This window comes from Argentina anserina, chromosome 2 (assembly GCF_933775445.1).
Source record: "Argentina anserina chromosome 2, drPotAnse1.1, whole genome shotgun sequence".
Taxonomy (NCBI): domain Eukaryota; kingdom Viridiplantae; phylum Streptophyta; class Magnoliopsida; order Rosales; family Rosaceae; genus Argentina; species Argentina anserina.
In genome coordinates, this window is record NC_065873.1 from 24,818,323 (window position 1) to 24,876,933 (window position 58,611).

Genomic DNA, 58,611 nt, shown 5'->3' on the forward strand with positions numbered 1-58,611 from the left:
ATAAATAAAAATTGTGAGTCGCAAAAATTCAAGAATCATAGTAATTAACAAAATTTGGTGGTGAATCTTCTTGAGCTGTTGAATACCCAATAGAGATCTATCTCTGCAATTTTCCGTTTGTTAATCACAAAGCTTAAATATCGTATTAAACTAATGAGTCCGGTCAATTTTGCATGCAACGTTCCGATACGCTAGGCTGGACTTGGCTGTCCTAAACGTCGGCGGTACTCCACCAACAGCCGTCTGATTAGGAATACTCCCCATCAAGCGGTCCAGGTTCTTGTTGGTAACGAACGCGCCAAATGAGGAGCTTAGTATTAATAGTTTGCCGGATAAGGAGGAGAGATTCAGGGACCTGGTATTTGACTTGTTAGAATCTCTTATTACGTAGAGTCTTCGTCCTTTTGATTCTCTCAGACCGTGATTCCCAAATTCTCTGATCAGAGAAATTGCTCCCTCTCTTTGATTAAAGACGACCCAAATAGTCTCAGGTAGTGTGTGTTTGAATTTGGTGTTCAATTTTGTGTGTGTGTTTCGGTTTTGTAATTTGGTTTGGTGGGTTCAATTTTACAGGTGCGATGGCTGTGACGGTGAAGCAGATGGCTGTGACGGTGGGCTTTTTTGGTGTCATGTCTTTCATTTTTGGGATTATTGCGGAAAACAGTAAGGTAATTGGTGAACCATGCTTGAGATTATGTGTTGATGGGTCAAATTGGTGATTGTTACGTTGAAAAGATTGATTATTTGATCCATGATCCTCTGTTTGTCTTAAGGATTCTATGTTTGACATTAAAGATTGAATTTTTGAGTGTCTTATACCTGTGAGGTTGGACTTTGTGTATTTCAATGATTGTAGACTGGAGGAGTTAGCAGTCTACTTTTATAAAGCTTCTTATTTTGGATACTTTTAAGATTGTATGAATCGCCAATGCCGTGAATCATAACAATACTGGTGCCCGGATAGATTGTGATTAACAGTCAGTGACTAAGTATTTGCTAATTCCATGATTTCCATCCCTAAAAGATGAATAGTTGTCAGAATTAGAAGCCGAGTCGCGTCCTATAAGCCTTAAATTGGCTGTGGTTTTAGTTGTATACTTGTGTTCTTGGCTACTGACTGGGTACTTTGTTTTGAATTTTTGGCAGCCTGCATCTGGAATACCAGTGCCAGGGAAAGATGTGGTTGTTTGCAAGTATCCTTCTGATCCTTCAGTGGCGTTGGGATATCTGTCATTTGCTTTTCTCATTGTATCTACAGTGGTTGGGTTCTTGTCACTGTTTTACCCGTATCAAGGGAAGTTCCTTCCACAAGCTGCTTTGTTCCGGAGCAAGAGTTTTGTTGTCTTCTTCAATATCTCTTTGTAAGTAAGCGTTTCTACACTGCAGTTGTCATTCAGAAGTTTTAGCTTGTACTATCTTCTGCTAGAGTCTATCATTAATTAGTTCTGCCCATAATTTTCATCTACTTTCTGATTGTGTTTCGTTGGTGGTGATGGAATTACACAGGCTTACAGCAGGACTAGCTGCAGCTCTATTGCTATGGACTACAATAACCGAGCAACTTCATCGATCACGAAATGTTCACTATAATCTTGAAACACAGTGCCCAACCGCTAAGACTGGTCTTCTTGGTGGAGGTGCTTTCGTATCCCTTGATTCATCCCTTTTCTGGTTGGTCGCCCTCATGTTGGCCGACAATGCCCGAGAGGACTACTTTGAGGAGTCCGATAAGGATGTCAAGAGTAGTGCTTATGAAGAGGTACACGGGGCTGATTATGGAAATGTCATAAAAGGCAGTGCTTGAAGTCCATCGCCATAGCAAGAACGGCTCTAATGCATAGCTCTCTGTCTTCCTTTAGGTTCAATATTTATGCTCATAAGCTTGTAAATCAAGCAACTTTAGACAGTAGAATTGATTGTATATTGATGACAGTTATGCACTCCCTAGTGGCTATGAACTCAGTCGTAAGAGCATGAATAAGCCTTTTAACCTCTCTGTACCTTTTCATTCATTGTTGTTGGCGTTCAATCTGTGCTTCATTCCCTCTCCTTTTCTGTTAAACTCTGAAACTTCATGACCACATCTAACAACATTGCGAGCAAAACCGATCAACCTTGCCGACTTGCAGTGTACCAAAACTACCAAATAACATTGAAAAACAGTCATCTAATATGAGTCGTATGACACGTTTACTCACCTGGAATATAAAAAAAATTGGTAAATGTCAGTTAAAAAAAACTGTTTTTTTACTTTAACCCGACGGGTGAAAGTACCAAAGCAACCCCATCGAAACTGCGTTGAACCCAAAACCCTAGTCCTTAAAAGCTCCGCAGCCCCATCCAATCTAAACCTCTCTTAAACCCTATTCTTTCGTCTCCTTCCTCTCTCTCTTCCTCTCTGCTAGGGTTTAGCCAAGTAGAGCAGTACAGTGGAGCACCAGAAATGCCGCTCGGGGAAAGAGCAGGCGACAAGAGCCAGTCTCGCTACTGCGGCGTGGAGACGGAGTTCAGCGATGACGTGCCCAACCTCCTCTCCTTCCACCTCACCCACGGCCGCTTCGACTTCGCCGTCGCTCCTCTGGTCCGTTATCTCTTTCCCGATCTCATTTCGCTTCTGCATTTCTTATAGAATTTCTGATTTGCTCTCATGGTGACTAACTAGCCAGTCGCGTATTGGCTGCAAAAAGCAGCTCTGTGTATTATGTGAATGGTCAAATCAGCCTCCCAACCTATAGTTACCTGTTAGAGGCGGTCCGGTGCCGCTGCCGCTGTTTTACTATCAGCACTCACTCTACAGCCACTGACTACATTGTCGAATTAGGATTTGATTTGTACTTTTAGGTTTTCGATATCGAGTGCTAGCTGTTTAAATTGGTGGATTTCTGTAATGTTTTCAAGTTCAGGTGGTTTTATCACTTTATGGTGAGTAACAAGCCAGTTGCGTACCGGCTGTAAAGCTGCTCTTGTTATGCAATTGGTCAATTAGCTCACCTAGAACAATGTAGCGTTAGAGGCAGTCCAGTGCAGCTGCTCTACTATGCGGCTTCACTCTACGCCACTAACTACATTCATGTGATTTTTCTACTCAAACAATAATTATTTCTTTTTGTAATCAATTATTTGTTGTTACCCGTTGCATAGTTCCTTGTAAATATGGTATAGTATCTAAGATTTTGCTGAGTTTGTGGCTTATTTTGTAGTGATTCATGCTTGTACGGCGTCTCGCCTACTATTAAATGCATTTCTTAATGCTTTAACGGTGGCTAATTAGCCAGTCACATATTGGCTGCAAAGCTTCTGTATTTTGTGAATGGTCAGTAAGCTCACCTATAAAAATGTTGAATTAGAGGCCGTTTGTTGCAGCTACTCTTTCTATGAAGCTTCACTTTACAGGCACTAAATACATTGATGTCATTTGCTAATAAAAAGAGTAATGGGAAATATTGTGTTATACCTCAAATCTGAAACTTTTTGTGGGTATGACTTGCTTAGTTTCTGCACGAGATACGTCAAATTTATGACTTTCTCCTACTGATTTTTGTATCTGTGGAGTCTCCTATACCTTTTTGCGGAAATTGTGCATTTTCTTTCCTCATGGTAGCTAATTAGCCAGTCACATGTAGCCAGATGGCTGTTGTATTTGTGTGAATGGTCAGTAAGCTCACCGAAAATAATGCTTTGCTGGTGGCCTTTTCTAGTGAAGCATATCTCTGGCTTTGCCTTTAGGTCATTAGCTACAAATTCTGGTACCTTTGCACTTCTTTCTATCCTTTTGATCTCTGAGGAAAATTTTGTTTTGAGGTCAACAGGTTTTTTTATTCATTTTATTTGATACAATTCAGCCAGATGAGAAATTTTTTTAATGCTTTCTCCTGGTGGCCAATTAGCCAATGACACTGTCAATGATTACTGCTGTTTGGTGTGGATGGTCATTAAGCTCACCTTAAATGATGCTTAGCTGGTCACCTTTGATAGTAAAGCATATAGCTGGCTTCACCTTTAGGCTATGAACTACATTGTCTATTTGTTACCACTTAACTAGAAAAATTGCAAGAGCATCCCAATCAGCTCCTCACTTGGACTTTTGAGTTCGTATGCCTCAAAATTCTCAAATAATCTACTCCACTCATTTTCCTTGCCATGCACAGTTGCTTTGTTCATTTAATGCCCTTATGACCCATGTGTAGTTTGAGTTTGTGTTTAAGGTCTTTCAGCTTATGTTCATTCGTTCTGAAAATTTGGCATGATGTAGTGACTTCTGTTTAATTTCACTCTTTAGATGGATCCTGCTTATCGGCCAAGCTTAATGCAAACGAATGGTGATGCATCTAGCGTTCTGCCATTTGCTGGGTCAGACTTGGTTTTGAGTCCTGCGCAATGGAGCAGTCATGTTGTGGGTAAGAACTTCTACAGATTCTTAGATTTACATTCTCAAAGTTGTTATATGTGTTAGTCTTGTTTGCGTGTCTTTGGATAATGTTGGAACGTAAGTGTGGAAAAAAGAAAAACCACACATTTTTTAAATTTCCCACTTCAATTTCCACCAAGATAGGTGTCATATACAAATTCCGTTCCAGTATTCATTTTTAGTTTCCATTAGAGGATTTCTCTCTAACTTATTTTCTATTTGTGTTTAAACTTCCATAGCTTATTATACATTTCAAATTCTATATAGATTCAACCAAACAGTAGAAATTGCAATAAATTTCCTTTTGGTCTTTCTCCATGCAACTATTCACTCTACCTTTTCTTGCATAATATTGCCTCTGCTCATATTGGGTCTTTGAAACTTTATTCAGGAAAAATTAGCTCCTGGATTGATTTGGATTCAGAAGACCAGATCCTGCGGAGCGATTCAGAAATTACATTGAAGCAGGAGATAGCATGGGCGTCTCATTTGAACCTGCAGGTCTGTATAGTTAGAACATATTTTTTCTCAGAATTGTTGCATTGCTTAAGCATCAGACGTCGTAATGTTTCTTGTCTGTGCTTTTTGATGTTAATTAGTCTTGAAATTGTTTTGTGAATCTACTATATGTGCTGATATTTATTTGTCATGTATTTCTTGGTGCAGGCATGTATTCTCCCACCTCCAAAGGGGAAGTCCTGTGCTAACTATGCTAGGTGTGTAAATCAGATTTTACAGGGACTACAAAGTATGCAGGTGAGTACCATTTTTTGTCATAACATAAATATAGTTTTTCTTTTTCCTGTGTTTTCTACTTCTCCAATTTGTTATTAATCACATGTCCTGTTATTAGTTGTGGCTTCGGATTCCTTTGGCCAAGACCGATAATGACACAGTGTCTGTTAACTCCGATAATTTGGTGAGTTACCCAGTTGTTGCTGTTGCATGTCATTTCAGATGATTAACAATGTATATATACGGTTTTTCCCATACAGGAGGATTCTTGGGAGATGTGGAATTCATTTCGTCTTCTATGTGAACATCACAGTCAACTATCAATTGTCCTCGATGTTTTGTAAGATATACATTGACCATCCTTGTAAATTTCAAATTAATTGTGAACGTTCATAGTTCCTGAAGCCTGAGAGTTTTTTAATTATAAGGAGTTCACTACCATCTGCGAATTCACTTGGGCGCTGGTTTGGTGAGTCTGTCCGAGCAGCCATATTCAACACCGATGTAATTGGCTTTGGACTATTAGTTTTTCATAAACAGCGCAGATTACTTGCTGCTTAATTGTTTAATTGTGACCCAATTGTAACAATGTTCATGTTGATTTTCCAGTGCTTTCTAACAAATGCACGAGGTCATCCATGCCTGTCAAAGCGCCACCAAAAGCTAGTTTCTGGCTTTTTTAATCATTCTATACAGGTAATTTTGAAGCAATATCCTTTTCAATCATCCCAATCCTATGCTTTTTGGCTTTGAAGCAAAATGTCTTGACTGATGTATGAGTTTTTATTTATATCTATTTTTTTGGTTATCAACAGAACGTTTTAGTCGTGAAATATTAGAATGTGGCATTGGTGACCATATGGTAGAATCAGATTGGATGGATCCTACCTTTTTCCATATTGTTTAAGTGAATATATGAAAACCGTATTACCACATTTTCTTTTCTTCAATTGGTTCCTTGGCCATTTTCTATTGACCTTGTTATATTTTATTTTTTCAATGCTTTAGATCTTATTGTCACCTAACTAATCTTGGTCATTTGAAATTTTCAGATAGTCATATCAGGAAAATCAGTACACAGTGCAGATAATTATGAGAACAATTTTGATTGTAAGACTTGCGTTCGGTTTACAGACGTGCTTTATTAACTTAAGCAGAGGTTCAGTTCCTCTTTTTTGTACTCTTCTATCTAAGAACGAATTCTTGACATTCAGGTGCACAGAAACACCCCTTGAGACTTTATTTGGATTATGTTGGCTATCTCTACCAAAGGATGGATCCTCTTCCTGAGCAAGAGCGGTTTGAGGTCTCTCTTTCCTTTCCTCCCTTCCCTCTTCACATGCGTGCATTTGTCTGTATGTATTTGTGCACGCATATTTGGATGTACGCTTTACCGAGCTATCATCTTTATTTGACTCTTTCAATATCTTATGCCAGCTTGGTTACAGGGATTTCTTGCAGGCACCTTTACAGGTCTTCTTTCTTTTCCTAAAGCTCTCTTGTATTATTTTTTCCATTAGTAATTTCAAGTGATCTAATGTGATTTCTAATGCAGCCACTCATGGATAATCTAGAGGCTCAAACTTATGAGACATTTGAAAAGGATACAACAAAATACATTCAGGTACTGGTTAATTTAATGATGTTATAATTTTTTGAATCGTTTTATATCCTTTTGAAGAGCTTCATGTGATATGTTATTTTCTTTCTGTTAGTATGAAAGAGCAATTGCTAAAGCGTTACAGGACAGGGTTCCAGATGAAAAGTCTTCTACAGTTACCACTGTAAGCTGCTCACCTGTTATGTGTTTTATGTGTTGTATTTAGATTGATAAAATATGGGTGTTGTGCCATTGCTTATGTGATTTTTTTATTTGTGTCAAGGTATTAATGGTTGTAGGAGCAGGACGTGGGCCTCTAGTTAGGGCATCACTGCAGGTGGCTTCCATAGTCTATTACATACTTGTTTATCACTTGTTTTCTTTATATATGAATTTTTTCAAAATGGAGGAGATAATTTTATTGTTTCTTTTCCGTCTGTTTATGTTTAGGCAGCTGAAGAAACTGGGCGCAAGCTTAAAGTCTACGCTGTGGAAAAGAATCCAAATGCAGTGATCACACTTCATGTGAGTTTAAATTCTCCCTATTGTAACTTGGAATTTGAGAACTTGCAAGTTAATATTTTCAATGCAATTTGCAGTTTCTGTTTAACTGCAATATTCCATGGATGCAAGTGTTTGAAGTAGACATTCTCTGTGCTAGTGCGACATTGTTGATATGTCTGTGTTTGTTGGCAGAGCTTGGTTAAACTAGAGGGGTGGGAAAACATTGTTTCCATTATTTCAAGCGATATGCGGCATTGGGATGCTCCTGAGAAAGCTGACATTTTGGTAAGCCAGTATTCATAGTGTTGACCAGATTTTTTTTTGTTTTTCGACTTATGATACTAATATTGCCTCCAATTGCATCAGGTAAGTGAATTATTGGGTTCGTTTGGTGATAATGAGCTCTCTCCTGAGTGTCTTGATGGAGCACAGAAATTTCTCAAGGATGATGGAATCTCTATACCTTCATCGTATGTAAACTTTTAATTTCTTTCTCTTAACTGTTGCCATCGAGGAGCTGCTCAATATTTTGCTATCTTAACTGTATCTGGTATCTGCTTTTCAGGTATACGAGTTTCATTCATCCAGTGACTGCCTCAAAGATTTACAATGATGTATGTTCACATATTTGTGCACAACATTACTTCTTAGTTTTTCTGTATCAGACTTTTGTGGTTTGATTTATGTGAATATTATTTTTCTTTTAATTCTTGTAGGTTAAGATGCATAAAGATGTTGCACACTTTGAAACTGCTTATGTTGTAAAACTACACAACATCGCTAGACTGGCCCCTCCTCAACCTGTGAGTGTTTCCACACTTCTTTTTGTATGGTTCTAATTTACTTCTTTGTGTTCTGGTTGACCCTTGTCTGGGGTTCCTATCATCTGATAATGTTTCCAATAAACAGGTGTTCACATTCATTCATCCAAACCGATCAATTGACAAAAGTAATAGCCGCTACACGAAGTTAAAGTTTGATATACCTGGTGATACTGGGTCAACCATGGTTCATGGTATGTGTTGCTTCTAACTAGGGTGCCTAAATTCCTATACACCCAAAACACTCGTGTGTGATGCAGTCAAGTTTTGAATGATTCATGATAGAACCAAATTTTCAGTGAGGGGCAATCTTTTGTTACAACTGTAATCTACATTTCTGTATGATGTCATGAGTCAGCCAAAAACAAAATTTTTATTAGAGAATTATGATTATGACAACATCATTTACTATCTGGTAGATTAAATGAATGACTGGAAGTGAGAATAAATGTATCACATTTCAACTGTGTTGGTAGTAAGTTTGTTCTGTCAAGCAGACCAATGAATAGAATTACTGGTGCTCATTTCATTGATAGAATTTGATATACCAAGATACCTCACTGACTTTATTCCTGTGCCTTTTAGGATTTGCTGGCTACTTTGATTCCACGCTGTACAAAGATATCCATCTTGGCATTGAACCATCAACGTCAACACCAAACATGTTTAGCTGGTACTTTCTTGTACTCGAGCATACTACACAGAAAATTAGTTTTCAATTTTTTTCTCCCTTGGGCCAATTTTATTATATTCTGTCAGTGGCTATATTGAAAGGATGAATTTGTTTAAATGGTTGCATTGTTGACCCTCTATGTTGTGCTTCCCAGGTTTCCCATATTTTTTCCATTGAGGACACCAGTTTGTCTGAGTCCTGGCGCTTCTCTTGAAGTACATTTTTGGCGTTGTTGTAGCCCCTCCAAGGTTATTGAACTGTTTCTTAGTTTGTGGTTTTTGATAAGTAATGTGTTATTAATGTTTACCAATGTAATGTGTGATTCAGGTCTGGTACGAATGGGGTGTGGTATCACCTTGCAGTTCAACCATTCACAACTGCAATGGACGTTCTTACTGGGTTGGACTTTAAGGGAGTCTAGTTTTAGGTGTTGATCATCATCATGTTAGGAGGGGAAAGATGGGGAATGCTATTCAGCTAACTGTTGTTATTCGACAGATGAAGACTGTAAATCAACCCATAGTAAATCAACCTTGACAGAGGGAAGCCGAGCCTCTAAATGGGGCTATGGCTGCTTTAGGTTGAAGCCACAATTGTGATCAGAATCATCAACTTGCGTTGTTTCTGGCAAAAGGCATTGTGCACAATTGGGACAGATGTTCTGAAGACTGACTCATATTTGTAGTGTGGCAACGGATTGTCTACTCGATCCCCTGTAATATCTAAAGCTCTCAGTACCGGAACAGAAACACGTTCATCAGGCAACACAAATGAATTGATACTAATCTTCAAAGAAATGTATTCAAGCATTTGGTTTATGATTGTCATATAACAGTACTTGAAACATTTCAAATTCAGAATCTTGGCTTGCATGATAAAATATAAATATTTCATTTTCCCTAAAGCATAAATTGTTTTGAATCCATCAAGATAATCCACACAAAGCATTTTTACAAATATCTAACTAAAACTTGAAAAAACAACCCCATGAACATGCGTAATTTCTTGTATGCATCGTGCGACTCCCTCAGTTTTAACCATCCACAATGTGCTTTATATTTTTTAACCATCCACAATGCCACTTATATTTTCACGTCGTGCACCAAAGATTCTGCGGAATAATAATCCTATGGTGTAAGAGCTAATGCGCATGTATAGGCAATAGGCAAAGTGTCTGGACCGCCAACTCTCTCACTTTCTGATGCACCCAAAGGCACGCAGATCAAGTGATCAACATTAAAACTTTTTTAGCGCTTTACCAGGGCGCCTCGGCGGGAAAACGGTGGTAAGATAAGCGCTTAGGGGGGCGAATACAGCGGCTAGGCGGATGTTAGGCGGCTTGCACCATTTGAAGGTTAAAAATGAAGACGGTTGTTTTTTAATATTGTATTTTATCCTTATATAATTACGAAAGCGAATCAAATCTCGAAAGGGTTTTAGATCTTTTCCGCCTCTCATACAAACCACGAGAGAAAGGGGGAGCACCCAATCCGATTTAGGGTTTGAATCGTCGATTGAGATTCCGTCATGTACAACGGAATAGGGTTACAGACCCCGAGAGGGTCCGGAACCAATGGCTACATCCAGACCAACAAGTTCTTCATCAGATCCAAGACCGGCAAGGTCGCCGAGAATTCCAGAGGCTTCGAAGGTGACCAGGGCATGGCCGGCGTCTCCAAGAAGGCCAACCGTGACATCCTCGAACACGACCGCAAGCGCCAGATTGAGCTCAAGCTCGTCGTCCTCGAGGACAAGCTCACCGATCAGGGCTTCACCGATTCGGAGATCGCCGACAAGGTCGCCGAGGCTCGGAGGACTCTCGAAGCCGCCGCCTCCGCCTCCATGGGTGGGCCCACTGCTGTTGTTTTCGGAGATAAGAAGTAAGGGATTTACTCTCCTCAATATTAATCTCGTCTTGTTTTTCTAGTTGTTACTCTAGTGCGTGTTTTCGTTTTGTTTAATGTTCAACAGTAATTTAAGGCATGTGTAATATGAGGAATAGCTGTCTCTGATTCGAGGTTTCGCGTTGCTGTGTGTAAAGAATTATTATAGTTAGTCAAGTTATAGATCATTGGAATGTTGTCAAATTGATCCTAAGAGTAATTTAAAGCATTTTGGAATCAGTTAGTTAGTTTTATGCTGCTTAAGAGTAATTTATAGCATTTGTGACTTGAGGATTTTGCAGTCGCAGTCCTGTTATGATTGATTCCAGTTTTTGTTGCTGTTGTATACCTCTAATTTAATTTGTTAACTCTTGTATTCATATATAGGGATGGTGTCTTGACTGTGATCGCCCCTCGCTTTTTAATATGTATTCGTTTTTAAATAGGCTTGGCTATGTTATATTGATTGACGCCTTATACTATTACTTGAAACAGGGTGTCAGATACGCAGACTCATCAAATTGCAGCTAGGAAAGAGAAGCAGATGGAAAACTTAAGAGATGCTCTTAAACTGAAGCCTGAAGTTACAGAAACAATTGATGATGAGATTGAGGAGGGACTAATAATTAGTCCGAGGAATGATGATAGTAGGCCTTATGAGAGAAAAGAGCATTCGTTTTTGGATAGGGAATCTGGATGGAAGAAATCAGTGGATGATAAACAGAAGGTTGAGAAAGATAAGAAAAGGAGTGTGAAGGAATCTAGGCGGAAAAAGAAGAAAGGAAGCAAGAAGAGAAGGCATAATGATGAGTCTTCTGATACAGATAGCAGTGGTAGCCCTCTGAAACCTGATAAGAAGAAAAAACGACGGAGTAGAAGTAGCAGCAGTGAAGAAGATGATTCTGAGGTTGATAAGTCAAAAAAGGTTGAGAAGTCCAAGAAACGGCAGAAGAGGTATGATTCAGAAGTTGATGTTGATAAGAAGCGGAAGGTTGTAAAGAAGCATAGTAAAAGCCGAAACGATAGAGCTGATGATTCTGATATCAGTGATGATGCGGTGGCCAGATCCAGAAGGGAAATTAAGAAATCTAAACAACCTCATCAGGGGCATGATTCAGATGAAGATGATGTTGACAAGAAGAGGAAGGTTGTAAAGAAGCATAGTAAAAGCAGAAATGATGATACTGATGATTCCATTGCCAGTGAAGATGGCAAGGATAGATCCAGAAAGGAAGTCAAGAAATCCGAACAACCTCGTAGGAGGCATCATTCAGATGAAGATGGTTCTGAAGATAATGCTGACAAGAAGAGGACGGTTGTAAAGAAGCATAGTAAAAGCAGAAATGATGTTGCTGATGATTCTGCTTCCAGTGAAGATGCCAAGGACAGATCCACAGAGGAAGTCAAGAAATCCCAACAACCTCGCAGGAGGCATGATTCAGATGATGATTCTGATTATTCTGAAGACTTGCAAAAGAGTAGAATTGATAAGATCAAACATGTGAAACCAAACACAAGGCATGACTCCGGGGATGAGTCTGATCTTGACAGCAGAAGGGAGAGGAAGAGTAGCCAAGTTGAGCTGCAAAGGAATAAGCAGGGCAGCCGCAGGGTAGATCGAGATGATTTTGATGTGGTGAAAGCTGACAATGTTAGAAGTGAAAAAAGCAGAAAATCTTATGATGTTGCTAGTGATTCTGACTATGAAAGATCTAGAAAAAGTAGAGGTGCAATAACAGAAAAGAGTAGAAGAGTTGACAGAAATGATGGTATCAATGATGATACAAGTATTGGGAGAAAACTTGGAAGGGTTGAAGAGGGTGATGGAGATTCAGACTATGAACGAGCCAGCAAAAGTAGCGGTGCAATAACAGAAAAGACTAGAAAAAATGACAGGAATGATACCAACAATGATGCTAATACTGGTAGGAACCCCGGAAGAGTTGAAGAAGATGATGGAGGACGTGGAAGGCACAATATTGGTGAACTTCAAAGAGGAAGGAAGCATGAAAGAGATGAAGTGGACCGTGATTATAAAAGGCCCAGGGAAGGTCTGGAAAAGGAGATTGGAAATAGAAAGCGAGGCATGGGAGAGGAAGAAGGGGTGAAGGAGGATATTGAGAGGGATAGACATATGGATTACAAGAGAGCAAAATATGATGAGTCATTCAGTGAGAGGAGAAGGCATGAAACAGTCAGACATAATGAGGAGGAGCATAAGTCTAGCAGGCATGGAGAAGATGAAGTGAATCGTGGAAACAGAAGACATGGAAAACTGGAGGACCAACGGGGAAATAAGGAGAGTGAGAGTGATAGACGAGATCCCAGATCAAGTGAGAGGAGAAGGCATGAAACTATCAGACATAATGAAGAGGAGCATAAGTCTAGCAGACATGGAGAAGATGAAGTGAACCGTGGAAACAGAAGACGTGGAAAACTGGAGGAACAAGGGGGAAATAGGGAAATCGAGAGTGATAGACAGGATTTCAGATCAAGTGAGAGAAGAAGGCATGAGAATGACAGGCATAATGACGGTCGGTCTAGGCCACGCGACTGATTCTATGGTATGTTGTACTATCCTCTTTCGATCTTAACATTCTCTGTTTGTTGGGAGGCTTTTAAAAATATATAATTAATGTGAACATTATGAGGGATCACATGCAAACTTCATAGCACCTAGTGCCTCATATCAGCAAACTAATACAGATATAATGACATTTCCTTTCAAGCATCCAAAACAACTTTTATTCAATAATAATCGTGCCATTATCAGTTGCATTACTTGCATATCAAACTTTTATTTAAAAGAAATGTGTGCAGAATGCAAGCCCCAAGTCTTGTCCTCAATTAAAGTTAATCATTTGATGCTTATCTGTTTATGAACTACATATTTTAATTCTCACAAATATAACATTCATTCGCTTACATTTGTTGCAGCTTACGTGGTCTCAAAACTTTGTTAAGTGAAAGATCATCTACTGTTGGGAGCTGCATTTTATTCCTTGGTGGCCGAGATGGAGTTGTGGATGGGTTTATCGTTGGCATTTTGAATATTAGTATCTCTGGGGTCTGTATGAGATAACGTAAAACAGTTTAAAAAATTACTTCTGTCTGAGTCGAGTCTTTGAATATTCTTGTTGTTTGTCAAATACAATCATCTCTTTATATTTTGTATGAAGGATCCGAAGTCTCGAGTGTACCGGCCTCATTAGCAGGTTGAGTTTATCTATCATTTGAGTGCTATTTTGTGCTGAATTGATAACTGTTGAAGAGGTCAAACTATTTCGAAAATGAAGCCATAAGAACAGGAACAAATTATATGGTTGCCGTTGATTATAACCGACTTTTATTACTCGTGAGGCTGTGGATGTTCATCTTGAAGGGCCTTGGCGGAACTAGGTGACTTGGCTTTTGCGTACCACAGATCAGGAGCTTCAGTCAATTCAATGTGTGTGACCAATACCGTCCTCAATGCATTTGACACGTGAATCTTCACAGTATTGCCTTACTATCTTCCTCTGATTTTTGGTATCATCATAATCCCGTTCTTCATCTTCACCTTATCTTCAGTTCGTACTTATATAATATCTTTTGCATACACCACAGAGCTACAATTTCTGAAAACTGGCCGTCCTTTCTGCAGCCTCCTCAAAACTGTGCCTTCGAATTCAGTTGTGCTAGACAAAGGCAAGGTCGGGGCTTATAACCCCATAATGACGAGATCATATTTGGTCTAAGGTTTACAGTGGTAAGTGTCTCCAGGACTGACTAGGCGCGCGAACCCTATATAAACCACTCTCACAATAATCTGAATACTCGGTTGTACGTTACATTTGCCTCGCTATGACCAACGTAACAAGGAGCCAAGTGGATTGTGCAACCTTCAGGCAACGTCTCAAAGAATATCAGCAACAGAGAGCCAGACGTCTGAAAGCAACGACCAATATCATAACGGAGTTGAGCGGCAGAGAAGAACTTGGGCCCAAAGGGCAGAGGATTACTACTGACAGCTTCTTTGATGATGATGATTATATGAAAAGATGCTATGAGATTTTCGGGTACCAATCACGGAACTCGAAGATGATGAGGGAAAAGAGGAATGTATAATCTGTGAAGAAGAGTGAAAAGAAGGATGTAGACATGTCAGAGAGCGCTCCTGAAGAAAAGAGTGATGCCAAGAAGAAGGTGAGCTTCAGTGACTTTGGAGGCATTGACAAGGTAATAGAGGAGCTCAACAAGGAAGTGATTCTACCTATTCGCCATCATAAGCTGGGAGCTTACTTGCTAGGCAAGCCAATGCCGTTGCCTGGAATATTGCTATCCGGACCAACCGGCTGTGGCAAGACCAAACTGGCTCATGCCATTGCCAATGAACTGGGCTCTACTTTGCACAACATTTCAGCTCCGTCACTCGTCTCCGGAAACTCAGGTATACATTACAATCCCTCATTGCATTCTCTCGTACTCTTTCACTATAACGACAAGTACGTACTCGATCACCTTGTCTTGTACGTTGTAATATGTTTAGGTAACTCTGCAAACATGATAAGAATTCGAAGTGTGTTTGGTAATGCTTATAAGACTGCTCCGTCGGTTGTGTTTATTGATGAGCTTGATGCAATTGCTTCGAAATAGAGGGTTTACATGTAATGGCACAACTTATCACTCGCATGGATGATTCTCACCAACGGAGTGGCCTTGTTGTGATTGGAGCGTTTACAACTATGCAGCCTTCTTTAAAAAGAGAAGGATTCAATACAATTCCTGATGTGAAATTGGAGGATATCGGTGGCCAGGATTCGTTAAAGAAGGACTTTATTGAATCTATAGTTAGGCCTATCAAATACCCTGAATTCTATGAGGTAATCGCTGTTTTCCAAGTATGTGTTAATTCCAAACATTTCATGATCCTAACTCTGTCTGAAGAGCTGTGTGCTTGGCATTCCTTATTCTCAAATGTTTGTTCTGAAATGCATCGGTGGTAAAATGAATTTGATTACATTGTTGAATCACTGCTTCTACTTACTAAAAGCTGCACGCTTGTATTTTATTTGATCTATTACTTTTATAAAATGGAGAATTGTAATTAAGAATATTTGTGTTGTCCAGGGAGAAGATTTGGAGACGGGTATTTTGCTCTATGGACCTTCAGGATGTGGTAAAACACTGATAGCAGAGGGTATTGCTAATGAGGCTGGTGCTAGTTTCATTCACATTAAGGTATGTCACTCTATATAGTCGCTGGATCTTACATTTCAGAATGTTCATGTATAACTCGAGAGAGTTTATATTATTTCTATTCTGGGCCCTAAACTTCTGAATAATTGTCTGGGAGAAACTGAGCTGCGACTCCGGACAATATTTCACCGTGCAGGGATGTGTTCACCATGTATACTTTTCTTTGATGAGGTGAGGTCTGTGGTTCTCTCTTCTTGACAGTTAATTGCTGCGATAAATTTTTTATATTATTTGACTGTATCTGAGAACGTAGCTACAGTTAACTTGGTATTGCCGAGATGAAATCAGTTATTTATGCTCATCTCTGTCACATATTTTTTGGAGTTATAATGTGTGGTTTACTGTTTTAGACCTTTTCAACAATCTTTCTGATGATGATGAACAGAGCTATTTTGTTACGAGTTACGAGTCAATACTGATATAAGATGTTCAACATGATACTGAAGTGTGAGTTTAAATTTACTAAAAAAAAAAAAAACTGTATAAATGTGTGGATACACGATCTTGAAAGTAATCTCGATCTGTATTTACCAGCTAGATAAAAGTGAATAAATTCTTGATTAAGTTTTTCTTTTCATTGCACATAAAGGCAAGTTCCTTTTAGATTTCCAAACGAATGTTCGACATCAGAGAGCATTGAGTTCTGCATCTTTAAGTGTGCGCGTTCATTCTGTACAATTTTTTGTTTTTCACTGGGGGTATAACCGTCTTTCGAGCAACGATACCGAACGAATTCGACCGTACTCAGATCGGCAACTTGTAACTCGAATCCGACGTTTCCATTGGGAAAGCCGTTTCAGACGCTTGAACACATGTTTGATAAGGGCTATATATGCCTGGAAAATGGCCGGAGAAGATCGAATAGGATGTGAAATGACAATTGTACCCCCGTCTGTTTTCTCATTCAGAAACCGAAGGATCTTGGGGCCGTCCTACAGAAAACTTTTCTGTCTACGAAGTGTTCTATTAGTTATACTCTATAATGTTTCTTCCCTTAATTTGTATTGACAGGTGGAATCTATAACTGCTAAGCCGGATAGTGAAATAAATACATGGTTTATTCAGCGGATATTTAAGCAGGTCCAATATCTGCAAAGGCAATCTTATATAATTTCATTTGAATATCATCTCAACATCATTGTTAAATTTTTTTTTTTAACAATTCATCTATTGTCATAAACCGACTGTTTGTAATTGCAGTTTCTTATAGAGTTGGATAATGAAGAGAAGCGGCGAGGTGTATTTGTTATTGGTGGCACTAATAGGTAGAACTCATAATTTCTTCAGTCTTATTGTTGATTCTCTTTCTGCATTTCCTACAAAGCTAGTTATAGGTTTGGCAGGCCAGATCAAAAGGACCCTGCTGTTTTAAGGTCGGGAAGGTTTGGTAAAAACTAAAAAGATACTCATATCCCTGCCGGATAAAGATCAGCGTGCTTCAATCTTAAAAGCTCTTGCAAGGAAAAAACATATAGATGCCAGTGTAGATCTTTGGGAGATTGCACAAGAATGTGAAAACTTTAGTGGAGTTGATCTTGCTCTTCTGGTTTGTCTAGAATCTTGTTTCTGTTATTTTGCTTCCAACTTCATGAGTTTATGCTAATAATTCAGTTTACTAGTTAATGTGACATCACATTTCTTTCTGTTTGGTAATTATCTAACCCATCTCTTGATCTCTATTTGTCCATATATTCATTTTTTTCCAGATGACCAGAGCTTCTAAGCTTGCTAAAGATGAGATAATTGAGGAATTTATAGCAACTGCAGGGAGTTCAGATGCGCCACCTTCATTGATAATCAACAATATTCACTTTCATAAAGCACGAGCTAAAGACTAAAGAGTCATTATTGTACCTGGTTAATTAGCATAATCATTTTGGCTGGAAGACTCCTCAAACTTTGGTTTCTTGTTTGGAGCAGAAAATTCGTTGGTACCAGAATTTGGGAGGGGGAGGAGAATTGACTTCCTCTGAAGACTGTGGTGTACGTTTATGCACCGAGAACATAGCTCAACTGTGTCTCATGGAAGGGTATTAAAAGTGCCGGAGAGCATGAAGGAATGAAACAGAAGACTGCGTGCAGAAGAGGAAATCGATTCCTGATGGTGATTTCAAATGTTTCCGTGCCCAGTGTACTTGAACTTATTCCTAAAGCTTGAAACTGATTGATGGTCGTTAGAGACCTTCTTGTTTTAAATCCTTTTCAAGAATAGAAATAGTGATATCCTGAAATAAAATTGTACTATAAACTGAGAGTTACGAATATAAATAGATAAATACTGGGCTAGGCGGGTTAATTACGGGGATATTACGATACTCAAGAAGCAATTTTTCTACGCGTGAAAACTCTTACTCGAGGGAGAAAAGTGGAGATGCAACGACGACGATGGAGAGAGTTGCGAGGTATAAAAGGGTCATAGATCAGTCTCCCCGGGAAGCCAACAAGTTACGGGACAAATTGGGCAGGTACATTTACAACTATGTGGGTGTTTCCGAAGATGAGCAACCGTGTATTGTTGAGCAGATATTGAGTTTTCTTCTAGCACAAGCCGTCCCCGATAAAACTATCGAGGTTCAAACACTGAATTCAATAATTAGAAGTCCGGTGGAATGATACATGGAGTTGCAAGGCCGATCATACTACAGAAACAAGCTGATTCCGGCAACTGAGTCATTCATTCAGGCTTTGGAGGCGGTGAGTCCACCTGATGTGTTAGAGTGTGCTATTTGTAGGGAAATGTTTGCACAAAATAAAGATAGCAGCAGCATTACTCAGTTGCGCTGCTCACACTATTATCATCGAGATTGCATCGTCCGGTGGCTCCGGATCAATCATGTTTGTCCTACTTGTCGACAGCCTAATGCTCCATCTAGCTAGCTGCTGCAGTTTTTGTGCATAACCAGCTGCATTGCCTTTCTTATCGATCCTAAGAGAGTGGTTACCTCTATACGACTAAGAACGATTCATCTTGTTCGCACAATGAACCAACATTCATTCCTGTGACATCCAGACAGTCGGAGATCAACCTAAAAGGGGTGTTTTCCCACTGAGTAGGTGCAGGGCCAAAAGAATCAGGATGTTAAGTGACAAGAAACAATGTCACTGAGCCAATGTTATATATTGATCTATACAACAGAGTATATCTTAGCTCAACTTCAACTGAGCCAATGTCATGGCTCAAACAATTACTCTAAACCACGAAGGTGTCTCGTGAAGAAGTGTGAGAATTGACTAATAATTAGCTATAATATGAGTAAATAATGGGGTAATAATACAGAGTGTTGCAAAGATGGGATAAAAGACCAGAAGAATATTGCGCTACAGATATCACCGAGTCTAGCCGTCTAGGCTTTTGAATTCAATTAAAGTTTCTGTATCACCCTAAGCTTGGCACTCCTAGACCGAGTGTTCAGTTTCTCTTCCTCTTCAGATGGCGTAATTGGTCGCTTTGTGAGAATTGTTCCTCTGAAGCCTTGTATCATTTGTCTGATCCATGCTTCGTCTGCATCAATGTCTATTCTAGTTTTACTCAAATCTTTCTTTCGTGCTTCTTCTTCAATCATGTAAGCATCCTGATCTCCACCGTTGATGTTGATGATGTCAAGAAATGTTTGTTTCACAATTCTGTCCTCCAAACTGTGGAAAGAGATGACTGCAAGCCTACCACCAGGAGCAAGACAGTCAAAGCATGCATATAAAGAATCCTCCAGTGTCTTTAACTCATCATTTACTGCTATCCTCAGAGCTTGGAATACCCTTGTTGCTGTCTTTATCCAACCTTGCCTCCCTTCTGTTGCAGTAAATTTATTTTTAGTATAATAATATAACACAATATTCCAAAAAATTGATATCTATTCAGTGAGATGTATGAAAGGGTAGAGTGTTGGACTACAAAAGGGGCACATTGTTAAGAACCACAATCTGCGGCACATAATGAATGTGAGTGACAACAGGATAAAACTGCACATAGTGAATGAGAAGGATTACTACCTCGACTTAAAGGGGTTGCAGACTTTATAAGATCTACTAGTTCACCAGTGGAATGCAATCCACCTTGTAATCGTGCTTTAACTATTTTGTTTTGAAGAGAGTACCAATTGCTTTCTTCCCCGTACTCTCGCAGGATGCGCCCCACCTCAGTTTCTGGCCAAGAGTTTAAAATGTCTTCTGCTTTCAAACTGGCCTGTCATAGCCCTATTCAATCAATTAAATGAGACAAACATTCAAAACTCTAATGCAGCCAATAAAATATAAGCATTCTGACCAGAGATTTTCATTCAATGTAGAAACTATAATCCAGCAAATCAGTGTTCCACAATAAGGTTAGCAGAGAGAAAGATCATCAAAAGCAAAAAGACAAGTGTCAGCAGCAATGAAGAAATGCTCCAAAGGTCGGGAAATTTGCGCATATTAAAGGGACAGAGATGGGTCTTCAGATATTTTCAAACCCCCAGCATTATCAAAGGAGATTAGTACAACATTCCATTAAACTTATGCCATATTCCCTTACTGAAACTCATTCTGCTTCCAATCCTACCCAGCAGTATCACTCGCACACAATATAAAACAACGCATTCCTAGAGGTATCACAATTCAAATCACAGCACTCAACCAGCTAAGACAAGTCCAACTCTTTACCTGAGGATCCATGCGCATGTCAAGAGGGCCATTAGCAAGCACACTGAACCCTCTCTGAGGATCATTCACCTGCATCGACGACATCCCCAAATCCATCACAATGCCATCAATTCCAGTGTCGAGCAATGTCTCATCCACGTCAGCAAGCAAAGACTTGATGCACCTGAAATTCTCCAAAAATGTATAAGCTTTCAAGGTCGAATTCGTGTCGTCCAGCACAGCACTAATCCGAGCTCGAGCCTTCTCCAGCGCCACGGGATCAACATCAAGTCCCACATACACTTCCATTTCAGGATGCGCTTCAATTATCTGCTCATAAATCAACAGCCATTATCAATAATCCGTAGATTAATAACAAAAAAATATAGAACAACAAAAAGTTAAAAGTTAATTACTGACGGCGGAGGAGTGGCCGGCAGCGCCGAGGGTGCAGTCGACGAATCGCCGGAGGGGTTTGGAAGCGGGAAAAACGTCGAGGACTTCGCCGAGGAGGACGGGAACGTGGAAAGCGGTGTCGCCATAACGCTTGATGCTCTCCAACTCGAACTCTCGATCGGAGCGGGTTCGTCTCTTCTCTTTGGTCGCCACTCTCTGCCTGTGCTCCTTTTGCTTCTTCTTACTAATGGTGGCGGCGGCGCGTGCGGCGGTTGAGAGGGTTCGGAGGCGGAGGGATAGGGATAGGGAAGAGAAAGAGAAGATTCTTGAAGCTGGAGTTGATAGGGAAGCAGTTGCCGCCATTTTTGTAATCCCTGAAGCTCTAAAACCCTAGACCTCTCATGATTTGGGTGCCATTGTTCTTCAGTTCAGGAAATACTTGGATAATGATGAAGAACTATTTGGGCCTATTGGGCCTGCTTACTCTTTGGGAAAGGCCTGCCCTCTCTTGAATCTTTAAATAGCTATTGGTCGGTTTGGTCCTATACTACCAAACATTACTTGTTTATCAAATTTCAAGACTCAAGAGCAATCGAGTATGAAACAAGATAACGTATAATCTATGACTATTGGCTTCCTATTATTAACTCCGTCGCTCTCATTGCTTTCATTATTTGTGTATTGTTCCATGTTCCACACTGCTTTAATCATCAAAACCAAACTTGGTCCACTCTCTCTTTCTCCACCCCCTTGGCACTAGTCTATTATAAATCTAGGTTATACCTCTGAACCAGAGCTTGGTTCTCATCCATCCATGGATAAGCAGCAAGAAGAAAACATAGCATCTTCATCGCCATCTTCTCCGGGAAGATCAGGAGGAGGAGAAAGGAGAGAAGATGCAGCAGCAGCGGCAGTGCCAGCAGGGCCGCCATGTCCGACTTTCGTAGGCAAGCATAGAATGGCTGCTGCTATTTCCCATCTCCATACTCAAATCAACATTATTCAGGTCCAATCCTCAATCACTGCCCATATCATTGTTTTCTCCTAGAGAATCCAGGAATTTACCTTGGATATATTGTGATGCAGGAAGAGCTTAACGAACTCGAAACAGTTAGCGAATCATCCATTGTCTGCAAAGAGTAAGCAATATTCTTGCTTCTAGTCCAAGATTTCATGATGCATCATTCTTGTCTTGAAATGCCCTGATTCGTCAATCTACTGATATAAGCAGATTCGTAGCAAGCATCGAATCGATTTCTGATCCTCTGCTTCCATGGTAATCACCCTAGTTTCCTTTTTCTTTGTTATGTTTAGTTCTGTTGTCTCTTTGACTGGGTTGAGCTGATGGATGAGGATGAATGGTGTGAAATGGCAGGAGTAAAGGAGCACCTGAAGTGGGATGGGATAGGTGGTTCAGAGGAGCACACAACACCAGAAGTAACAATCGCTGGATCTAAGACCAAACATGTTGTATTCTTTTTGGTACATTTTGCACTACCTTGATCATCAAAGTTTCGAATAACAAATCAGGAAGAATGTATTGGAATACAGAACAGGAATATGTAAAAACTGAGCATCTTTTGCGAAAAAAAAAATGATGCTGATAGATTATTCAGTTGCTGCAAGTGATTAAAACCAGTGCAATGCATGAGTTAATTTATTAACACTCAAAAGGCTCACCAGTGCAATGCTGATATACTGACTAACCGCATGAGTAATTACTTCGCACTCAGAAAACATTTTTTCACAACATGTACATTCGGAAAAAAGGCACGCTAACATCTTATGAACAGACAAATGACCAGTACTAGATAGAACAACACTCAGACCAGAAGATACATGAGCCAACAACGGCAATGTCTTGAATTCCTTTCACTGGGGAGGAGGGGGAGGGCTAGGACAATCTACTTTACACATTGAACCAGCCTTCCTAGGTGCAGGCAGCTCACCAATACTAGGTTCAAGAACTGCTTCTGCAAAAGAAATGAAACAATAGTCAACAAGCAAAGATGTGCAGAATGAATCAAAGGAGAGAAGTTTAAGAAGACGAATAAAATGAAAATAAGAGATACAAGTTTCACAACAGTAACACAATTAGATTGATAACTAACCTAAAAATGCAGGTCTTCCAACATGCCGTCTGAAGATTAAAAATTCAAGACCTCCCCTCAGTCAAATTTACAAAATCCCCTATTCTGACATTTAACTAGCTAAAACATGCCTCTTAAACAACTTGGGATGAAATATTTGCCGTCAAAAGTGTCCCTCGGAAACCCTCTTCACTGTGTTGAACATCCATTTTCTGGTCAGAAAGCTCATCTGTGGAAACATCGTCAAACTGCATTTTAGCAACTAAATTTGAAAGACAATGATGCATTACAAGTAGATTGATCATTTGGTGAATAGCAAAGCCTTCACATCAAACAATCTAGACAGAGCAGAAAATGGAATCAGAATAAACAATCTATAGCACCTAATGCCACATCTTTCGTATGTAAAAGCAAACTATTTTTAAGTTACCAGCAATATCCCGGTTCTCATGGATCTCCGAATCAGTCACCCAAAGCTTATCCCCAGGGAATATGTTCAAATCTGCTAGGGTAGCACATTCACTGTCAATTGTATGGGTACCTTTGTGAAGTATCTGGTTTTCCTTAACAACCTGCACATAGTAAACGAGTAATTATATGCCAACTGTAACATTACAAATTATAAAGGAACATATTCATATACAGGAGGAAATTGCACTGAGACAAGACAAGAGAATGCATTTCTAATTGGTATATCATGGGAACATTAGAAACATACCCCAAAAGATTCCCATATCATCATCTTTAACTGGTATATCGAGGTAGAACCAGAGACTTTCAAACTTATTTGATCTCCAGTGTTTGTCTTTCGAGAGCGCTTGGAAACTCTACGATCCGGATCAAAACTAGTCTCAGATGCTTGTAGAATATATTTTGGAGCTTCCTTTCCATGCACCAAGTATACGTATATATCCTCATTGCAGTACTCCAGCTTTCGCATCAGCTCCCTGCTTTCTTTCTCTCCAATGCAATCCTCGCAAATCTAACAAAAACAGAAAACAACTTTTCAAAATATAGTAAAGAAGCAGAATATAAAAAAAACTAGTATCATAGTATAACATCTACTTCCTCTACATGCATGATGATAAAACAATAACAAGAAAAGGTTCCTGTACCTCAGGGCAAGTCCTGATCACAAGAGATCTAGAATCAACTTCACTATTCAGAAGATTTAAAGTACCGAGGTCCTCCTCACAGATTTGCATATCATCACAGGACCCTGCCACGTGATTTCTTTCAGTATTACTCAACTTGATTTCAGCAGATACACCTTTCTCCTCAATACCACCCCATTCCTCACAGAAGGATTTCCAATCACTCTCAGTAATGAATATTAACCCATCCACCTGGATTCAAAGACAATACGATAAGCAAGAATTGAAAATAGCATATTAATAATTACAAGCTTGAAACTTTGATCATTAAAGCCAAGGAAAGCTAAAAGATCACATGTACTTGAGTAATAAAGTCAGAAGATCTCATCTCCTCTCCCATCAATCTCCCTAAAATTATGGTCAACAAACTTGGCATTCTCAAGATAGATAAGACATAGGATAACAACTAATAATATTACCAAGACATCTCCTGCCCGACCAAACACACACCCACAACTCAAAGGCATGTAGTCATGTACTTACAGGGGTAGTCTTCTGCGAAATTAAACCGCGTTTACAGACCAGATCAACAGGCCTTTCTTGAAGTCGTGCGTGCTGAAAGTAGGCATAAATGGGTTATTTAATAACTGCATAAGTAAAGACAAAGAAAAAAAAGGCAGATTAAATTAAAAGGACAATAGATTTCAAATATCCCAATATGAAAATTTTCCTCCAGAAATAGAAGCTGAAGAGTAGTAAAAATTTAGAATATGCAGGGGTTTTGTCCAGGTGGAGAGGCTCTCCACATAGCACAGAAACTTCCAGGGTTGAAATGAAGGTTTTAACCATTGCCAGTTAAAAAATAAATAAAAAATGTATATATATATGTATAATTTATATATAATGACGAGGTTCCTCAAAAGTCCCCATTGGCTTTTGGTTACATATACTTCAGAATCAAAAGCTGATGAACGAAGTCAAAACATCACAAATCACCAATTAAACTCTAGTGGTACCAGACTATTGTTGAACAAAATATTGCCCCGTAAAGTTGCAGGTTACCTTTTCACACTTAACCGAATCCATGATGCCATCTAAGGTTTCTGGTTTCTCTACTGAAGAAAGATTCCTTCCGTTAGCGTTAACATAGGTTCTCCATCTTGCAAGCCAAGTATAAGGTATCAAGTTATACTTGCAATGCAGAGAAAGTGGAATACTTTTCCCGGCAGCTAATTTATCATGAGTTTGACGCTGTTTTTCCCTCACCAATCTGCAACATACAAAATGGTAAGAGCAATTACATATAAACATTTAAAGTATGAGTAACAGCTCAAGTTACCTTAAAGAATCCTCCATGCATGCAACTTCAGATAGTTCATCACTGCACTCAGAACACTGTAGAGAGTCTGATGGAAAAGTTAAACACCCCAGGTCCTCGGCAGGTTTAACTGTTAAAGCATCTTCATAAAGAAAGAGCCAGAGTATCTCAGGAACAAGCACTCTCTTAGCGCCACTGGCTTGTTCTGGCAAAAGCTGCCCATGAGGACACCTGATTGAAACTGATGGTCCTGCATCAGCTTCAGATGGAGCATCAAGGATTTTTCTTTTAAGCCACTGCTGCAACCTACAAAAAAAGAATAACAATGACGACAATCGCTTACAAAAGAAAGTCTTAGAAGCAGATTTTGTGCACAAGGATATGTACTACAGGAAAAGCTAATAACAATATTATAGATCTCTACTCTCTAACATAAGTCAAAGTGTGAAGGACAAAACCCAACAATGTTTCCAGTTATACCATGATCTAGAAACATAGTATGTTCCATCTGAGCACCTCCCTGCAATGGCATCCTCAGCAACTTGCTTCATTAATATTCTCCTATCCCTATAGCTGTCAGCGGAGACCACATCTCGAGCCCCATCAGTAAGGCAAGTCGTGCAGGCGTCATCATTGGTCAGAGTTGGGCCCCCTTTGTACTGAAATTGTCAGCATAACAAGAAAACCAATCAGTAACAACAGATGTTTAACAGATTTATATACACACGAATATATATATATATATATATATATGAAGATAAATTCTCAGCTGGGGACGTCCGCACCGTCCGTACGGTGCCGATTCGGCGATTCCGGCCACCGGCGACGCGCAACGACGGCGCCGACCAACACAGCCTCACTCCCCTCCTCCCAGCGCTCCTGTTTGTGCCGGCCGGAATCTCGAAATCTCCACACGGGCCCAAAAACTTGAAATTTCGAGATTCCGGCCTCCCCACGGCGGCGCTGCAGCTCCGGCCGGCACAGACAAGAGTGCCGGGAGGAGGGGAGTGTGGCTGTGCTGGTCGGCCCCGTCGTTGCGCGTTGCCGGTGGCCGGAATCGCCGAATCCGCACGGTGCGGACGTCCATAGCCGAGAAGCCCTGTATATATGAGTATATATATAAATATATATATATATATATATATATATATAAATATATATATATATATATATAAATATATATATATATATATATAGAGAGAGAGAGAGAGAGATCATTAAGGCATTATGAGATAATATAAACTGGGTTAGCTCGTAAACAAAAACAAAAAATTTGCACAGTAATAGACCAGTTCACTCAAGCAACTAGCCAACAACCTTAGAGAACAATTTTGTCCAAGCTTCAGCAGACAACCGCTTCATGCAGCCAACCTTTGATGCTGGAACTTTTCCATGCACACACTGGATGGTGGTATTGTCAAGAATACTGCATGCAAATTTAGTGCAAGTCAAAAGCGGAAAAGGAAAACAACATAGAAATGCAAAACACAGAGCTTGACATTTTGCTGCAACGGAAATCTAGTTATTAACTGAATTATACATATGAAAAAGAGAGAAAGGGTTCACAATGCTGTTTTAGCTGGTACCTAGTGACAGAATTTTATTTTATTTTTTCCAAAAATCCTATTTTCCGATTAGAATATCTTTTAGAAAGGGTTGCTTCAAACAGTAAGCTGTGAAGACAAATTTTAGAAAGAAGAGATTTCCAAATCATAAATCAAAGACATTAAACATGTTCTTACGGTGGAGTAATGCTGTCAGCCCATTGACGAAGCCAATCTGTCGAAACCCAGAAGAAAGGTTCCTCAAGTGACCGAACGGGAGCTTCAGACAAAATTGAACGCACTTCCTGTTTCCGTTCTTTGAGATGATTCATCTCTTCATCTCTCTTAAGTGTGTATTGTTGGCAAGAATCAAGATATAATGCATTACTGCTTTTAATCTCTTCACAGATATTATAAGGAAGAGAACCAGAAACACTATCAGCATCTATCTTCCTGTTGTTGGAAATGCATTCAGCATGAGCTTTGCTGTCATCTTTCTGGGAGGGCCTGAGAGTATACATCAGCATATACGCATCACTTGATGTAAATTTCCCCATGTCACTACTAGATGTAGTAGGTTGTTGGTAATCAATTTCCATGTTATCACCATTGGAAACACCATTTTGTCCTGAGCAAGATGGATTAACTGGTTCAGGTTTTTCAGGCCTGCTATTGGAACCAGAAGTCTCTTCGCCAAACGGGTGAGTACCTAAGTATGTGACATGCTCATCGTCAAATTCCCACCACTTCCCGGTCTTCTCATCCTTGATATGTGCTACATAGTGGCCACTGTTAACTGCAGTTCCCTTGTGTATTAGCACAGCCGACAAATCATAAATTGATTCAATTTGAGAAGGCTCAGATAGCCGCTGCCTCATATCAAGTACTCCAGGAAAAATGAATGGAGATGTAATCTTCTTCCTTGTTGTCGTCTACTGACACAAATCAATAGGGAAACAGAATATTAAAAAAGTACATGTGCTACAAGTCAACAACACTGCAATTTCAACCTCTGTATAAGTGCAAAATGTGTATTAAAGGATATGCTTATACAGGTTTCCTGTGCTCGTTGACAGACACATATATGATCATTCTTAAGTGTTGAAAATTGATAATTCTAGCTAGAACATGCAAATGCACATCACACACACACACAACCTTCGGAAGGAAAACATATCGCTTCAGCTGAAAATTCAGAAAAGTAGGCAATGTGCGCAACTTGATGCTTCGAGTAGCATCGACCCTTGTTTTACACGACTCACAGAAATACTGATTGTCTCCCTGAAGCTTTTCAACACTAAGATAATCATCTAAACTTTCATCCAAACTTTTCAAACCCTTCACATTCAACTCCAATTCATAAAAGTCTTCCATCTTTGAAGAAGCCTCCGAGTCTTTTCCACATCTTGCGCACCTATACATATATGAGTGAATTAAAATAAGTATGACGGTAAACATAAAGAAGAAGAACACAACAAAGGAGTAGCAATCTGAGGTTAATGAAGGCATAGCTGCTGAATTGATTCTATCAGAAGCAAGTGATCAAAATTTTGTTGTCAGAATAAGTACTAAATAATATCCAAATGAAACAAAGCGCAACTAAGATCTACAAAAAAAATTAAAATGGCCACTCCTCACATCTTAATAAAAAAGGTTCATGAGAAAGATTTACAACATTATATCCAATGAATGACAAGAGAAGCGGAATCTCAAAAATTCATATAAAACATTCTGAACAATAGAACCCTTCAACAAATTCTTTTCAGAGAAACATAATAATTCAGGGAAAATAATCTATTATAAAACAAAGTGCTAGCACAAACAAAAAAAGACCAAACGCACAGCCACCAGCACTTTTACCACTTTAGCCAATTAAAACCAGAAATAATATTCACAATAACGCCAAAATTAATACAAAATATTATGAACTTTTCAATCTTACCTCGTAACATGTGACACACTTCCACGAAAAAGATCTTGAACAATGGATTTTGCCTTCAAAACTTTAGAGTGGCTTAGACAACGTTCCAACAAAGACAACAATAACGTCAGAAATTCATGACTGTCCTGTTGAACTCCATTATCCAACTCCAGAGTTTTGACAAATGGGGATGAGTCTATGAAAGCCATTTTACTGAGATGTAATTGTGCAAACAGCCGTGAAAGTTGATTCAACACTGGTTGCTGTTCCAAGACTTCAGGTTCAACCAAGAAAATGCCTTCTCGGAAGGGCTTGTTCATGTACAAGCATTGAAGTATGCTGTTGACATAGCAAGTTGCCCCTAGATTTGTGAGGCCTGCAGGACAGTCATCGGAAGCACGAAGATCCTGAGAAGGGTCGGGGCCAAGGTTTTGCAAGAACTCAGCTGGCTTCTGCCACAGGCCAGCTTTCCGAGTGCCTGTAGAAGGTGGAATCAGACCACAAAAGCAGTTCGGGTTGTCCTTAGTATTCACACGACAACTCTGACAAACCGGCTTTGAAATTTTATACAGTGTTCTTATATCCTCATCGGTTATTTCACCCGTCGCGTGTATTTTCCTACAACGAAAACCACAATGCCAACCCAAACATATCAGAAAGATGCACAATACCAACACATACAAAACATTTTGGCATAGCAAATAATGCTCCAACCTCAATGTATCAGATGTGTCACCATCATCCCCTTGCTTATTTCGCTTATTTTTACTCCGAGTACTCGGCCGGCTCATCTTAACAACCAACCAATCCTGAAATTGACATGAACTCAGACCTTCAACTCCTACAGATACTAAACCAATATGCAGATAGAGATACAAAAACTCACAAAGCTTGATTGAAAAGCACAATTTGCAGTGCTCTAGCTCAACACAATTGAAGTTCAAACTCTCATTTCAGATGCAAACAGTTCCATTGTGCATTTTCATAGCTAGTCACGAATACATATCAAACGAAATCAACACAAGAAAAATCAAAGAACAATGTTCAGGCGAACTTTCTGAAGCTAAAAGAATCAAAAACGAAGAGAAAACCCTAGAAATACAGAGCGATCAAAATTAGGCTAATCGCAGAAGCATAAACGAAATTAGAGTCGGAATATAATTCAGGTAAACAAAAAGGGAAAATGAATCAAAGGGAAGAATGGGGGCAGAGCTGTACCTGGTGTGGAGAAGACGAAGATGAAGAAGGAGAAGAAAGTTGAAGCTGAAGCTGGAGAAGATGAAGAGCCTCTGGTTTTTGGTGTGAAGCGGAATAAAAAAAAAGAAATATATAATTTTGGGGGTTTTAATTTTAGGTCAGCGTGAGAGGAGTGAGTCGAGCTTCGATTTGGGGTTACACTTGCTCGCCTTTGTTGGTTTTTATGAATTTTATGCATGTAAATTAGTATATGGTTGGAAAAGGAAAGGTCCCCCTTTATTTATTTCTTTCCTTGAGAAATTAAATTTTCGGGAGGAAACACGAGCTTCAGTGAGGGGTCACCTTTGTAACGATCAAGACTGGTAAGTCAGTCCATACAGTTGTCCATGTACCAGATCCAGGTCAGATTCCCAGGCGACTTTTAATGTAAGTTCAACCAGTCTGGAAGTCTACGCTTCTTTTCTCAGCTTCTTTCAGATCTTCGGAGAAGAAGATATCCACGTGTCGAGCGAGCATGGCTGTTTTCGTAGAACTTACCATAAAAGTATACCGGTAAATGAGGTAAACAATCCGAGGTAAGAGCATCTGAATAAATGAAACAAAATCCCTTTCGTTATACTTGCATTACAGCAGTAAGTTCTAGTTCCCGAATTCGGGAAGTTAATAGTATACCATTTACCGGCTAAGTTTAAACCGAATCAGCTCGAACAAGCAAGCCGAGGAATTCAGAAATGAAATGAAGGGATAAAAGATGTACATACAAAGTTACAACCAATGTAATCCATGATCATAAAGCTCCAAAGGTCTCTTGGCTAAGATCTCAACGATTTCTTGTACACACCAAGCATATAAGGTAAGCCCATAAATCCATCCAGCAGAAAACAAAGCCCCCATACCTACAAGCAAAGGGGAAAGAAGGCCTAATCCAAAAAGAGCACATCTTTACACTACTCGTGTTTTTCTTCTATACTAATTGTATCTGTATCAGCCGACACAAGCATCTCAGCTATTTGATCAATTTCAGGTCCTGCTCCAACCGGACTAGTACCTGCTCCAACTGGGCTGTTACCTGCTCCAGCCAGACTGGTACCTGCTCCGACTGGGCTAGTACCTGTGACGATACTGTCATTCAAAGAAACACTGGCCTGGTTTGATGCATCACTCCTGTTCTCTGCTACCATAGGTCCCGAATTAGGAGTGCTAGAACCAGGATCAGCCCCTTCCAAATGTTTTGGCCTATTTAGAGCATGACAGTGTGGGCAATAATAAGTGATGTACGCGAAATCCTCCTTCTTAGCAAGCCCTGCAGAGAGAAAAGGATATCATATCAAAATCTTCAACCATGAAATGGAACAACCAGGTGAGTGCATCAGCCTGCAGGGTACCAGTCCTATAAAGACTGTCCATAACTTCCTTCACATAAATACCCAAAAAGGCAAAAAACACAGGTGGTCCTAGGATTAGGATATAAATGACTTACCATTGTGCATATGACAATTGCCACATATGAGGGCATATGATTGTGTGGGATCTTCACCCACAAGTAATGCCGCAAGCCGAGCAATCCAATTTCCATCTTGTGTAGCATATGATTGAGGATTCTGATGAGCAACTACCAGCTGACCAGGCTTAGCAGTCTGGGGATTCTCAGAGCCAACAGTATGAGGAGTCTCTTGCTCAGAATAAAGCATTTGTGCACTCCCTGTACTTGTAGATCTGGTGAGGCCTGTTTTCCGATTTCGAAGTTCACCAGAATGGGCAAGTTCAACATCCCTGCTTCTCCCAGATGAGGCATTAGCTTTTGATTCATCTCCTACATGGAATCTTAAGCCTGAATCGGCACCCAGCTTAGATGCGAGGACAGTTGCAGCAGCTGCCTTGGCTGCAGGGTCAGCATCATATTTCTGCATAAAAAAACATCATGTAAGCGCTAAGAAAGAAATTAGAGGTTAATAACACGGAACATCTTCATGTAGACCACCACTCGAGCAAACACAGCATAAGAGCATCACAATCATGTTCAAGAAAAACCTCTTCGAGCATAAACACATTCAGCACACAACAATATAAACAATGGGTTATGATCATGGATATAAGCTTTTACAAATCATTTCTACTATTTGTCTTCCATTAGATCATGAAATTTTTCCCCAGCGAAATGAGAAGAATGAGATGAAGGGCAAATGATGCACCAAGGTTCACCTTATAATAATTCACCCAAAAAAAAAAACCACCAGACAATTTCCATAATGAGAAGCAATGACATATAATAAGCAGTATAAAGCTCTTCATCATTACCTGAATAAGCTGTTGAGTAGAGTAATAGTTTGTCTTCTCTTTAAGTTCGTCAATTTTTGCTTGCTTCTCAGCCCGGAGCCTTTCCAGAGTCTTATTATCCTTACGATCCCCTATTATTAAGATATTAAATGTTAGGTCTCAACAATAACAAAGTAGTCTACTCTAATCTAAAGCAAGATATTTGAAAGATTCATGGAAAGCCAACCAGTATGCCTTTTTGCAGTAAACTAATAAGAACTGGTTCAAACACCGAACATTTAAAGTATTCTGAACACATTATGTGATCAACTCATAAAGTAGCACTACGTTTAAATTCTAACATTTGACGGATGATCCATTACCATACCAATATGATCTTAGACTCCTAATAGCTCTATTGTGATGCTTCTGCTTCCACTCTGAGATATTTGCCTTTAGACTACTAAAAAAACCCTATTTTGATGCTTCAGCACCCTCTCTGAGATATATGCATGCCAAAGCCAATAAGCATACACATAAAACAGACAAATTTAAGAATTCAAAAAACAAAATGTCAAGACAAACAACAACACAGGAAATTTTAATCAATACTGGACTTGGATCTGATTGATTGATGAACTGCTACTAGTAGCATGTCAATTACATAGTTCACCAATTTGACAGAAGAGGTTAACTTTCAACTAATGTGATCTAACAAATGAATACAACAATTTGAGGTGGAAACGTCTATGAGAGAATACTCAGTTAATAATTCATTCTAGCTCCAAATGCAAGCTAAACTCAGAGATAATATCCAATCAAGATAAACCTAACTTGAAAAAAAAAAAAACAACACCAAGTCAGACTCACTAGGTTAAAATGCCTAGATATTTTTCAAAAGATCATTAACCCGAACTGTCAATGAATGTAATAACAAACACACTTGTAATGAAAAAGAAAAACATTGGAAAGTTTAAGCCACTTACGCATCCTTGTGTAGTTTATAAATGTTGTATAAGTAAAGGCAGACAAAGCAGGAAAAAGAAACATGGGCAAAATTCGAAATGTCCTGGTCCTCCAATCCAAATCGGTCGTTCTCGTGGTGGCAATGGCATAACCAATTGCAATTATCTGAGTACCAAACATTCAACAGCACAATCATCAGCAAACAATTAACAAAAAAAAATTGACAATAACACAACAGCAACTAACATAAACCAATTCACAATAGCAATGGCGCATTTTCGGAATTCCTAATCCAACAGACTAATATTTCATAAGCCTAATTAAGCAGAAGAGAGCAACATTTGGGAATACCTCGAAGAAAATAGAGAAGGCGACGACGTTTCTGGTGAAGTTTCTCCGGTTGAGAGCCCTCCGGTTGATTCTGTTCACCACCGTAACCTCCTCCTTAGATAGATACTGCAGCCGCTTCTCGAAATCGTCACCGTGCCGAAACATTCCGGTAAACATTCTGGCGAAGAATCCCCTCCGCTTCTTCTTCGGCACCGCCGGAGGCGTCGCGACGGAAGCGGCGTCGTTCTTGTCGCCTTCAGCGCCTTTGTCTTTGTCATCCGCCATTAGCTTATCTCCCTCTGCAAATCAAAAACGAATTAAATGAAAAATGAGAAGCGGAAATCAGATCTAGAAGTCGTTGGAGATAGAGAAAGCTTACTGGATCGAGAAGGTTCGAATCGATGAAGGAAGTGCGTGTGGGCGACGCAAAGTTGAGCTTCGATTCTCGATCAAGATGAAGGAGGAGAGAGAGTATCTGCGGTGGAGTGAGAGTGTCGAGAAAGAAGAGAAGAGAAGAGAAGGAGGAGGAGGGTGGTCTTCGTCTCAAAAATTGTTGGGGGAGAAAAAAAAAACTTTTCTCGATTTCTTTGTTACCTTCCTTTTTAGCAACTTTGTGAGTTGGTTTTCACGCGCCTAAGCCAGGGGCGCCAACGCGGAGGGGGTGGGACCGGCATCGCTAAAACCCTCTCTTTGGAGGGCACGACGGTCAATCATTTCACATTTGGCGGCAATTACCTGCTATTATTGACCCCCCTCAAGCTATGTAGCACGGACACGGACACGGACACGAGTGTCCGTATTGGACACGATTCGATACGTAGACACGGCATATATATATTTTTTAGACACGGATACGTGGTGGACACGTCAATTAAAATTATTTTAATATATATATATATATTTATTTAAAAATTTGAAAGTATTTAGATGTATATATATTAAAGTGTGCATAAATATAATAAAAATTGAATCTGTTAGAATAGTTGAGGATTTGTTGGATATTTGGATGACCAAGGTTCGAATCCCACCACAAGCATTCTTATTTTTATCATGAGTTTCTCTCCTCATATATATTAAAGTGGGCATAAATATAACAAAAACTGAATCTATTGGAATGGTTGAAGAGTTGTTGGGTGCCTTGGATGACCAAGGTTCAATTCTCACCATAAGTACTTTCACTTTTATTATGAGTTGGTGCGTGTCTGCATGTCCGGGCCGTGTCCAAATTGAGTTCGCGTGTCCGCGTGTCCGTACTTCCTAGCCCCTCAGTCATGTAGTTCAACCGGCATTTGATTTTACCCCTTTCTCCATTTTTCTGAAACCCTAAATTCTGTTGGAAAGATTATGTTGTTTTGATTGTAAACCGTCACAATTTGTCGGGTTGGTAGAAAAAATGTGGAATTCGAAATTCTTATATTCGAGTTTTGATCACCCTAATTTTGTGAGTATGAAAGTTTTTTAATGTAGTTCGGATCGCTCTGACTCTGATGAGGTCTAAATTATCTTTCGAGGAAGGAAAAAGTGTGATCAAAATGTACCAAAACCATTTTCAAGCCCTTGAATGTTTTTCGATTGTGATGGATGAACTACATCAAGATTTTGGATGGTTCCAATGATCCCCATTTTTGAAGTGTTCTCAAGAGGACCTACCCTGGGACTGACTCGCATGTATGATTGATTAAAATTGCTTTCTTATCAGTTAGTGGTAGGGAAAGGAAACCCAAGTTACTTACTACAACAAATGCAGGGCATATTTGTACCCCAAAAAAAAAAAACAAATGCAGGCCATATACTTGGGATTTCCTCCCAATTCTAGCAGACATGTTGCTGTCCGTTCACTCATTGTTGTATTCTTTTCATCTAACGAAGGTGCAGTAACACAGTGTTAATGCTTTGCCTACCAAACACTAAATGAATGCTCTGCCCAGTTTCAACCAACTCTTCTCCATCTCCTTGACCATCATGGTAGCATATCTCACTGCATTTGACACATCTGAATGTCAGCTATTACCTGTGGTTCTTGCTGGAAAAAATAAATACGATGCATCAGATCTCCATTAGATGTGCACAATTGATTCAATATGACCACATATATTCTCAGTTTGAATTGAAATAACATGTCTTGAACAAGAAATACATGTACTAATGTATTGTATACAAAGATTGTGAAGTTTGATTGTAAACCATGGTTGAGTTGGTGAAAATCTATATGTTAAACTCATGTATGTAGGTTTGGAAGCCTACAAAACCTTTAACAAAGTCATGTGTACTTTTGTGATCAAATATCTCCCTACAGTCCTTGGTGTGATGGAAGGAGATTCTTTGGTTTACAAACCAAAATTCTTCATGAGCTCTTCAGAAAAAGAACAAAAATTTAAATCAAACTCACAAATCAGAGTAACACCAATCCAATGTTAAAATTTTGTAACGAGGTTGCATGTCTCCATTTGTGAACCTACTTTGAAGTGAGAAACAGAACAAAATGTTAAGGTAGTATGCAGTATCATTCCTGTTTCACACATTCATTTCCTGGTCCATTTTGTTTGTCTTCCTCCAAAGTTTTTGCCTCTGGCATTTGGGGCCTTGTCGTGGTTTTGGAACTTTCCGGCATTTCCAAACTTGAGAGGAACAACCTGCTTGATATATGCCATTCCAGGGAAGTGTCTTTTCTCTTTTGGAAGTGATTTTAGCCGTGGAAGCCAGTAAGCTACATACTCGCCTTCTGGGTCATAATTCTGCGCCTGAAAAGATACAAGAGTATTACTGTTTACTAAGGTAATCAAAGGAGCATAATGACTTGAATATCTGAAACCTCACAAGCAAATTAGATTCATGCATTTTTCTGGCGACAACCATACAAATCCTCTGTCTGCATTCTATTTCTTCCCCATTTGAAGGAAGAAAACCAATATTTTCTTCACTCCACAGTCCAGATTGACTCATACATTTCACGCAACTCTTCAGTATGTATGACATTTAAAGCTGAGTCTAACTTTAGTCTTTGTTGTTAGTAAAAGAAGCAATGTAGTAGTGTACTTACTTGTTTCGGAATGCTAAAGTACCGATCTTCTCTGGGGTCATTTCCAACTCCTAAGCAGGATAATACAAAGGAAGATGATTAGTGTTATAATTCATCACCATCCAAGTCCAGTTTACAAGAAAGGGTGTGCAGGAATACTAATCCAGCCAGGTTTAAGAGAAACACTTGTGAATATTGGTATATGAAACACAATGAACTTAGAATCACCTGCTCCATAGGTCCAATTACCATAATTGGAACAAGGGTCGTAATCCAAAAGGCATGTCTCAAACCATTCAGCTCCCATGCGCCAGTCAATACCCATATCTCGAACCAGAAACGAACATACAATCTGTACAATAGATGAGTTATCAAGACTGATCCAACACTGGCAGGAGATCAAAATTGAGACTGAAATAGGATGTTGTGATGTATTATTCACAAACCTACCATATTTATTGACAACTTTACTTTGAATTACCTGTCTTCCCCGATTTGACATGAATCCAGTTGTTGACAGCTCTTTCATGTTTGCATCTATGAGTGGGTACCTAGAGTTGTAACAAGCTCCGTATATCATTGTCATTAAAAGGGTAATTACAACAGCCTAGTAGATAAAGATTCTTCTATTTAATGAAACATCTAAATCATGGGCAAAACAATGTACCCTGTCTGGCCATCTCTCCAGGACTCAAATAAAGTCTTCTCTTGGCTCCATCTATGCTCCAACTTTCTGGGGCCACCTTTAGCCAAGTACAGATGAAAAAGAAAAGGGACGAAAGACAGACATGAGAACCAATAAACACAAGTAATGTGAAGTATAACTAATATATGTGAAAGCAAGTGATCACTTGTGCTCATCAGCAATGAGCTGTACGCTTTAACATACTACAGAACTAGGTTATTTTTCCGACTTCTTGATCCTATTACATGATTGAATGTCAAAAATATAAACTAAAGTCTATCATTACCTGAATGGAAAAGAGAATTCCCATATTTTACAGATAGAAACCTGAAGTAATCCCTCCATATCAGTTCGAACAATACCCTGTACCATTTAACATATATTAAACACAGAAAAGACAATCTGTTGTATATAAGCAGCTTAAAAAGTGGTTTTGAGTAAGTTAAATGGGATTTACAATTCCATATCACCGTTGAACTCAAAGAGAAATATACAGTTTGATATTATGAATACATTTCTACCTACCGTCAATATTATTGAATCAATGACTAGAGTGAGAAAATTGCAACTAGAGAGAGAGAGAGAGAGAGAAGTTACCAGTATGTGGAATCATTTGCTTGCCTTTCTTTTTCATACCTCTTTACCTTAAGGAATCAATTGAAATAATTTGAAAAAGCTAGTGTTACTCTTCTTAAAGTCATGTAATCATATAGTGAAAAGGCGAAAATAAATCACGAATCTCTACCTCTTCATGTATGAGACGAGGAGAAAGGCTTCCTGAAGCAAGCCAGGGAGAAAACTTAGTCGAATAATCAGCTCCTAACATCCCATTTCTGGTCTTTTTATACATACTTAGCAGATCCTGCAATGCAGTTCATGCGATTAAGTAGAAGACCAAATTACTATTGTGCTTTAAGTATTAGTGAATGTAAGGTTTCTCGTGTAGATATAACTTGAAATTTTTTCTTGCCTTCTTCCAGAAATACTCATATAATCTGCCCAATGCTGCAGTTTCTCCCCCAATAAAATTCATTCCTAGACTTACCTGCATCAAGATTGAGGATAACAAGAGGAATGAATTGTTCAAGTCAGATATGAAAAGAACACCAAGTTCTTGACAAACTAGATCTACATGTCCTTTGAACGTATAACAGCACCTACATTTTGATGTTGAAGTCCGAACTGATCTAATGAAGGAACAGATCCCCAGTCCTCAACGGTTGGTGCTGGCCCCAGAGATGCTGGCATTCTTATGCAGCCTCGAACTGTGCATTTCGCTTCAACAGACTGCAAGTTTTGGCATCATAAACAACACAATTAATCACAAAGAAAACCTCTTCATATTGAAGAAATTAGAGTCCAATGAAATAGGCAAATTTTCCATGCCTTTCGAAACTGAGTATAGACATCCGGTAAACTACTGGCATCAAACGGGAGGTCATCTATGTGGTACATAGTGGTGCCCCATATAAACTGTAACTTGGGATTATTCACAGGACTCTGTAACACCACTTGCTTCAGACCTTTGCTGACCAATCTTTCAACACTCAGCTCCTCACTGCAAGTTTCTTTTTGGGCATATACCTAAGCAAATTAGATTAACATACCAACATTCTACCACTTTAATAAGTCAAAAAACCAAAAACAAAACTATTCTACAAAATCAAAACAGTATAGGAAATCACTCAACTGTGTGAGCTCCATATGTCTTCGCAAGAGAAGGCAGAACCTCCTCAGGCTTCCCATGTTGTATGAGCAAGTTCAGACCCCGCTTCGACAGATTCTTCTTCAAGTCAGCCAAGGATTCCACAAGAAACTGCGCTCTCAACGCTGCCAGACACAGAAATTGCACAACATTTTCAATTCACATTATCTACATCACATCAAAAAAAGTCATGACATCAAATGTTGCAACCAAATTTCAACCAAAACCGAAAGAGGTAACGATTTCGATTAGATTAATAACCTCCAGTTTTGGGAAAACCAAAGTGATAGGTAGAGCCAAAGAGCCTAGGATCGACGCAATAGACAGGTAAAACGTGCTGAGAGGAAAGCCAAGCCTTATAGAGAGTCTCATTGTCGAGAACTCTGAGATCATTTCGAAACCAAACAATGGCGACACCATTGCCGGTTCTCTTGATAGAAGAGGATGTGTACCTCTGGAAGGTTTGGTTTAGAACACGGTCCATTTCGACCGGGTCGAGAGCCGCAACCTTGTGGACCAAGGCAGCCGATTCGGGTCTGGAGCTGGAGCTCATGGTAAGGAAATGGTGGAACTTTCTGGGTTTGGGGTGTGGGATGAGAATGAGCTTTTTGAGAGAGTTTGGAGAGAAAGAAGAGTGAAGAAGAGCCATGGCGTGGAGTTAGTTGCAGAGAAGAAGTTTGAGCAGTTGTAAAAGATGACGCGTGGCAGAGAGTGGAGTTCGCTACGTGGGTGTTTGTTAGCCGTGCAGGCAAATTACAGTTATTTCTGTTAGTGGAGGTGGTAACTCTATTTCTTACAGCTCTGTGGAGGTAAAATTTGGAGAAACTCGCACCCTTGTGAAACTTGGTGAGTGACGTACGAGTGCTCAATATACACAAGAGCAAGTAAAAGCTTACAGCATATAAGTGAATGACTGGGAATCTGGGATATGATACTAGCTACTGCTTAAAGATTTTAGTCATTGCATTACAGGGCAGCTGAACCAGGCTGAAAGGATATGATCTTTTGCAGCGGATAGGAATGACGAGTCATGAAGAACTCTGATCTTTTATCTTGACGTGCTTGAGCGTCTGTATATATCTGTTAGTCTGAACCAATGCTCCTCCGGTCAGGGTATCACGTACTTTTACGGTTTTACCTAACAATCAATTCGGAGAACTTGTCAGGCTCCTCACTGCAATCGCCGTTCTAAAGATAAATCAATGTCCAACTCCTTTGTTTTCTAATCAAGTTGTTCAGGTTGTAAGAAAAACAATGTAAGAACTAGACAGTCACAACACCATGGAAAGCTTTGGATTAAGTGATTAACTACAGATGCATATATGGCAAACTTTATGAAGAAGAGAGAATTGAACCAAGTTAAACTATGAATGATGGAAATCAAACCAAACTTTTACTGCCCTGAGCCCTGGTGCAAATGCTTCTACTAAGTTGCTCCAACAATCAACACGGATAACTTACGGAAGTTGGTGATTCAAATTTAATGGGATTAAACAAGACAGTGTTCAACAATAAAAGAAACACTCATATATGTGGCATATTTAACAAAGCAAAAACCGATACCTATATAGCTGTTTACAGGTGAGGAGAAGAAAGCTATCGATGATAGTTCTGTCCTTTTAGAATGGTCCATGATCTGGAGGCAACCAATAAACATGCCAGGATTCTGTTAAACAGTGCCACATGCTAAGGGAGTCGACATATGCAACAACAGATTAAAGTATTGTTACCTATAGAGTTGTTCTACGAGCACGAGTATAGCAATTTGATGATTCAATATCATAGAAGACAACTTGATAGATATGTTAGCTCGCAACTGTTTTCCATGCCCATAAGGTCCACCAACACAGAATGACAGTCTTGAAGCCCCCTGCAGAATAGCGTGGGAAAAGAGTGTCTTGCTAAGTTGTCCAGGTCAACATACATTGAGAATGGAAAACTTTTCAAGCATATAATTGTAAAACATTCTTAAAGATCACTAATGACAGGAAAATCATACCGTAATCCCTGCATCTCCAATCAGCTCGGCCATCTGCATGGAACCTATGTCTTTCCCACGCTCATCCATCAGTACCACCTATTACCACAAGATTGAGGATGTAGAAACAAGTATAATCCTTTTAGGTTATATGTCACAGAAGTTTTGAGGGATAACACAGAAATGATATGACCCCAGTTTCATCATAAAAAGCATCTGAGAAAGAAACCTTCAGTAAAAGGTATCGAAGCTTTGAACCTCAAATTCTAAGAATTGATGCAATGAGGTGGACATATAATTTATGTACTTAAGGGTGAGTAGAGGTTGGTTTGGGCTCAGTGAACGACCTAGTCAAGGGTAATAGAAGGACAACAGATGCAGCAACACAAATTTATTTGACATCATTTGCTGAGACTTTACCCAATCATCGGATCTGATAAGATCCATGACAGCACCGTCTTCATGATCAACCTGAGCCCTCCAATCACTGAAAAAAATAAAAAGACAAAATAAATTAAACTCCACAAACAAGTAGATCAAATGAACCACAAATTAAAATCTCGTCCTTGTGTCCGTTACTTTAGCACGTTCTTAACTTCAACTTTGCTAAAAGAGGTCTTCATTTAGTATCTGACTGCAAGGGTCGTGATAATTGTAGACCAAATGAGATGGAGAGTACCTTGCATTCTTAGGATTGTTCTTTATGTGAACATCTTCAACACTGCAGTACAACTTAAGCCTTTGAATGTAGTCATCCACTACGAGCTGTACACCTTGTGATCTCTTTTTCCCTACCGATATTATGCGTATAGGAAGTGCTCTCTGCCAATCACAATTCACATTCAGTGAAACAAGAACAAGTAACCAACAGACACTAGTTTACCATAATGTCACGACTAATAGGATTGAAAAGTGGAGATACTCACCACTGCTTGACCTGTGTACTTGCAACCCTTACCTGCATTTCGAAACGAAATCAAGCTAGCAAATGCCAAAATCATAGGGTATATAACTGCAGATAAAGATAGAGTTGTCAAGCTTAACAGTAACCTGCAGGAAGTGCAGAGAAGTTGGTAGCAGAGGCACTAAGCACCACAACCATTTATAACGAACCTTATAGCTCTAAATCTGACTACAACCCTGTAAAAAAAAGAAAGGTAACATTTCAACAAAGAAAGACAGCGACATAACAATAGGGTCCTTACTAACATTCGCTCATTATTTCAATTCACAGAGCACAACGATTTCTATGCTTTCAAATAGGCCATGGCTTATTGCATTACATAAGGCTAACTGGGGCAGTGCTCACAGTTAAGAAAATAGAAGTCGAACACTGAAACCCGGAGTTACCTCTCTTCCGTAGCTTCAATTGGCGCTACGAGTCCCCAGTTCGCCGAGAAAGAAACCGGCGAGCTTAAACTTTGCAGATTGCTGATAATGTTCTGTAGGACTAAGGAGCTTTTGGGTTGATGAAATAAAAGGGTAATAAGTGAAGCCCAATAGGCCCATGAAAAAATTGTCTGGCCGGTTCGACTCGGTTCTAGAACCCTCCCGGCTTTTGTCTATATATAATCCTAGAAGCCTTAAAGTAACATTGTGGTTTTGGCTAAATGTCTGCGTACGATAACGTGGTGATTGGGAAGCTGAAGTTGAAAGGCAAAGCCTTGGATGTGAAAGGTGGCATCAGAAACAAGAAGAAACACAAGACGCTACGAGTATGATCAATCTCTTCAATCCTCACAAGGTTGGTTGATTGTCCTTAATTCAATCTTATTGATCTTTCTGTTATATTAGGATGGCCAGTTGAAACTAGGGTTTTATGACAAACGTGTCCAATTTCATATTTGACTCTGTTTCTTATGATTGTGTTGCTAATTGAGATTCAATTCTTGTTTTTGGAGGGTGATAAGTGGAGATGCAATAGAACAGTATGAGAATGATGGTGAGGAGATAGGAAGGGCTGGAGTATTGGATCATATGACATTATGACACCAGCGGAGAGGCGATATTTCGAGCAGGCAGAGAGGCTTCATGCTCAAAGGCTTGCCAAAATGGCCAAGAAATCGCATCGCGATCGGGTTCAGGAATTCAATCAGTATCTGGCTAATCTCTCCGAGCATTATGACATCCCCAAAGTCGGCCCTGGTTAACGCCCTTTCTGCAGTTTTGGGTTGGCCGGAGGTTGTAGTCTGATTCTTAGAATTGGAAGTAAGAATTGCTTGTCAAGATATCTGTATGAGGTGCAAGAATTTGCTTAGAATGCCCAGGTGGTCATGTTGATTATGACATGACATCTTTAATGAAAAGGATCAACTATTTGCGTTACTTGGATTGTGCAAGACTATTAGCAACATACATATTCGAAAGCAGAAATCATTACAACTGCTTAACAAGGATCCTAATGGACATATCAATTTCATGCTTTGCAGCTAAATGCAATGCCATTATAAAGAAAAGCTATAGTTTTAGATTTACACTGATAACATTGATACTAACAGCCTTGGAGCAATTTTACATGGGCAATGATTCATGGTTTCCTTTAATTAGATTCACCCCATTCTTCTGAAAACAAATAGTGAACCTCTAGAACCTTTCCCCAGCCTGATGTTCTCATCTATGTATGTGATCTGGAGCTTAACCTCACTCTCACCGCCATATCGGAAGTCAAAAGGTCCAACCTTCAATTCTGGTGGCTCAAATATGACTTGAACCCATTCACCATCCAGAGCCTTCAACTTTCCTGCTCATGCAGATGTGAGGGAACTCAATCTATGCAGAAATCAAATATGAAAAGAGAGATAACATAAAATGCGGGGGACATGACACTTCTATGCTAGAAACTGAGATAACTAGAATTAGTTTTACACCTTTGTCAAGCTATTAGCTAAGAAAATCTACCAGATGTATTGACAGCCTTCTTATATGTCCCCAACTTAAATGAAATGTTCAATCACAATGAGCTTATATCGACCTGGTTTCCCTTCCTTTAACCCTCCCACAGACATTGCAATGTATAGATTTCAATAAACAATGTTATCTAATTAACCCTCCCACAGACCAAAATCGAATGTGACAATGATAATCATACAGTTCATACGACATAGCAATGTATAGACTTCAAGAACCAATGTTATCTTTAGTACAAAAATGAGCACCCTACCTGTTAAAGAGACCTCTCCATCCAAGAACCCAAAAACAGAGAAGGACACCTGGTTCTTGACAATGTCAGGAGCTTCAATAACTTGAATCATTTCCTTTGTTTTCAAAAACAGGCGACCCAGTGCACTCCTATAGCCACCTCCAGGCGATGTTGGCACCGAACAGTACAGCACATCCCAATCTGCAAATGTACCACGGTTATCTCATCCTGAGTTCAACAAGAGTACCAGTAACAGAAAATGCACAACCTCGTTTTCATAGTAACGAGCAGGGTCATATCTATATTGAGAAAGAATGTGCATCATGTATAAATGCCAAATGCTCTTTTAAGTCTTCTGAGTTATGACTTAGATTCTATGAAGATATCAGTATTTTTAGGTGGAATGCATCTCTATAAAACCGGCATACATGCAGTAAATATCAAGTTACTAATCTCACTGCAACGAAAAACTCCACACCTTAAGGAAGTTTACCTCCGAAAATAAGAGGGCATGTCACTGGTTCACTAACACAGTAACTCTTCAACGCCTCGGCCACTTGAGCTACCTCCTTGTGATGTTCCTTCTTCAGCAAAACGCCTCTATCCGAATTTATCACCTGATCATAATGTCACACATTTCATGAATCAATTATAAAACTCTTGACCTTACACAGTTAGAGCTCAACAGGCAATCGAAATTCGACCCAAAAAGGAGGGAGTCCATACCAGAGAAAGTATAGTAGCCGCGAGCTCAGCGGGCCCGGTCCGTAATTCGGGGCTTGAAACCGAGATAGTAGCCGAGATCCTCAGCGTTTTGCGGCCAAGAGAATGAGATTGGCGCGAAACAGCTAAGCCCAAGTTTGTGGGTTTTGCGCAGAGACTAGGGAGCTTGGGTTTCAAGGGATCGGAGCCTCCCCTGAGTGTGGAGGACGATAAGGCCAGTGAAGAAGCAAGAGCAGCAGCCATGGAGTTGATGATGATGCTCAACAGATTCCAAACCCAGATTGAGATAATTAGTGGGACTATGCCACGGTGGGCTCAAAAAAAATGAAGGTGGGACCCTTTTGGTGTAGGTGATTGGTGGATATTATGCCACGTATGAAATCTTTGAATTCCTTAGCCTTATCTGATTGTTGCAAATTACTAAACGGGCCTCTTTTTTTTGGCGGGTAAAACTAAATCTCTTCCTTCTTCTCCGTCGAAAACTAGTTGCCAAATGCCAACTATAAGGAGGTGAAGACTTCATATATGAATCTACAATATTTTTTTTCTGGTGATCTTCTGGGGTGGATCCACTATATAGCTTGGAATGACTCAAGCTTAAAAAAAATTTTGAGATTTTTCTTAGCCAAACATCCTTAAATAACTAACTCTACTCATTTGTTTCTCTTCCAAATTTTACTCTTCTTCCTCAGTAATGTGTCCTCAATCAAATATATCTTCTTCTAGAATGCTAGCTAGGTTAATTACTAGGTAGTACATTGCTTATAATTGAATAAATATATTTGTGTTAAATTTTGACTATATACGCCGTTTTGTATGATAATATGAGTTTTTTTAATGGTTATAGGCGTTTATTAGGCTAAAATGACAAATTTGAGTCTAAAACAAAACGTTCGAAAAATTGCTTCATGATTTTAATGAAATGTCCAGCCTACAAGTTCAAATATGAATTATATTCATTTTTTATCTTTTCAAAACTTTATTGATCAACTGTGATCTTTAATTCAGTTTCCATTTTATCATTTTTTTAACTTTTCGAACTATTAATAGAATGTTCTTGTAAATTATTCTTAATTACAGTGTACTATATGAATATTTAATTAGTTACTTTAAGTTATTTGTATATATGTATTAGAAGAGTAACTCTCATTACATTCACTGACTATGAAGATCGATTGTTCAATTAGTAAAATTCTTTTATACCGTCAAGATTTTTCACTATCTTTTTATAGTTTAATTTAAGCATTCACAATGATGCAATCCTGAATCCGTCACCAATGATATTATTAATCAGACAAGTTTTGAAGGACGAAGACACATTGCCTCAATTTTTGTTTTTTTGTTGGTTTTGATTGATTGGCAAATATCCTGTTGTTTTAGAGGAAGTTTCACGTGCTACAAATATGTATATATACTCACGAGTCACGATGTGTTGATAATACGGGTAAATTTTCAAAACTAGTTAGGAACTAATAAAATGATGAGATTCAAATGAACTTAATACAATGTCACTAATAAGTAAATCCGTGACTTGTTGATGAATTTGGAAAATTACTTAGTAGCTAATTACATGCAACATTTACAAGGAGTCAAGGACGTGAAGGCACTATACTGTATTATGGTCGATCAACCTGGATTCCTTGAAGAATCGAATGTTAACGACGTGGTTCACTCTCATGATCTGCAACTAATCAACTCACTCATCTAAGATCGAGCCTATACATGTTAAGCATCGGCTTGCATGCATGCTAAAATGAGGTAATTAGAGCGGTAGCTCGAGACCGTGATGCAGGTTTACCAACAATTTGTTCTTGGTAGTTTCTGTTGCGAGCTGTTCTATTCAACACAGTGAAGCAGCAAATCTGGACTACAACAAACAATATCTCTACTGCATTTATGTAGTTGTAATGTATGACTTAGTAATTTCTAAGTTTCACACATAGCTCTACTATTGTACTACCCATTCACACTTAGCTATAGGTTAATTTGTACTGCTATAAATTTCCTCCAATTTGGAGAAGAATGCAACCGAGAATTATACCATACCAATCAACATGGTATCAGAGCAATTCTGCTCTTGAGACCGATACCCAAAACCTTATTCCGCTGCTAGAAATACCAAGTGAAGAACTTTGTTCTTTGAAGTTCTTCATCAGATCTTCATACCCAATACCCATAAAATAGCAGTACCATAAACTTTAAACCAATACCCAAGATAGGAATTTTGTTTCTTCATCTTATTACCCATACCATACCCAGAAACAATACCAACTTTTGCATTTTCTCTGCCAAACCTTCAGATGTAATTCAAACCAACAAGAAGCTCTATAATTGTTGCTTCTGTCTTCTGTTGATTTGCAAAGTAGAGGGTTTGTACCAGAAGAACATGAGTCTTGGAAACCAAGGTTTGCTGTTCAAAGCTCCTCTCGGATTGCCATCTTATCATGTTATGAGCAAGTGGTGCCAAATCAACTGCCGTTAGCCTATTTTTTTCAGAAACCAAATCAACTGATCAAAAACCGATCTCAAATTTTATTCTGACAAAGCCCATATTATACCCTTTTACCCAAAAAAAAATACGAAGAACAAAGTTTGTTCTTTATACCCATACCAGAAAGTTTGGAATTTCAGTGTCTTTTGAAATTTCAGATTTGTTGTGAAGGCAAATCTTCATCAGACCGTAGCTTCGTCAACCTCACTTGTTGCTTCGTCGACTGGATTACCGCGCCGCCACTGCAGCACCTTCACCGTGCCGCCGTCGACCTCTGATCGGAGCTCTGTCAATTCAGGCCGTATCAACCACAAGTCTCAGTTCCATCGAACCAAGGCCGGTGACCAATTTCCAGTGAATGAGAATTAATGCTGGAAACGTAATTGTGGTGCACTAATAGCCAACATATTTGACCTGGTCCACTCACCCTAGCCCAAGTCCAAGCCCAATCTGCTTCGCCTGAATAGTTCTAGTACCCAAAAAAAAAGGACTAAGCTATGGTTCTCAATGAAGTTTCCATCAATTCATCCCACACATCAGCAACCAACTCAGAATCTTCTTCTCATAAAGGGCGATCATCATCCAACGATAATGGCCCTATTACTCCAGAAAAGTTGGATAGCACCAACTTTATTTCTTGGTCGAAACATGTCAAACTGAACATCACCGGCCGAGGCAAACTCGGCTATCTTACCGGCAAGAAAAAAGCACCATCTGAAGAAGATGATGAGGAGGGTTATGAAATTTGGGTTGAAGAAGACAGCCTTGTTCAAGCATGGCTCCTCAATTCCATGCACAAGGATGTCTGAGGAAATTATGAAAGCTTGGAGACGGCTAAAGAAATTTGGGATGCTGTTAAAACTACTTTTTCAGTAGCTCAAGATGATACAAGAAATTATGAGCTTCAAATTGCTTCTGTTTCAACTAAACAGAATGGAGCTCCTCTTCATGGCTATTACAGCAATATGAAGAAAATATGGCAGGAGCTTGACATATTGGATCCTCTCCGGCTAAAGGATGCAGATTCTATCACATACATGGCAAATAGAGTCACCAAGCACCGTGTCTATTTTTTTTTGGCCGGGTTAGACCCTCACCTTGATGGAGTTCAGAGTAGAATTCTAAACACTAAGGCGTTACCTTCCATAGAAGAGGCTTATTCTCAAGTCAGTGCTGAGCACAATAGACTCCAAAAGATGATGTTTGATACCAAGCACGAAGGATCTGCCATGACTGCTCAATACCAACCATCGCATGTTCGTAGCTCTCATCATTCTTCATTTACATCATCTTGGAAAACGGCACCTCCAAAACCTATGAAATGCACTCATTGTAATTCCACTAGACATATGACAGAGTCTTGTTTCCACATAATTGGCTTTCCAGACTGGTGGGATGGTCACATCGCTGCCTTGAAGGAAGCACAAGCTAAAGAAGTACGAGAGAAAGCACAATCATTTCAGTCCCATGGCAATAAGATCACAAAGAGCTACCGGCCCAAAGGCAAATCTCAGGCCTCCTTACAAGTTGCCTCACCACTAGACCTGAGTTTGAATACAATTTCTGAGAAACCTGCACATGGTGATTACTCTGGTAACCCGAATTTTGCCTTCATGGCCACTTCAGGTACATCTTGCTCTCTGCTCTCAGATAATTCTACCTTTAATTGGAAAAATATGTGGATAATTGATTCTGGTGCAACTGACCATATGACTAATAACTCTAGCAACATTCACCATTTAACTCCAGTTCACCGGTCTGGCGTAACCAACGCTAATGGAGATTCATATCCCATTACTGGTGCTGGATCTGTCACTCTTTCAAGCACTATTACCCTTGATACAGTATTACTTGTTCCTTCCTTGTCTCATAACCTCTTGTCAGTCAAACAGATAACCAAACAACTTTATTGTTGTGTGATTCTTTACCCTTGGTGTTGTATATTTCAGGACATCCGAACAGGGGAAACCATTGGGCGGGGTATTGAGAAAGGGGGATTATATTACATGGAGATGACATCTGCTAGTAATCGTCGTGTTAGTGAAGTGCACCAAATTCAGAAGAAAACATCAACCGATGAAAAACAAATCTGGTTATGGCATAAGAGATTAGGACATCCATCATTTAGTTATCTCCAAATTCTTTTTCCTTTATTATTTCAGCATCATAAGCCATCAGACTTTAAATGCAACACTTGCATTTTGGGAAAGAGTCACCGTGTGAGCTATCCATTGAGCTCGACTAGAAGTGTAGCCCCATTTGATCTTGTTCATTCTGATGTTTGGGGGCCTGGTCCACCAACGCACATAGGAATGAAATGGTTTATCTTATTTGTTGATGATTGCACCCGGATGAGTTGGATTTACTTGATACGAGATAAAAGTGAAGTTTTTTCAGTATTTCAGACCTTTCATGCCATGATTCAAACTCAGTTTCAAAAGCCTATCAAAGTCTTTCGAACAGATAATGGTGGAGAATATGTAAGCCATCTCTTTCACCAATATCTAGCTACACATGGCATTATTCATCAAACCACTTGTCCTCGAACCCCTCAGCAAAATGGTGTGGCAGAACGAAAGAATCGCCATATTCTTGAAGTTGCTCGCTCCATGTTGATTGGAGCTCATATGCCTGAATATTTATGGGGTGATGCTATTCTCACTACTGCATACCTCATAAATAGACTATCTACACAAGCCCTTCAGTCCACATCCAAAGAAAATGCTCCATTACCAAAAACACCAATTCAAGCTCTTGCAAGCTATTTGCCTTTACCACCTACACATGCCCTTGACCCAAAGGTTTTTGGTTGTGTAGCATATGTACATATTCAACGCACTCAGAGGACTAAGTTGGATGCTTGTGCTGAAAAGTGTGTCTTCATCGGTTATGCTTCCACTCAGAAAGGTTACCGGTGTTATAACCCCATTTCGAACCGTTCATATGTTTCCATGGATGTTACATTTTGTGAACATGAGCTATATTTTTCCCCGACATCTCCACTTCCGGGGGAGAGTAAAACTGAGGAAGAGCAGTCTTTAGGGGATTTCTTGGGTGCCTCATTTCCCATGGTTGATCAAGTACATGAAGATATTTCAGTGACAAGAATTGAACATGAAAATGATGAAAGGAGTAACCAGTCACCCCAGTCACCCACATCAGAAGCTGATCAACCAACTCCGGAATCACCAGAGAGAGATTATTTCCCCCCTTCCAATACCCCATCAACACCAATGCTCCCTGAGGATGATCCAGAGGTAATTATTAACCATGTATCTGAAATTCATGATATTTATGAGCCCAACTCTGAAATAGAACCAAGTAACATTGTCGAAGTATCTAGATTGCCGTTTCGGAAAAATCGTGGCCAACCAAAGGCTCAGTATGAGCCAGATCCTAAAGCCAAGGCCAAATATCCCATAAACAATTACATGTCCTCCCATAAGTTATCTAAGTCATATGCGTCTTTTGTACTTCATTTATCCACTATTGTCATTCCAAATAAAGTACAGGATGCTCTAGCGGATCCTAACTGGACCAAAGCTATGGAGGAGGAAATGGAAGCCTTGCAAAAGAATCATACATGGGAACTAGTGCCAAAACCAGCAGGGAAGAGAACGGTCGGATGTAGATGGATCTATACCTTGAAGTACGTGACTGGTGGTACACTGGATAGATACAAAGCCAGGTTAGTTGCTAAAAGATATACCCAGACATATGGCATTGATTATCAGGAGACCTTTGCACCAGTAGCCAAGATGAATATTGTTCGAGTACTGTTGTCATTAGCAGCTAACCTCGATTTGCCTCTCAAGCAGTTTGACGTAAAGAATGCTTTCCTGCATGGGGACCTCAAAGAAGAAGTCTACATGGATCTACCTCCTGGCTATTCTCTACCTTCACAAGCAGGAATGGTGTGCAAGTTGAAGAAGTCTCTTTATGGACTAAAGCAATCACCGAGGGCGTGGTTTGGAAGATTCAGTCAATCTATGAAACAATTTGGTTACAAACAAAGTAACTCTGACCATACATTGTTTCTGAAGCACTATAAAGATAAACTTACCGCACTTATCATTTATGTGGATGATATGATTGTGACATGTAATGACCCAGAGGAAGTGAATAGACTTCAAGAGCATCTTTCATCTGTTTTTGAGATGAAAGATCTTGGAGGATTGAAATACTTCTTGGGTATTGAGGTGGCTAGATCAAGTGAAGGCATTTTCCTATCTCAGAGGAAGTATGTGGTTGACTTACTCATGGAGACTGGTTTGCTAGCATGTAAACCTGCAGATACACCTATGGAGCAAAACCACAAATTAGCAGAATATCCAAACCAAGTGCCTACTAACAAAGAGAGATATCAAAGGTTAGTAGGAAGGCTCATTTATCTCTCACATACCCGACCTGATATTGCATATGTTGTAAGCGTTGTAAGTCAATTTATGCATGCACCAAGTGAAGATCACATGGATGCAGTGTATAGAATTCTGAGGTATTTGAAGGCTAATCCAGGTAAAGGGATCATGTTTTCAAAGAATAATCACACGGAAATAGCTGGATACACAGATGCAGATTGGGCTGGCTCTATCACTGATAGAAGGTCTACTTCTGGTTACTTTACTTTTGTGGGAGGTAACTTGGTCACATGGAGAAGTAAGAAGCAAAAGGTGGTTGCTAGATCCAGTGCAGAAGCTGAGTATAGAGGAATGGCTCATGGACTATGTGAAATGTTATGGCTTCGTCATTTGATGAAAGTGTTGAGATTCAAACCCGAGAATGCTATGAATTTGTATTGTGACAACAAAGCAGCCATCGACATAGCACACAATCCAGTTCAACATGACATAACAAAACATGTTGAAGTTGATCGACATTTCATCAAGGAGAAGTTGGAAGCTAAAATCATTAACATGCCACATGTACGCACTGAAGATCAACTTGCAGATATTTTGACCAAAGCTGTTTCTGCTAAAGTGTTCCGCAGCTCACTAGACAAGTTGGGTATGCGAGACATCTACTCCCCAACTTGAGGGGGAGTGTTGCGAGTTGTTCTATTCAACACAGTGAAGCAGCAAATCTGGACTACAACAAACAATATCTCTACTGCATTTATGTAGTTGTAATGTATGACTTAGTAGTTTCTAAGTTTCACACATAGCTCTACTATTGTACTACCCATTCACACTTAGCTATAGGTTAATTTGTACTGCTATAAATTTCCTCCAATTTGGAGAAGAATGCAACCGAAAATTATACCATACCAATCAACAGTTTCATTTACTACGAATTCTAATTCTTGCCAATAACTCATTTTGACAACATGCAATTTGAATCTCGTGGCCTAACAACTGACTTACAACTATAATACTCAAACACTCAAAACTCTTTTTGAGGATGGAAATAATTTCATTTAAACAAGAGCCAATGGGTCAAATACTCTATACATCTAACCGCTACCACATTACGGTAGACAAGTATTTATGGTCCGAGTCGCTACCACATCACGGTAGACATAAAGGTACTCGAAAACCAAGGGGAGACGCAGTAAGCACCATATTCTAGAAATGAAGCACGACGACTTCCTCATCCATGATCAAAACATGGGAAGCCAAAAGACCCAATACAAGCCAAAAGAAAACAAAAAACAAACTACAAGAAATTAAACTAAATTAAATAAACAATATAAAAGAGATAAAGTCGGGACATGCCTGACATATAGTTAGGACAAGCTTAACAAACACTCAGGATAGACCCGATATATCACAAATTCACAGCCCACTAAAAGGTCGACCCTAGGCCCAAATACCACCCCAGCCTGGTTGGAATCTCCACCTTACACAACTGCAAGTTGTCGCCGCACCACGAAGACACCAACCTCCATCAAACATTCAAACTCTTAACCTCGATCTCATTTATAAAAATGAAGTTTATCCAAACTAGTTATATACTAAAATTTGGGCTTCTTATAAAAAAGTATGTTTTGACACATGAAGTGAGAAACAAGTTAAGAAAGATTTCAAAATTAGAAGAAGAAAAAACACGATTTCAAAACCATTAAAGCGTTGTCAAGTTTAAATAAATTACAGTCTCTCTCTCTCTCTCTCTCTCCTCCTCCTCCTCCTGGGTTGACCCCGACCTCTGCCACACCACAAAATCCTACGACTTCGGCTCCACCGCCTCGCCGTTGAGCATCTTCACTGGACTCCGACTCCACCCCACTTGATTCCGGCTCCACCACATTGCTTCTTGATCTCCTTGAAGTAGATCTGCAAGATCTTCATTCCGGTCTCACCTCTAACCACCGTGGTGACTTGGCGGCGGCGAAGGCAGTTTGCTTGATGACACATGCCTGGGAGTCGGCCTCGTCGGCGGACAAGGTGTCATAGTTTCCAGATAAAGGAGAGGGAATGGTGAGGGTCTGGATTAGACTCTTGATGACGGTGTTGTGGATGCGCTCAGTCGGCGGCCAAATGCTGCAGTTAGCGGCGCCAGAGGTCGGCTTCTGATTCTATGACATATGCTTAGGTGGGTCATGCAATTTGACCTCCACAGTGCTCTCGGCGTCGAACATTTCTAGAGCTTCAAAGTTATCAAAAGGAAAATGGAATTGAAATGATGATGATGACGACATGGGTGCTGAGAGTAATTTTCTGGGTGCGCAATTAAAAATTATGTATATTTTTTCTTTTCATGGTCGCAGTTAGGGCTCGTCAACGGGCCGGGCTCGGCCCGGTACGGCCCATGAGTGACGGGCCCGGGCCGGGCTTTAATAAATTTAAATAAGTGGCGTACCGGGCCGAGTATTTTCAAAAATACGAAGATCCAAGCCCACCCACCTAAGGCGGGCCTTGCGGGCTTTTGCGGGCCGGGCCGGGTCGGGCCTTGCAGGATTTTACGGGCCGGGCCTTACGGGCTTGTATTAGAAAAACAATATAATACTCTAATTTAAGGGTTTGAAACAATAAAAGAATTATTAGAAAACATTCTAAAACAAAAGTCACAAATAAATTCTAGTTTCGAAATATTGTCCATCGACACTAATAGATGTGATCGATATATATATTTAGGGACCGTGTAAAAATTTCATCCAATTCGGACCTCGTTTAACCGTCGGAATTTTCGGTCAACAAAATAAAGAGGCGTTTTCAAATAATAAAATCTCATTGACCGGGGTTTTGCCAAATGGTTTTCTCATTGCGACAACGCACAATCGGTGAAAAAAATTAGGTGATTTCAAATATGTAAACAAATTTCCACATTCGCATCTTGGTAATTGATCCCCCCTCCCTTAGGGCATATTAGTGTTGTTTTTTATTTACCGTAAATTCCGACGGTTAAACCAGGTCCGAATTTGATGAACTTTTAAAATGATCATTAAATATATATATTGATCACATCGGATGGTGTCGATCAATTCCGAGAAGTTTCCATCATATAGTCGCTTCATAATGTGATAGTTTTCTTATAAACCTAATATTAAGGTTATAATACATTAGTGGACACTTCGGCGATCGACAACTCCAATTCAAAATATGGTCGATCGACACCAGTAGATGTGATCAGTATATATATTTAGGGAACCCGTAAAATTTTCGTCCGTTTTGGACATGGTTTGACCGTTCGTACCAACGGTCAACTAAAAAAAGGCGTTTTGACATATTTAAACCTCATTGACCGGGGCTTTGCCAAATAGATTTCTTCAGTTCAACCGCGCACGATAGGTAACAAAAATTAGGTGATTTCAAATATGTAAACAAATTTCCACATTCGCATCTTGGTAATTGGTCCCCCCTTAGGGCATATTAGTGTTGTTTTTGGTTTACCGGAACTTCCGACGGTTAAACAAGGTCTGAATTTGATGAAATTTTAAAATTATCATTAAATATATATATTGATCACATCGAATGGTGTCGATCGATTTCGAGAAGTTTCATTCATATAGTCGTTTTCATAATGTGATAATTTTATTATAAACCTAATATAAGGTTATAATACATTAGTGGACACTTCGGCGATCGACAACTCAAATTCAAAATATGGTCGATCGACAACTCAAATTCAAAATATGGTCGATCGACACCAGTAGATGTGATCGGTATATATATTTAGGGAACCCGTAAAAATTTCGTCCGTTTTGGACATGGTTTAACCGTTCGTACCAACGATCAACTAAAAAAATGTGTTTTGACATATTTAAACCTCATTGACCAGGGTTTTGCCAAATAGATTTCTTCAGTTCGACCACGCACGATAGGTAACAAAAATTAGGTGATTTCAAATAAGTAAACAATTTTGCACATTCGCATCTTGGTAATTGGTCCCCCCTTATGGCATATTAGTGTTGTTTTTGGTTTACCGGAAATTCCGACGGTTAAACCAGGTCCGAATTTGATGAAATTTTAAAATGATCATTAAATATATATATTGATCACATCGGATGGTGTCGATCGATTCTGAGAAGTTTCCTTCATATAGTCACTTCATAATGTGATAGTTTTATTATAAACCTAATATAAGGTTATAATACATTAGTGGACACTTCGGCGATCGACAACTCAAATTCAAAATATGGTCGATCGACACCAGTAGATGTGATCAGTATATATATTTAGGGAACCCGTAAAAATTTCGTCCGTTTTGGACATGGTTTGACCATTCGTACCAACGGGCAACTAAAAAAGAGGCGTTTTGACATATTTAAACCTCATTGACCGGGGCTTTGCCAAATAGATTTCTTCAGTTCTATTGCGCACGATAGGTAACAAAAATTAGGTGATTTCATATATGCAAACGGCTTTCAGCATTCACATATTTGTAATAGGTCATCCCTTAGGGCATAATAGTGGTGTTTTCGATTTATCAAAAATTCCGACGGTCAAACGAAGTTCGAATTGGATGAAATTTTTACAGGGTCATTAAATATATATACCAATCACATCGGTTGATGTTGATCGATCCCGACAAGTTTCTTTCATATAGTCACTTCATAATGCGTTAGTTTTAATATAAACCTAATATAAAAGGTTATGATACATTAGTAGACGCTTTGGCGATCAATAACTCTAGTCGAAATATGATCGATCGACACAAGTAGATGTGATTGGTATATATATTTAGGAAACCCGTAAAAATTTCGTCCGTTTTGGATATTGTTTGACCGTCCGTACCTACGGTTAACAAAGAAAAATGCGTTTTGACATATTAAAATCCTTATTGACCGGTGCTTTGCCAAATTGGTTTCCTTGGTGCGATCACACATAATCGGTAACAAAAATTAGGTGATTTCAGATATGCAAACGACTTTTGGTGTTCGCATTTTGGTAATGGGTCTTCCCTTATGACATATTAGTGTTGTTTTCGGTTTACCGGAAATTCTGACAGTAAAACGAGTTCCGAGTTGAATGAAATTTTTACAGGGTCACTAAATATATATACCGATCATATCTACTGGTTTCGATCGATCCCAAGAAGTTTCCTTAATATAGTTGCTTCATAATGCAATAGTTTTATTCTAAACCTAATAAAATATGTATGTATAATATTTTATTATTTGGCGGGCTTTTACCGGCCGGGCCTTACGGGCTTTTGGCGGGTCGGGCCCACGGGCCGGGCCGGGTTTCACACCTCTAATTTAAGCCCAGCCCTCTACCCACGAAAGCGGGCGTTGACGAGTTTTCTCGCGGGCCGGGCCAGGTAAAAGCCCGTCGGGCTTGTGGGCCTCTGCGGGCTTTTCGGGTCCGCGGGCTAAATGATGAGGCCTAGTCGCACTACATGTCACAATACATGTCACACCACCTATCACACAACCTGTCACACAAACTTTCTGATGTGACAAGTAGTGTGATAACTAGTGTGACAAACAGTGTGATAGTACGTGTGATAGGCAGTGTGATAGTACGTGTGATAGGCAGTGTGACAGGTATTGTGACATATAGTGTGGGTGTGACATCACATTAATGTCGATATTTGGAAAGTATAAGTTTGTTTGAAAAGTTCAAGATCTCATAACAGTAAATAAAGGTTCGTTATTTCTAGTTATTTTTTTTCTTTCTTCTTCTTTTTCTTCATCTTGTCACAACATAGTCACATAAAACAATGTGACAACATGTATGATAGGTAGTGTGATAGCAGGTATGACAGTATGTGTGACAACAGCTGTGATAGGTAGTGTGACAGTTGGTGTAACAGTGGATGTGATAGCAATTGTGATAGGTAGTATGACAACAGTTGTGATAGGTAATGTGACAGTGGTTGTGACATGCCGAGAGGAAATCTCTAAATATGAGAAATTATGTTAAAATTCAAAGGAAATTGGTATGAATATGGTCAGAATGAAGAGAATAATTAGAACTAGGGAGCATTGAGCTCCGATTTCGCCGGAATAGCTTGGATCACCACCATGGACGGTGACAGCCCCTTGAAAGGGTTGTTGCGCCTTGTACGATGGTCGGTTCGGAGTGCTTATGATATAGAATAAAATAGGAGAGAGAGATCTTTCTAACGGTAACAACCACACTCAAATTCATCGTCGTACGACAAAGTTATGGCTGAAAGTAGAAGAATAAGTTTAAAGAAGAAGAAAAATAGTGAGAAATGACAAAACAGTCTGGAAAATATTTAAAAAAAAATTTTCTTTTCTAATTTTGTTCCAAGTTTGTTGATTATTTTCTAATTTTTAATCAATTGGGATGACATTTTTTATAATTGAGATTTATGATGACTTTTTTCTAATTGAAGATGTGAGACGGTACTATTTACAAGGTTATAAAAAACGCTAGGCGTTAATCAGTCGGAAAGCTAAGGACTAGCGCCTAGAGGACTAGTCTGGAGACTAGGCGGTTATATATATATATATATTAATTTATAATACATAAAATTATATACACTAATAAATATTAGAGGTATTATAATGTTCAAAAATAGTTAAAAGACTCAAAAAATATATGAAATACTTAACAATAAGGAGACAACGAATTCTTAGAACTTAGAAGTTAAAAAACATAAAAATATAATGTATAATGCATAATCGACTGATCGTGTAAGCGTCAATTATGCGGACTAATCAGTCGATTAGACGGATTAATCGGTCGATTTTCAACCTAACACCTAGGGACTAGGCCATAATTGAAATAGTGAGGCACCACCTAACGCCTAGATATGATTAATCGGGCGTAGGCGGGGTTTTTTAAAACCATACTATTTTATAATGTGCCCTAAAATTTAAACTCTAAATAAAGCAAATAGTCGTATTAAGATAGGAAGTCATTGATATCATAT

At 39.4% G+C, this 58,611-nt stretch overlaps 11 protein-coding genes across 12 annotated transcripts; 5 read left to right on the forward strand and 6 right to left on the reverse strand.

Moving 5' to 3' along the window:
- Positions 1–332: 332 nt before the first annotated feature.
- LOC126782837 (uncharacterized) lies at positions 333–2,012 on the forward strand. Its single transcript, XM_050508165.1, has 4 exons — positions 333–491; positions 574–668; positions 1,147–1,361; positions 1,507–2,012. Exons 2-4 carry the CDS (start codon positions 579–581, stop codon positions 1,802–1,804), a joined length of 603 nt encoding a protein of 200 aa, XP_050364122.1. The 5' UTR covers positions 333–491; positions 574–578; the 3' UTR covers positions 1,805–2,012.
- A 384-nt stretch (positions 2,013–2,396) lies between these two features.
- LOC126782836 (protein arginine N-methyltransferase 1.5) lies at positions 2,397–9,525 on the forward strand. Its single transcript, XM_050508164.1, has 23 exons — positions 2,397–2,581; positions 4,280–4,397; positions 4,800–4,909; positions 5,075–5,164; positions 5,262–5,327; positions 5,404–5,483; positions 5,572–5,647; positions 5,753–5,839; positions 6,196–6,253; positions 6,358–6,449; positions 6,581–6,616; positions 6,699–6,767; positions 6,859–6,927; positions 7,027–7,080; positions 7,194–7,268; positions 7,440–7,532; positions 7,614–7,717; positions 7,813–7,861; positions 7,964–8,050; positions 8,157–8,262; positions 8,654–8,741; positions 8,896–8,989; positions 9,069–9,525. Exons 1-23 carry the CDS (start codon positions 2,444–2,446, stop codon positions 9,150–9,152), a joined length of 1,923 nt encoding a protein of 640 aa, XP_050364121.1. The 5' UTR covers positions 2,397–2,443; the 3' UTR covers positions 9,153–9,525.
- Positions 9,526–10,173: 648 nt separating this feature from the next.
- LOC126783468 (uncharacterized) lies at positions 10,174–13,895 on the forward strand. Its single transcript, XM_050508944.1, has 3 exons — positions 10,174–10,621; positions 11,120–13,188; positions 13,562–13,895. Exons 1-2 carry the CDS (start codon positions 10,269–10,271, stop codon positions 13,179–13,181), a joined length of 2,415 nt encoding a protein of 804 aa, XP_050364901.1. The 5' UTR covers positions 10,174–10,268; the 3' UTR covers positions 13,182–13,188; positions 13,562–13,895.
- A 5,114-nt stretch (positions 13,896–19,009) lies between these two features.
- LOC126785279 (uncharacterized) lies at positions 19,010–21,375 on the reverse strand. The gene is made up of 4 exons (XM_050510916.1): positions 20,900–21,375; positions 20,501–20,809; positions 19,853–20,045; positions 19,010–19,652 (listed from the first exon to the last, which is right to left on the reverse strand). Exons 1-4 carry the CDS (start codon positions 21,236–21,238, stop codon positions 19,225–19,227), a joined length of 1,269 nt encoding a protein of 422 aa, XP_050366873.1. The 5' UTR covers positions 21,239–21,375; the 3' UTR covers positions 19,010–19,224.
- A 192-nt stretch (positions 21,376–21,567) lies between these two features.
- Positions 21,568–22,448, forward strand: LOC126785280 (guanine nucleotide-binding protein subunit gamma 2-like). The gene is made up of 4 exons (XM_050510917.1): positions 21,568–21,881; positions 21,962–22,014; positions 22,107–22,151; positions 22,251–22,448. The coding sequence occupies exons 1-4, from the start codon at positions 21,690–21,692 to the stop codon at positions 22,330–22,332; spliced, it is 372 nt and encodes a 123-aa protein (XP_050366874.1). The 5' UTR covers positions 21,568–21,689; the 3' UTR covers positions 22,333–22,448.
- A 131-nt stretch (positions 22,449–22,579) lies between these two features.
- Positions 22,580–30,485, reverse strand: LOC126785277 (ubiquitin carboxyl-terminal hydrolase 26). 2 transcript variants are annotated; one of them, XM_050510912.1, is made up of 16 exons: positions 30,061–30,485; positions 29,729–29,830; positions 29,557–29,651; positions 28,864–29,460; positions 28,080–28,335; positions 27,120–27,853; positions 26,695–26,803; positions 25,858–26,036; positions 25,399–25,683; positions 25,122–25,329; positions 24,603–24,674; positions 24,081–24,311; positions 23,684–23,947; positions 23,396–23,537; positions 22,987–23,194; positions 22,580–22,848 (listed from the first exon to the last, which is right to left on the reverse strand). In XM_050510912.1, exons 3-15 carry the CDS (start codon positions 29,631–29,633, stop codon positions 23,100–23,102), a joined length of 3,249 nt encoding a protein of 1,082 aa, XP_050366869.1. In that variant the 5' UTR covers positions 29,634–29,651; positions 29,729–29,830; positions 30,061–30,485; the 3' UTR covers positions 22,580–22,848; positions 22,987–23,099. The 2 variants fall into 2 exon arrangements, with proteins under 2 accessions (XP_050366869.1, XP_050366870.1); XM_050510913.1 differs by lacking the exon at positions 29,729–29,830.
- A 319-nt stretch (positions 30,486–30,804) lies between these two features.
- On the reverse strand, positions 30,805–34,144 carry LOC126785278 (uncharacterized protein At2g24330). The gene is made up of 6 exons (XM_050510914.1): positions 33,971–34,144; positions 33,613–33,890; positions 33,282–33,426; positions 32,338–32,447; positions 31,520–31,943; positions 30,805–31,342 (listed from the first exon to the last, which is right to left on the reverse strand). The coding sequence occupies exons 2-6, from the start codon at positions 33,874–33,876 to the stop codon at positions 30,987–30,989; spliced, it is 1,299 nt and encodes a 432-aa protein (XP_050366871.1). The 5' UTR covers positions 33,877–33,890; positions 33,971–34,144; the 3' UTR covers positions 30,805–30,986.
- A 1,536-nt stretch (positions 34,145–35,680) lies between these two features.
- LOC126782006 (cryptochrome DASH, chloroplastic/mitochondrial) lies at positions 35,681–39,783 on the reverse strand. The gene is made up of 13 exons (XM_050507150.1): positions 39,262–39,783; positions 38,986–39,125; positions 38,682–38,879; positions 38,457–38,582; positions 38,266–38,340; positions 38,041–38,157; positions 37,893–37,939; positions 37,582–37,658; positions 37,278–37,353; positions 37,092–37,161; positions 36,839–36,962; positions 36,632–36,681; positions 35,681–36,332 (listed from the first exon to the last, which is right to left on the reverse strand). The coding sequence occupies exons 1-13, from the start codon at positions 39,647–39,649 to the stop codon at positions 36,114–36,116; spliced, it is 1,707 nt and encodes a 568-aa protein (XP_050363107.1). The 5' UTR covers positions 39,650–39,783; the 3' UTR covers positions 35,681–36,113.
- Positions 39,784–39,851: 68 nt separating this feature from the next.
- LOC126782007 (putative RNA methyltransferase At5g10620) lies at positions 39,852–42,518 on the reverse strand. The gene is given in 9 exon segments (XM_050507151.1): positions 39,852–40,138; positions 40,564–40,636; positions 40,731–40,870; positions 41,000–41,077; positions 41,399–41,465; positions 41,658–41,800; positions 41,905–42,020; positions 42,023–42,118; positions 42,329–42,518. Coding segments are annotated over 7 exon segments (642 nt in total). The 5' UTR covers positions 42,081–42,118; positions 42,329–42,518; the 3' UTR covers positions 39,852–40,138; positions 40,564–40,596.
- A 70-nt stretch (positions 42,519–42,588) lies between these two features.
- LOC126783320 (uncharacterized) lies at positions 42,589–43,128 on the forward strand. Its single transcript, XM_050508772.1, is given in 4 exon segments — positions 42,589–42,680; positions 42,682–42,726; positions 42,889–42,946; positions 42,949–43,128. Coding segments are annotated over 4 exon segments (375 nt in total).
- A 399-nt stretch (positions 43,129–43,527) lies between these two features.
- Positions 43,528–45,099, reverse strand: LOC126783319 (probable plastid-lipid-associated protein 8, chloroplastic). The gene is made up of 4 exons (XM_050508771.1): positions 44,844–45,099; positions 44,611–44,734; positions 44,139–44,318; positions 43,528–43,718 (listed from the first exon to the last, which is right to left on the reverse strand). The coding sequence occupies exons 1-4, from the start codon at positions 45,081–45,083 to the stop codon at positions 43,528–43,530; spliced, it is 735 nt and encodes a 244-aa protein (XP_050364728.1). The 5' UTR covers positions 45,084–45,099.
- Between the last annotated feature and the right edge of the window lie 13,512 nt (positions 45,100–58,611).

Bases quoted from the DNA above. Each gene is read 5' to 3' on its own strand.
- LOC126785277 (XM_050510913.1), bottom strand. From the start codon at position 29,633: ATGAGCCGGCCGAGTACTCGGAGTAAAAATAAGCGAAATAAGCAAGGG. The intron at 24,675-25,121 runs GTAACCTGCAAC...GCCTACTTTCAG, and splicing joins ATTCGGTTAAGTGTGAAAAG to CACGCACGACTTCAAGAAAG. The intron at 23,538-23,683 runs GTATGTTTCTAA...TACTATGTGCAG, and splicing joins TGATATGGGAATCTTTTGGG to GTTGTTAAGGAAAACCAGAT.
- LOC126785280 (XM_050510917.1), top strand. From the start codon at position 21,690: ATGGATAAGCAGCAAGAAGAAAACATAGCATCTTCATCGCCATCTTCT. The intron at 21,882-21,961 runs GTCCAATCCTCA...ATTGTGATGCAG, and splicing joins CTCAAATCAACATTATTCAG to GAAGAGCTTAACGAACTCGA. The intron at 22,015-22,106 runs GTAAGCAATATT...TGATATAAGCAG, and splicing joins TCATCCATTGTCTGCAAAGA to ATTCGTAGCAAGCATCGAAT.
- LOC126782836 (XM_050508164.1), top strand. From the start codon at position 2,444: ATGCCGCTCGGGGAAAGAGCAGGCGACAAGAGCCAGTCTCGCTACTGC. The intron at 5,484-5,571 runs GTAAGATATACA...TTTAATTATAAG, and splicing joins TCAATTGTCCTCGATGTTTT to GAGTTCACTACCATCTGCGA. The intron at 6,928-7,026 runs GTAAGCTGCTCA...ATTTGTGTCAAG, and splicing joins AGTCTTCTACAGTTACCACT to GTATTAATGGTTGTAGGAGC.
- LOC126783468 (XM_050508944.1), top strand. From the start codon at position 10,269: ATGTACAACGGAATAGGGTTACAGACCCCGAGAGGGTCCGGAACCAAT. The intron at 10,622-11,119 runs GTAAGGGATTTA...TACTTGAAACAG, and splicing joins GTTGTTTTCGGAGATAAGAA to GGTGTCAGATACGCAGACTC.
- LOC126785279 (XM_050510916.1), bottom strand. From the start codon at position 21,238: ATGGCGGCAACTGCTTCCCTATCAACTCCAGCTTCAAGAATCTTCTCT. The intron at 20,810-20,899 runs GTCAGTAATTAA...ATTTATGAGCAG, and splicing joins CTGCCGGCCACTCCTCCGCC to ATAATTGAAGCGCATCCTGA. The intron at 19,653-19,852 runs GTAGTAATCCTT...TTACTGCAACAG, and splicing joins TGCAACCCCTTTAAGTCGAG to AAGGGAGGCAAGGTTGGATA.
- LOC126782837 (XM_050508165.1), top strand. From the start codon at position 579: ATGGCTGTGACGGTGAAGCAGATGGCTGTGACGGTGGGCTTTTTTGGT. The intron at 669-1,146 runs GTAATTGGTGAA...AATTTTTGGCAG, and splicing joins TTATTGCGGAAAACAGTAAG to CCTGCATCTGGAATACCAGT. The intron at 1,362-1,506 runs GTAAGTAAGCGT...GGAATTACACAG, and splicing joins GTCTTCTTCAATATCTCTTT to GCTTACAGCAGGACTAGCTG.
- LOC126785278 (XM_050510914.1), bottom strand. From the start codon at position 33,876: ATGGCGGATGACAAAGACAAAGGCGCTGAAGGCGACAAGAACGACGCC. The intron at 32,448-33,281 runs GTAAGTGGCTTA...TCTTAATAATAG, and splicing joins TATAAACTACACAAGGATGC to GGGATCGTAAGGATAATAAG. The intron at 31,944-32,337 runs GTAATGATGAAG...TTTTTTATGCAG, and splicing joins CTACTCAACAGCTTATTCAG to AAATATGATGCTGACCCTGC.
- LOC126782006 (XM_050507150.1), bottom strand. From the start codon at position 39,649: ATGGCTCTTCTTCACTCTTCTTTCTCTCCAAACTCTCTCAAAAAGCTC. The intron at 38,583-38,681 runs GCATGGAAAATT...CAAAACTTGCAG, and splicing joins TCTATACTCAGTTTCGAAAG to TCTGTTGAAGCGAAATGCAC. The intron at 37,354-37,581 runs GTAATGATAGAC...ACTTGGCTAAAG, and splicing joins GAATTCTCTTTTCCATTCAG to GTGGCCCCAGAAAGTTGGAG.
- LOC126783319 (XM_050508771.1), bottom strand. From the start codon at position 45,083: ATGGCTGCTGCTCTTGCTTCTTCACTGGCCTTATCGTCCTCCACACTC. The intron at 44,735-44,843 runs GTATGGACTCCC...CATTATGATCAG, and splicing joins CGGCTACTATACTTTCTCTG to GTGATAAATTCGGATAGAGG. The intron at 43,719-44,138 runs GTAGGGTGCTCA...CTGCATGAGCAG, and splicing joins TGGAGAGGTCTCTTTAACAG to GAAAGTTGAAGGCTCTGGAT.